The sequence below is a fragment of the Ixodes scapularis genome, unplaced genomic scaffold (genome assembly GCF_016920785.2).
Source record: "Ixodes scapularis isolate PalLabHiFi unplaced genomic scaffold, ASM1692078v2 PGA_scaffold11__112_contigs__length_91849675, whole genome shotgun sequence".
NCBI lineage: Eukaryota > Metazoa > Arthropoda > Arachnida > Ixodida > Ixodidae > Ixodes > Ixodes scapularis.
The window spans coordinates 13528830-13598931 of NW_024609837.1; the positions used below are offsets into that span (position 1 = coordinate 13528830).

Genomic DNA, 70102 nt, shown 5'->3' on the forward strand with positions numbered 1-70102 from the left:
GAAACATTATTGTCAATTGCTCTTATGATGAATGATTCAATGATTTCCTTGCCGACTTGCTGTCTTGCCTTTCCAAAATCCACTATGCTCAAATATTGGGTATAAGAGTCCTATTTGTAGCAGTAAGTCTCACAGGCAGCCTTGGGGCGGCCCATGAGAGATGTCAGGGAAAAATGTTTTTGCTTTGCAAATGGTTGGGTATTGGCCGCTGATAAATTGTAATGTTTTCGCTCCTTTTTTAATACCACACCTACGTGTTAATCTGTGTAATCTAATTATCGCAACGACGAAATATGCTCTTGTCGAGACGTCACGGAAAGGGTGCAGCAACCATTCAGTGGGCGGCGACTGCCGAGACACATGCTCGTTTTCAGAGCGAGTGCACACTACAAAAAGTTCCTATAAGCTGCTTACTGTTTCAGTCCGATGATCACCAGCACTACCTGTTTGTTCTCTGGGTGTTGTTTTTTCCGTCTATTACTATGCCTGCGGTTAACTGCACTTTTTCTCAGGAGACTTGCACAAAGTACTTTTGGACGAACGCCGAGAACTTTGTCGTGCATTGCGATATTCGTCAACGTTTGAAGATGTCATCTGAAGCCCCACTTCGACTGCTGCAATCGATGAACGTCGCTCTCCATTTTACATGGCATGGTTAGATATTGTTGGACCTTTCAACACATGTGGACCTTTCAAGTGTTCACTTCCTTGTATAATGCCCCCTGGGCCTTCAAGGAATTATAAATGATAATGATGATGATCTCAAGGCAACAGATATTGCCTAATTGTCATCGACCTCCTCACTAAATTCGTGAGGTAGTGCACACTGGACAGCTTTTTTTAGGAGATGCAGCTTGGGTCATTGAATCATGGTACAAACCTCTTCAAAGCCTCTTGACACGCGCTCCAGGTCCTCGGAGAACATAATGAGGCGCGGTCCGATCCGCAGGATTAAATCTGGAACTCGATCCATCTTGCCGTGAAGCGTACCCTTACCCAGGCTGAAAAGTCTGGCAACGTCTTAGACGCAATCTTTGTTAGCCGCGTACCTGAGTTGTGTACATGGAATGGAAACAAAAATCAATGGAATTGAACACAGGGAACCACAGTCAAGCACTCAACGGAGAAATGACAGCAGATGCTCCTCTGCGCTCTTCGCAGGCGATCCTCCGTGACCGACAGCGGGGTTCATGGGAGACGCCGCGAACTGCATGGTGGATCAGCTTGTAGGCTGTTCGCCTCGAGATGCGAATGTTCAGACGAAACTGGAAGTAAAGTTTTTCCTTGCTTAAGCATGCTGAACCGAACACATAGAAGACGAAGTACGAGACGGATCGCTTACCTCCTCGTCCCAGTAGACGTGGACCTCTCGCTCAATGTAATCCTCGACCTTAGGTCTGTTATTACAAGGTCCGAAGAGTTCTGTGAACTTCCGTTCGCAAACTAGCCACGAACGCGATTCGCCGGAGCTGCTGCCCGAGCTGGAACAACTGCTGCTTGAGCTCGAACTTGAACTGCTCGAGCTCTCTGAAGCGTCGCTTTCACATAGCAGGAGCACCGACGCGCGCAAGTTCGGTCCCGCCGCCAATGACGCCATTTCGCGCAACAGCGCGATCCACTCGAGGGCCTGCCGGGCATGCGCAGCTCTCCCAAATTCGGCGGGGCGGTTTCGCCGCCGTTTTATACGCTTCAAAGAGCTCGCGCTGCCACAAATCTTGCGAGCTGAAGATGGCCAACGTGATCCGAATCCCCGAGGTGAAGATGCGCCTAAAGGAGCGGGTTTTGAGCGCGCCAGATCTAGCAGCTGAATTCACCATAAGTCGCGATTACCCAGATCGAAGCGCGAGAAGGAGACCCTATGATTATAGCACGTTCGCAAAGCGCAGAGGAAAGGAGTTCTAAGGGTACTGCATCTGCTTTCCCACTCAACCGAGGTTCCACCAGCTGGAGCGAATTTCTCATTTCTGCGGAAGGAGCAGTGTTGACGAACGCTTATCGCTGGGCACACCTCGATGTCGAAGCCACTGGTCTTTCGACTCCGTTGTTTGCAGAACTGGTTGTCGATCCTGATCTGTGGCGTGATGTGCGGTGCTGACGAAGGGATTGTCCGTGGCTCGAGGAATAGCAAAGGTAAGACGTAACGTGCGCGAAGTAGCTGGGTATCGGTTGTGCTGACGACCAGAAGACCGAGTTACATCTTTCGAAACGCGAGTTTCGTTACCTCCGGAGGAAGCTGGCTTCGGAAACCAATGCAGTTCGCAGAAATCTCATGTTACGCTTTTATTGGCTGCTCCTCTCGCCCCGTATACAAGAGACCTGGAGTTTTCGTTGAGACGTATTGAACTCAATTTGCTCGATTCGTGCCGCCATAATGAGATGCAGACGACCGAGGAACTTTGCTACCTTGCCTTTCAGGGACAAAAGTTTCGCCTTTTTTTAAAAAAAAAAGCATAGGTTCCAAGCGCATTCGTCCCTTTAGGGAGGTCTATCTAAACCGCTTTTTTCTAAGTGTGTAGTCCCTTCGATACCTCAGCGCTTAGAAGGAAGATCCGTCGCCAAACAAGTAACCGGATGCATCTCGACTGAGGGGTGCGGTCGAGCACGTCACAAAACAATACATTTTAGTTTCTCTATTCATGTTCGCTTTTCAGTGCCAACGTCGAGGAACCAAATCACTTCCGAAGAAACCGCCTTAAGCAGTCTTTCATATAAAGTAGAATATAGGCGATAAAGTAACGCAATACACTATAACTTAAAACGTCAATTTCAACGTTTTAAATTATTCCGACTAAACTTGGAAACAAATTATTGATCTATCAAAATATGTGTCTTTAATATATACAAAGTGCAGCTCCACTTGCCAATAAATTGGGTCAAAACATCAAATCTACTACTCAGCATATGAAAGATATGATCACTATTCTAGTATCATAATAAAGAAATGATATCTCGTTTGTACAGGAAATAGAACAGCGCGTATGTTTTTACGTCTAATTTAGAATATGCAAACTGCAACAATTTCTAGTATACCGTATTGAATACATCAACAGTCACATGGCGAGACTAATTTAAGTAGTGGAATAATTTCAGGGTTTCGGTATACTGCTGCAATTACATTAAGACTTTAGGTGGAGGAACCGAGCACATATTGACGCAGCGACAGTCTGATAGCGTCCAACGAGCCTACTCCCTGGGCTCATAAACTGCATCGTTCGGATAGAGGAGGACATACACCGAGACTTCTGGCTCCGCCTACCAATACGTTATTTTGATTCAAAGCTGTCTGCAAGAGCAATTGTTTTCAAGCATTTAAGAAAAACAAAACTACGTTTCTTCAGAGTTACCAAATTTAATAGAGACCTTGAGTTACATATAAATCTTAAGGACTGCCAGAAATGTTGTCATTATTGCAAGGAACCATGTTTCTGTTTCTGGTTCTGGAGAAACCGACGATCTTGGACAGTTTGAAATACGAAGACAGTGGCCTCAAGATGTTCAAAGACATACCCAAAGAGATCATCCTCTCACTTGAATCGGGGAACGGCTTCATGGACGTCTTTGTGCCTACAGTCTGCCTCAAGGACAACACTGCGTCCTTCAAGGCTTTCCCGAACTCCCGAGAGAAACCGGTGACGTTCTGGACTGACGGCAGGTTACAGTCAAGGCATTGCAAATACAAGATATGCTACACTATTAGGATGTCGTTTTTTCAAATAGTTTACTTCATATGTGGAAAATACGATCTTGATAACCTATGGAATAGCCTTCAAACAGATTATTTCAAGTCTGTTTTCATTGTAGCGGAATATGAGAAACATTCCTCGGAAGGTAATACAAAGATTTTTGCATGGCCATTTCACCCACCATACCCTAGAGCAAGCGGTAGATACGTAATGAGTTTCGACAACGGCAGTCTCATCTTGACTAGCGAGTTCGAAAGGAAAGTAATCGAACAGAAACCTCTTCCAGGGGGTCTTTTAGAACGGCAACGGACGCTTAATGGGAGCTTAATACGCGTCGAATGTGTAGGCACTTACGCCTGCCAGCATAGAAGTACCAACGTTACATTACAGTTGTTGACGCACCGCAACGCTTCGGTTACACTTGACAGTAATCTCCACATTCATGAGCTACTTTTTAGTGGATATATCAATAACTTAAACAATCGTGCAGATAGAGACAGCGGTGGCCTATTTGTCCCGCTTCATGATTTCGTATCGGCGGGTTTTTCATTTTATGTACGCAAGCGTGATCCGGTTCCCAAAGAAAAAATATTTATCTTGCCATTCTGTTGGGAGGTATGGGTAGGGCTTCTGGCGTCTTGCTTACTGTTAGTCTTGACGTATGGCCTAATTGCGAAGTTTACGCTAACTGGGGATGTGAATATCGCCGTCTTTGTATTTCCGTTGATTGCTGCATTCTTTCAGCAGAGCACTCAGCTCCACACAAGACTTTTGAATACGTATCAGTCCCGATTGTTGTACGGCATAATGGCATTAATGTTTGTCGTGATGTCGACAGCATTCAAAGGCCGTCTCACCTCGCTCTTGAACGATCTTCCGCTCGATGGAGAAGCCATCCAGTTCGTTTCATTTGAGCACCTTGCTGGAACTGGACATCGGCTGTGCTTCCTTGAAAGTCCAGGCATTCTTGGCGCATTTGGACCACTGACTCTCTTTGGAAAAAATGATTTAATCCGGAGTTATGGTCAATGCTACCAAACCTCCAACTCGGCTCGAAGTAGTCCTCGCGCGATTAAAATCGACGCTGACGGAAGGGACACCTTCTTCGCCTACAACTCGCGGACAGGTCCCAGCGAGGCTTTGAGACGAGAGCTTCTCGGAAGAGGCTATGTCGAGACCGAAGGCGCCGTGTTTTCGCACCCCGTAGGGCCAGAAATGAGGTCATCGTCGGTCTACCGTCAGGACTTCGGCGCAACATTGAGTCGGGCGATTGAGGCGGGCTTATATGAAAGATACGCTGACCTTGCCGAATACAAGAGCCGATTCTTTCACGAGAATAATTTGGAACATACCGAAGAATTTGTTTTGAATTTAGACGATGTGAGACCGTTCTTTCTGGCTTGGGTCTTGGGTATGGTCTGCTCAATTCTTGCGTTTATTTTTGAGGCGCTCTTATCGCGTATGAAATGCCTAAATCATGCGGATAACGCGAGCATGAAACTCAAACAAAATTCAAAATATGTGATACCAGCCACGCGCCTTTTAAAAAAAGGTCGTAATTGCGTTCTTGAAAGGAACTGAAGAGATTTTTTAAAGAATGTTAATCTAGATGGCGTTAATATTTTTGGCCAAATGATAGAAAGTGAATGCTCTAAACATTATAAAATGAGCAGTGATGTTTTTTATTCACTCGCTAGATTTGTGCACAACTTTAAGTTTTAAATGTGAATTTATACTCGCAATTCGTTACATTTGTGTATTCGTATGTGTCTTATTGTTTAGAATAATTTACGATTTTTATGTTAAGATTTTTATGCTTTTGAAATATTGACGAACACGAACTATCGGCCTATAGAAATCCTGAACGAGGATTCGCTCGGCAGAACTATATACCGATCGTGTGACGGAGAGTATACAATATTTGTAGATCAAATGACTTTCTTTTCTATTGAAATCTGATAATGAATTAGATTATACTGTGAACCTGTCTATGTTTTTATATAAGAACTCATATTTCATTGGAGTGTGCCGTAGGACCTCCTTTTTATTTTTATTAAAAGCTGCTTTTCAATCATAGTGCGCACTGAAGCACTGACTGCGAAAGGGATATTTCACAAAAATCTAAAAAAACTGAGTGTAGGAGATATTCGACGAAGTTTCATAACGTACTTATTTCCCAGATACACAGAACGTTGAAATCCTGATAAGACCTAAGCTTTAATCGGTTGCTATACTTTATAATAAACAATCATTGCCTCTTTTGGGAGTGTAAGCCAGAGTCTCTCTTCGAAGCGAAATTGTTCTCACTTCCGCGCGTTACTTTGTGTGGTCGAGCCTTGTTAACAAAATTCTTAAAATGTGTCAAAATTTAATAAACTGTACTACGCAATAACCTATTCGGCATTCTAGAAGTGCAACCAAAGATTTTTTTAAATATACATAGATCGAGATGCATGCTTTATCCACTGGGTGTTTTTCTGTATAACATTTTCTCACACAGGCACAGCTGTTATTTTGAATCAAGTTGAAAAGGTGTGAAGATGTGTTCAGAATCACATTTTCTGAAGAGCGTTTTGACGACCTTGCGCTAGCCACCATGTGAGACGCTGAAGTTTTGTGCAACTCTAATTTGATGCTTTGAACATATCTACCATATATGCGAAAACTTGTTTTGCGCAACACACGTGTGGAATATGCAGTTGATGATATAAAAAATCTTTCCAACACCCTGCCTTTTAGTGCGTGCAGTTTGCGGGTTTATGTCACGGTCGGCACTGAACCTTAATTCCGAACTGCCTTGAAGTGTAATCTGTACTCGCTTTAAAAAAAGGTGTCACTCAAGTTGAGTGAATTCTGTGATTAGATATCACATTGAATATTGATGTATGCAAAAGACTGATGTTAATAAATATATTGTTCCTGTGTTGGACAATTTCATAGCTCTGTTGCGTGCAATTATTTACACAAATGAAATTCTGGTATTGTTCACTTTAGCTATCTCTCGTTGTCTGGAATGTCAAACAGATATTCAATACCAGAATATTCCATGCATGTCTCCTGTTCCCAGTCTATCACGACATATTTCATCACACTAGTGTCCACGACTTTGATGGGGACGGGCGAGTTAAAAAGTTACTCTCAATCAGCCGCCGAGTACATTTATTTATAACCCTTAAAAGGAAATCTTTATGCGAGCATCCAACCTTCCCGCTGTCATGTACTGGCTGACTAGACTCTAAGCCCGCGCGTAATTTAAAAAAGTACTTATTAAAATGTCCACACTCCTGTAGTTGGCAGGTAAAAACTTGTTACTTCATATCATCAGCCACCTGCCAAGACCTCCCCCCTCCTCTTTTTTTCAACTATTCTTCTTGCCTTTTAGCGTGATAGACTACCAGGAAATTCTTGAATTTAAATAAAGAGTGATACAAAGTTCCCAATAAAAAGTATTTACCCGAGCAGCACGGAATTCAACCCAGCATTGGCCAATGGCTGGCGATGGGGTTTTGGCCAAAGGCCAAAGAGTGGCCATACATCAGTCAATGGATGGCCACTGTTTGGCTACTTGCCAAAAGTCCATTGCCAGTCATTGGCCAATGACTGGCCAACTCCGTGCTGCTTGGGTAAATAGAACCTTTGTTGACGTCAGATAAATGCGTGGAGTGCTACGAAGTGGTTTCACTCGGAAATGTCAGATGTGCCGAAGAGATGAACTGGTCCTAGGGAAGAGATATGTTTAAGTGGGCTACGTTTTTTCTAACTGTTCCTTGTTGTTTCCATGAAGTCAAAGGCGGCGCAGTCATGCAAAGAATTGAGGCGAGGGCAGTGTTTCATCAACTGTAGATTCTCGTTATTGGTCGATCAGCAAATTGGCAACTCCTTGGAGTTCATCCCTGCCAGAGGTCTTGCGGTTTACCCTATCATGTTTGCTTTAGATGAATGATCTGACACGTCGCGCCCATGCTCTACAAATTTTTGCTTGGCATGCCCTACAAGGTTTTTTTGCTCGAGGGAGGACGACGACGAAGTGCGAGTAAGTGGACGGGCTTCTCATCGAATCCTGCTCTTATGCCAATTAGCGCCGTGTTAATTTACAGTTACCGCGGTATAATTGGTACCAAAGTGTGCGCGAAGGTGCGGGGCATCGACCGGTACCAGTTTTGACCAAACGGTACGTGATTTTCTCGATTAACGAGGACCTTTCTTTGGTGCGGTGCGGACTTTTCGGTAAGCCTAACGTAGGCCTACCACCAGTACGGCCACCGGTAGCGACGCGCCCGGCCGTTAGGCCCAACCTGGCGACGAGTACGACCAAGATGGCGTCCGAAATGGAAGTGGCCACGTCGATGGGTGATAACATGGCGTCAACGCTGAGCATCGGCAGTTTCGGTGGGCGCACGTGCATCGAAGTTCACGGAGAGGACATTACACCGAAAGAAGCCGAAGGCTGGTCCACCTGCGGCAACCGCATCAAGCAGATTATGGCCGGCAAAGAAAACGGTGAGTCTGCCGCCATTACTCGCCAGTCGAGACCCAAGACCAGGGCCAGCTTTGCCAAGAGAGTTGCAGCTTCGGTAACGAAAGCGGCGAGGATGCCGATAGACATGCCGAAAGAAGACACCAAGATAGTCATGAGACCACGTGGCGGTCTCAACGTAGGGAGAACGGAGGTTTCAGTTATCATGTCGGTCGTCATGACGGCGGCTCGAGTAACGAAGGAAGAAGCCAAAGCAGACACCATCTGCACGAACGCGCAGCAAAACATCATCGTGGTCAGCACCCCGGACGAGAGGCGCGCCACGCTGTACTCTAAGGTCAAAGACCTTAACATAGGAGGCAGGACATACGAAGTCAGCGCCTACCGAACGGCACCGGACGGCACGGTCAAGGGAGTCATCCGAGGCATAGCCGTAGATGACACCCCGGAGGAGATAGCCGAAAACATCGTGAACCCGTACAACCCCCTAGCGGTGGAGGCGCACAGAATCGGCAATACAACCACGGTGATAGTACTGTTCGCGGGACAGAAAGTACCGAACTACGTCAAGTATGGCTCGATATTAGTCACATGCGGGCTTTACCGCAAGCACTTTGACGTGTGCAAGCAATGCGGCAAGGTCGGCCATAGAAGAGATGTATGCCCGAATCCCAACACCAGAGTGTGCTTCGGCTGCGGAATCGCGAACCCCAGCGAGGCTCACGAACGCGAATGCAAGCCCAAGTGCAGGCTCTGCGGGGGACAGCATCCAACGGGCGAGAGGGAATGCAGAAACAAGTACAAGATACCGTACGTGGTCAAGAAACGGCAATGGGAACGCAAGATGGAAGCCATGCCGCAACAACCAGATCCGGAAAGCTTTCCTGCGCTGCGAGCGCCGTCTGTCGAGAGACCCCGCGGGGAATCGAGGCAGCGCGACAGCGGCCGCAAAAGGGACCACAGCAAGAGAGGGAGGAGCGCCAGCCGCCGCAGACCGTCGCAGTCGAGGGAGAGAGCCACCTGGGCCGACGCAGTCAAGGTAAACATGGCAGAGAAGAGACAAACACCAGCGCAAAACGCCGAGAAGAAGATCCAAGAAATGAACGGGGTGGTGAAAGCCCTGAGAGACGAGAACGAGAAGCTAAAGCGGAAAATCGCCGAACAAGACGCAACCATCAAGGAAATCAACGAGAAGCTAACGACATTAATCGCAAAACAGCAGCAACAGCAGCAGCAGCTGCCAAAGCCCGCACAAGAGAAGAAACAAGAAGAGATGACCGCGGACGAACCAGAGGTCGAGGTGGACCCGAGAACCACTAAAGCGGCGGGACCGGCTCCCAAGAGGAGAGCCATAGGGGGTGCCAAAGAGCGAAAGATAACGGAGAGAACCGAAAAACAGGACGACAGGCTCAACCATCTTGAAGCGACCAGCAAGGTAACCAACGAACGCGTCACCGCGCTCGAGCAAACGGTTCAGCAGATGACAACGAACGTACAGAGCACGATCCAGAACATGATAGCGCAGATGCAAGCACAGCTGCAGGCGCACATACAGGCAGAAATGCAAAGTATGGAAGCACAGATCATTGCCAAACTGCAGCAATCATGGACGGGGCAGCACGTACAGCAGCAACCACACAGCCAGTGAGAGACCTTTTGGTCTGGCACTGGAACTGTAATGGCTTTACCGGCAAGAGAGCGGTGCTACAGCAACACTTGCAGCAACTAAAGAGGAAACCAGACGTCATAATGATTCAAGAAACACTCAGCGAAGCGACGCCGAGACTCCCGGGCTACCGGTCGCACGACAGCCCGCCGAGCGCAAGGGACACGTCCAAGGGCAAGGGCAGAGGGGCCTGCACCTTCGTTAGGAAAGGGATCACCTTCATGGAACACGAACTGATCGGCAGAAGCGCCATCGAACACTGCACGGTGGAAGTAATCACGGGTCGGAAGAGGAAGGAGAGCACCTTCCTGGTGAACGTCTACAGCAATCCGTCTCACGGACAACAGAAGTTCAAGGCACTATTCCACAAGGCGAGCAGAGTCGCGGGGAGCAATACGCTCGTAGTGTGCGGAGACTTTAACGCTCCGAGCCAAGACTGGGGCTACCAAAGAACGACGGTCAAGGAGAGGGAGCTGATACAAGATGCCACCGACGTGGGACTGAACCTAATCACGGATCCGGCCTTTCCCACCAGAATCGGCACATCGGTTACGAGAGACACCACTCCGGATCTTACCTTCGTCAAAACCGACGGAGGATCGAGAGAAGCGGAATGGAGAAACACGGGCCAAGAGCTGGGCAGTGATCACTACATCGTGGAGGTCGTCGTACCGCTCAAAGGACAAGGCAATACCGGCATAAGGAAGCATCGCATTACGGACTGGGATGCCTTTCGAACGGCACTACCCGCGGTGCAACTGGACATTACGGACATCGAGCAATGGGCGGCTAACGTCGTTGAGACGACGGAGGGAGCCACCAAAAAGCTGGAGACGGACGAACGGATAGACAAGATGGACAGCTGGCTGTCCCACTTGATAGAAGCCAAGCAGTCCATAAAGGCGAGGTGGCAGAAGCAACGAACCAACCGACGTCTAAGGGAGAAGATCGCCGGGCTGAACATGCAGATCGAGGCCCACTGCAAGGTGCTATGCACCCAACAATGGAACGAGGCCTGCAACGAAGCCGACGGACAGTTACACAAGGGCAAGACGTGGAACATGCTGCGGTACCTCCTCGACGACACCAAGACCAAGGGCCACCAACACAACAACCTGGCCAGGATCCTACATTGGGCAATCTGCGAACACGGGGAGGACGAGGTCAAGCGGCGCTTGGACGCCAAGTACCTACCGAGCACGCCCACGGAGAGACACTCGGATTACCAAGGCAACGAAAACGAGACGCTAGATCGAGCCATCGAGACGTGGGAAGTCAGAGTTGCCCTGCAGGATCTCAATGGCAGGTCCGCCGCGAGTCCCGACCGAGTGACCAACAGAGCGCTCAAAAACCTCAACGAAGCGGCCATCGAAACGCTCACGAACTTCTACAAGTGCTGGCAAGAAGGAAGGCTGCCCAAGCAATGGAAAGCAGCCAAGACGATTCTCATCCCCAAGCCTGGCAGGCCGCCCAACATAGAGAACCTCAGGCCGATCTCGCAGACTTCGTGCGTGGGAAAGGTCCTCGAGCACGTTCTCATGAACAGGTGGCAGCGTTACCTGGAAGAATCGGAGCTCTACCCAAATTCCATCATCGGGTTTCGGAACAAGCTCGGGACGCAAGACGCTATGATCTTACTAAAGAACGAGATCATCGACGATATGCCGGGCACCAAGGACAACAGAGCCATACTCGGACTGGACTTGCAGAGCGCCTTCGATAAAGTGAGGCACTCGGCTATCCTAAACATGGGCAGGAGGACATACGAGTATATCAAAGACTTCCTGACGGAACGGACCACCAAAATCTGCGCGGGAGACCTGCAGCTCAATGAGAAGAAGCTGGGCAGCGTCGGAACCCCGCAGGGCTCGATGATCTCCCCGCTACTCTTCAACCTCGTGATGATTGGGGTGGCCAACCGGCTAGAAAGAGTAGCGGGAGTCCGGCACACCATCTACGCCGACGACGTTACGCTATGGGTACCGGGAGGAAGCGACGGACACATTGAGACAACGCTGCAAGAAGCGGTCAACGCCATCGAGGAGCAACTGGACGGGTCTGGACTCGTCTGCTCTCCGGCCAAGTCAGAGCTGCTGGTGATTCCACCGAAAGGAGCGGGCAGGAAAAGAAAGAATATGGAAATCAAGTACGAGCGTACCAAGATCATGGTGAAGACGGCAGGACGACAAGAAATACCGGAGGTCGAGAAGATTCGAGTGCTCGGGCTGCTCATCGAGCGAAACCGGGTCAACGGTGAAACGGTGAACAAGCTCGCGGGCAAAGCGGCCGCGGCAATGAGACTCATCAAGAGGGTGTCCAACAGAAGAGCGGGGATGAAGGAGGAGAGCCTGACCAGGCTCGTTCAATCCTTCGCAGTCAGCCACATAACGTACGTGGCCGCCTTCCACAACTGGAGGCCAAGTGAACGTAACAAGATAGACGCCACCATACGCAAAACGTATAAGGCGGCTCTCGGTCTTCTCGGGAGCACGAGCACCGAAAACCTCATGGCGTTGGGAGTCCACAACACGCTGGACGAAATAGCCGAGGCACAGAGAACGGCGCAACTCGAGCGTCTCACTGAAACGAGAACCGGAAGACAGATTTTGCGGGACCTTGGCCTCGAACCGAGGGAAGGCGAGCAGCAGACCAGCGTACCTATACCGGATAGCATCAACAGAAAGCTCAGGGTCTGCCCGATCCCGAGGAACGTGAACCCCGAGCACAACAAGGAGCGAAGGTTGGCGAGGGCCAGGGCTCTCGTGGACCTCCACGCCACAGAAGAAGGGGCCGTCTACGTGGACGCGGCGGAGTATCGAGGGAGCAGCGGCGCATACGCGGCGGTGGTCGTCGGGGCATCGACGGGTGCAACGAAGACGGCGGCGAGCGTCCGCACTCGAGAAGCGCACCGGGCGGAAGAGGTGGCCATCGCCTTGGCCGTCTCCGACCCCGGATGCACTACAGTGTTGTGCGACTCTAGAACGGCAGTGAAGAACTACGCCAAGGGTAGGGTATGTAGAGAGGCCGCGCGCATACTACGCAAGGCCGCAGACATCGGACGCAAAAGTGCTGTGGCGATCAAGTGGTTTCCGGCCCACATGGGCAGTGACGTGTCGGAACGCGGGAACGCGAACCACAACGAGACGGCCAACGCGGCCGCGCGAGGACTAACCAACCGCGCAGCTGCAAACACGGCCGACTCGGAGTGTTGGTCGCGGTACAGTGCCAAGGACAAGATGACCTCCTTCAACGAAATAGTGAAGTGGTATAGACTAAACAGACAGACTATGCCGCCACCTCACCCAGGGCTTTCTAGGAAGGAGGCAGTCTTATACAGACAATTACAGACTGGGTCCCTGCTCACCCCGGTGCTAGCAAAGCACGTGTGTCCGAGTGTGTACGCGAGTGACGTGTGTAGACTGTGCGCGAAGGAGAGAGCTACCGCGGCTCACATCCTTTGGGACTGTAGAGTAAATCCGCGAGAAGCCAGCGAGAAGACGAATCTCCCGCCGCAGCTAGAGGCTGCAACGAGGAGCTATGATCAAGGGACACAACTCAAGGCCGTCCAGCAGGTCTCGGCAGCTCTAGAGAGGCAGCGACCGAGCGAAACCGGGGAGAAGGGGAGCAGCACCCCCAAAAAGGGGGCGGCGGCCCTCTCGGACCCGCGGAAGTAGCGAGGAAGCAAACCTCGAGGAGCAGAACGCACGAGACAGACGTAGTGGCCGCGTCGCGGTGAAAGTTCGTCCTCCCTGCGTGGAGGGAGCCTAACCGATTCTGCAGGCATTTTCAGTAAAGTTGTTCTCTCTCTCTCTGCCCTACGAGTTGGTTATGACGAAATTTCAAGACTGCCAAGAGAGGCGACTTTTCTTTCTTCAAGAACCGTTTGCGCACGTCAGGAATACCGGTCGACTTAGTTGTTGGCTTCTGGATCGCCAAAGGATTCTGGCTGAAGGTCCTCTTTTTCCCTGCCCCCCCCCCCCCCCCCCCCCCCCCAAATCGTAATCGTCAACGTGGAATTCGTCACCAGACGCCCCCCTCTTTGGCGCGGATTTCATCAGTGGGGGAGGCAGCTCAGCAGCGATGTGGCAGCCATCTCCCCCATTCTCGTCCAGCCACAGGTTTTTGCTTGGCATGCCGTACGACTAGGTTACGACGTCCTTTCAAGACTGCCAAGAGACTGAACTCTCCTTCAAGACAGGTTGGCGGACATCAGGAATACCTGACGACTCAATTGTTGGCCCCCGGATTACCAACGCATAATTGCTGGAGGTCCGCGCGTGCTTTTTAATGGCACACGAGGCAACAAAGCGTTATTGAACGTAGGCGTTTCAAATAATGGATGCGAGACAACCAAAGAACCTTCCGAGCGTTCTCGTCCGGTTCATGGTAACAGGTTCCTAGACATCGAAACGTGCCGCTTTCAATGCATGCAGCCTCTCTCCTACTTTCTTTACTTACGGTACGAATATAATTGCAGCTGCTTATCACGATCTTGAAACCACCCAGTTCTTAAGAATTATGGACGTTCAGATATTCTCATTTGTGCGGCGAAAGGCGTCGACGTCTGCGAAACAGCAGGATCGAGCGCTGGGGCGAAACTGACTCCGCTCGCCAGGCGGGGTCCCTTATGTATGCGCGTGGGTTTCCGGAACATTCGGCGTGGAACTTTCGGTGCGTAGATCATTGGGAACTCGATCAGACGAGAATGTTCTCGAACTTTCGGGAACGCCAAATTGAAAGAATAAATAAATGAACATTCTACTGACTGGAATCGAAACAGACCTTCCGCGGGACAACCCAGCGCGGTAACGATTCGGCCACGCACGCGCTCGCTCGGCGACGCGCGTGGCATTACGCCCCTCTTTAAAAAGGGCATCGTCTCGATGCAACTTGACAGGAAATGAACGAGAAAAACAAACCAAAACAATGGCAAACTACAGAGGCTCGTAAAACACACTCCTTTCGATCGTAGTACGGCTTGAGGCGCACGACCTGGTCGACTCCGGACGTGAACGACTTCCGGTGGTGGAGTGCGGCGCGGCTTAATGAAGTCCGTGTTCCGTCGGGCATCACCTCCTAGTTCAGATCCCCGAGTCGACGAAGCACTTTGTAGGGTCCAAAGTAGCGCTTCAGGAGTTTCTCGCTTGGAGCGCGGCGGCGAATCGGTGTGCACGCCCACACCCTGTCTCCGAGCGTCCCGACGACGAAGGTTGTAGCGGCCAGTATCGACACGTTGTTGGGCTTCAGTCCGTAATTGAGCGTGACCAATCTCCTATCTGCATCGAGTCGATGAATCAAGGAAATGCCCTGGGTGTTCCTCTCTTGCACTCGCTATTATGGTCCCTGCTACGGTTATTCAGTAGTAAAATGTTTCATCAAATTTATAAACCGATGTACCTCCCTCACTCGGATGCTACCACACCTGCTGCACTTAATGAAACTACCATAAAAACCTTTGCGATCTTCCAAGCCAGCCTTGTATGTTCCTCGTGACAAGCAGTGCTTGCTCAAAATATTCAGTGGAAATTTGTTCTTGGGAGCCTTTGTTAAAATAGTGATTTGACAATGTTGGCCATAACCTTAAAGGCCAAATATGCCTTCTCCTGTAGAAGGGTCTTCAATGGAGGAAGGCCGGGTAGCTCCAAAGGAAACAAAGAATGCTGGCTGTAAGTGATGTCATTCTACTTCTTTTTTTCCAGCTTGACTAGAGAAAGGAGGCAGAACATCGGGCAGATTGATTCTTCGGGGGCATGTTGGCATAAAAAGCTATGCCCAGATTCCACTCCAAAAATTTACATTTCCGGAAGAAAGCCAGATCTCGCAATGATGTCCTCATTTCAACTTTTTATTCAGGGCTAGCATGTTGGATGAACGGGGAATGTGAAGGGTGTGCAATATAAGCTGCCACGGACGAGTTCAGGCAAGAGTCATAAAAATGCCATGTGGACATCCTGGCCTGCCTTAAGCTGGTGGCGCTTGGCTGTCGGCTCATGTTGCCATGGCGTGTGTACATATTCGCAGATCCGGATAAGCAAACGGCACCAAGCGTTCTATATTCGAGCCAGCTATTGAGTATCTCGCGCTACCTTGCACTTTATCTAAATCTTCGGTCGCGTGGCGTGCCACGTATAAAGCTGAAGCTTGAGGCCCTAAAAGCACATACTTGGAGTCGCGAATACCCATCATGAAAGCAGAGTTTACAGGCAGTGCTTAAAAGTTTTTTTTTTTTCGCTTCGTAGAGAACTAACATCAACGACAAGCCCTGAGTATTGCTGTAAGTTACTCAATGTCCCTCTTTCAGATGCCCAGTGGTCACCAGGCGAAACTAAGCTGCTTAGTGGATACTTCAAAAGGTGGCTAGGTAAGCATACCCTAAAAGGTATTTGAGCATACAAATTCTGTGATCCTGGCAAGGACAGCTTATATACTGAGAAGAAAACAAGACGAAAAGTGAGTATTCGCTAACACAAACACAGGAATCTGTTCACTGGAAGCAGAAATGTTTATATTGAAATACATTGTGAATCGCTCCTCGTATTGTCATGGTACAGTGAACCGGTACTCCACTTACGGTTGGCTGTGAATCTGCAAACCTCACACCGTCTATCGACAGTCTTTATGAAATGCCCAGATCCCACGGCTCGCTGGTCGGAGCAGGCTCGCTCCGACTGTAGTGCTGCTAACGTTGGGGGGGGGGGGGGGGGGGAGGGAGGGAGGGAGGGAGGGAGGGAGGGAGGGAGGGAGGGAGGGGAGGGGAGGGGGGGTTATGCTACAAATCCCTTCGCTCTCCCCCAAAGTTGGCAGTGCCACAATACGGGAGCAAGCTCTCAGTCATGGGCTCTGGACTTTTGACGAAGACTGTAAATTTGTCTTCAATAAGAGAGTGAACACAAAAGCGTTGTTTGATCGCCATTACTAGTCCATCAAAGGGGTGCCAACACAAATAAAGACTACCGCATGTTTTGTGTCATTTTTTATCTGTGCATGCGCATACTTTTGCCATTATTCCTGTTGGCGCTGCTTTCAAACATGGCAGTTGCGACCATGTGGGGACATGTTCACCCTCATATTGAAGATGGCTGTACATGGGACAAGGAGGGCAATGTATACACTTGCGAAATTCAACATGGGATAGGGACGGCAATGTATACACTTGTGAAGCTCACACCACCAACAAAATCTGTCCTTAAAATACTATCGCGATCCTGCTCCATTCTGCTTCAAGAAAGCTTGTCTGGGGCTGTCGAAATTAGACTACCTGTTACCAGGGCCACTGCTTGTCTACAAAATGGGGCACTGATAGCGACAAAAAAAAATTTATCACACACAAAAAAAGGAATTGAATGGAATGTCATGCCCCATTGATGGGGATGGGAAAAAGCAAGATCCCGGGTGGACGCCCTTTGTCCTCAAGACCAACAATTTACAGCCCTCCAACGAGGTTGTGAAAAGAAGCTTGCGAGTTTACCTCTCTGAATGTTGACTCATCTCAGCCCCATTTGGGCAATGACCCTGTCCCTCTTCTCCTCTCCAAGTCTGCGGAGGATGGAATCTGTGGCTGTCTTGAGCCTAAACTCCTCCAGGGAGTCAGTGTCTGGGCGTCTGTTGTCACCGTCCTCGGCGTCCCCTACAACGCTTTGCTTTCCAGCCTCAATGCAGAGGTTGTGGAGGATGCAACAATCAATAATGAACCTTGCAGAATGGTCAAGAACAACGAAATCGAGGAGCTTCCGCTGTCTAAACCGCATTTTCAGGTCAGCGAAAGAGTTCTCTATCAGCACACGAGTGCCCGAGAATTTCACGTTGAAATCCCTCTGCTTTGTCACCAGACGACCATAATCCCGGAAGGGAGTTAGCATATACTCTGTCAAGGGATAGGCCGCATCGCCGAAAATATGGTACTGGCTCCTGCGGCAGATTTCTAGAAGCTTGTCTCCGACGCTTGATGTTCGAAACACCCTGGCATCATGTACCTTGCTTGGGTGTCCTGTAGTCACATCCGGGAAGCGCTTGTGGTGGTTACAGATTGCTTGCAGTGTTAACGACCGGTAGCCATGCCGGTTAACATAAGTTGACCGGATCTATTTGCCGGGAACTCAGGAGTGATGTACGATCCAGCAATGCAACCAATTGTGTCAGGCACACCGGATACCTGCAGCATAAAAGGTAGACAAAAGTTGCACTCGGTGTTCTGAGATGTTTTGTCAGACGGAACGGAATGACGGTTAGCGTCAAATTTGTTTAAATTAATCCACTGTTATATTCTCGGTGGCTAGTAAGTTACTTGACAACAAATCAATTAAAACAAACTAAGCACGTAGGATGACGAACATATCTTTCAACTGGCAGCTGCATGAGTGCATTCTCTAGCATTCTTCGTTGTCAAAACTGGCAGCAAATATTGGAGAAAAAAAAACGTATGAAAGGGTCGAGGAAAGTGCGAAATGCAAAAATCAATATCAGAAAGAAATATTTGTGTCAGAAAAGCTATTTAATCAGCTGGAAGCTGATTTCCGGCCATGCAGCGATGCCAGCTCTGGAGTCCCATTTTTAGATTGGAACAGCGATGGTGCGGAAACATTATTGTCAATTGCTCTTATGATGAATGATTCAATGATTTCCTTGCCGACTTGCTGTCTTGCCTTTCCAAAATCCACTATGCTCAAATATTGGGTATAAGAGTCCTATTTGTAGCAGTAAGTCTCACAGGCAGCCTTGGGGCGGCCCATGAGAGATGTCAGGGAAAAATGTTTTTGCTTTACAAATGGTTGGGTATTGGCCGCTGATAAATTGTAATGTTTTCGCTCCGTTTTTAATAGCACACCTACGTGTTAATCTGTGTAATCTAATTATCGCAACGACGAAATATGTTCTTGTCGAGACGTCACGGAAAGGGTGCAGCAACCATTCAGTGGGCGGCGACTGCCGAGACACATGCTCGTTTTCAGGGCGAGTGCACACTACAAAAAGTTCCTATAAGCTGCTTACTGTTTAAGTCCGATGATCACCAGCACTACCTGTTTGTCCTCTGGGGTGTTGTTTTTTCCGTCTATTACTATGCCTGCGGTTAACTGCACTTTTTCTCAGGAGACTTGCACAAAGTACTTTTGGACGAACGCCGAGAACTTTGTCGTGCATTGCGATATTCGTCAACGTTTGAAGATGCCATCTGAAGCCCCACTTCGACTGCTGCAATCGATGAACGTCGCTCTCCATTTTACATGGCATGGTTAGATATTGTTGGACCTTTCAACACATGTGGATCTTTCAAGTGTTCACTTCCTTGTATAATTCCCCCTGGGCCTTCAAGGAATTATAAATGATAATGATGATGGTCTCAAGGCAACAGATATTGACTAATTGTCATCGACCTCCTCACTAAATTCGTGAGGTAGTGCACACTGGACAGCTTTTTTTAGGAGATGCAGCTTGGGTCATTGAATCATGGTACAAACCTCTTCAAAGCCTCTTGACAGGCGCTCCAGGTCCTCGGGGAACTTAATGAGGCGCGGTCCGATCCGCAGGATGAAATCTGGAACTCGATCCATCTTGCCGTGAAGCGTACCCTCACCCAGGCTGAAAAGTCTGGCAACGTGTTGGATGCAATCTTTGTTAGCCGCGTACCTGAGTTGTGTACATGGAATGGAAACAAAAATCAATAAAATTGAACACAGAGAACCACAGTCAAGCACTCAACGGAGAAATGACAGCAGATGCTCCTCTGCGCTCTTCGCAGGCGATCCTCCGTGACCGACAGCGGGGTTCATGGGAGACGCCGCGAACATGGTGGATCAGCTTGTAGGCTGTTCGCCTCGAGATGCGAATGTTCAGACGAAACTGGAAGTAAAGGTTTTCCTTGCTTACGCGTGCCGAACCGAACACATAGAAGACGAAGTACGAGACGGATCGCTTACCTCCTCGTCCCAGTAGACGTGGACCTCTCGCTCAATGTAATCCTCGACCTTAGGTATGTTGTTACAAGGTCCAAAGAGTTCTGTGAACTTCCGTTCGCAAACTAGCCACGAACGCGATTCGCCGGAGCTGCTGCCCGAGCTGGAACAACTGCTGCTTGAGCTCGAACTTGAACTGCTCGAGCTCTCTGAAGCGTCGCTTTCACATAGCAGGAGCACCGACGCACGCAAGTTCGGTCCCGCCGCCAATGACGCCATTTTGCGCAACAGCGCGATCCACTCGAGGGCCTGCCGGGCATGCGCAGCTCTCCCAAATTCGGCGGGGCGGTTTCGCCGCTGTTTTATGCGCTTCAAAGAGCTCGCGCTGCCACAAACCTGCGATCTGCAGACGACCAACGTGATCCGAATCCCCGAGGTGAAGATGCGCCTGAAGGAGCGGGTTTTGAGCGCGCCAGATCTACCATGCTCAATTCACCATGAGTCGCGATTACCCAGATCGAAGCCCGAGAAGGAGACCCGATGATTATATCACGTTCGCAAAGCGCAGAGGAAAGGAGTTCTAAGGGTACTGCAGCTGCTTTCCCAATCAACCGATGTTCCACCAGCTGGAGCGAATTTCTCATTTCTGCGGAAGGAGCAGTGTTGACGAACGCTTATCGCTGGGCACACCTCGATGTCGAAGCCAATGGTCTTTCGACTCCGTTGTTTGCAGAACTGGTTGTCGATCCTGATGTGTCGCGTGATGTGCGGTGCTGACGAAGGGATTGTCCGTGGCTCGAGGAATAGCAAAGGTAAGACGTAACGTGCGCGAAGTAGCTGGGTATCGGTTGTGCTGACGACCAGAAGACTGAGTTACAGCTTTCGAAACGCGAGTTTCTTTACCTCCGCAGGAAGCTGGCTTCGGAAATCAATGCAGTTCGCAGAAATCTCAAGTTACGCTTTTATTGGCTGCTCCTCTCGCCCCGTATACAAGAGACCTGGAGTTTTCGTTGAGACGTATTGAACTCAATTTGCTCGATTCGTGCCGCCATAATGAGATGCAGACGACCGAGGAACTTTGCTACCTTGCTTTCAGGGACAAAAGTTTCTCCTTTATTTAAAAAAAAAACAACATAGGTTCCAAGCGCATTCCTCCCTTTAGAGAGGTATATCTAAACCGCTTTTTTCTAGGTGTGTAGTCCCTTCCATACCTCAGCGCTTAGAAGGAAGATCCGTCTCCAAACAAGGAACCGGATGCATCTCGACTGAGGGGCGTGGTCGAGCATGTCACAAAACAATACATTTTAGTTTTTCCACTCATGTTCGCTTTTCAGTGCCAACGTCGAGGAACCAAATCACTTCCGAAGAAACCGCCTGAAGCAGTCTTTCGTATAAAGTAGAATATAGGCGATAAAGTAACGCAACACACTATAATAACTTAAAACGTCAATTTCAACGTTTTAAATTATTCCGACTAAACTTGGAAACAAATTATTGATTTATCAAAATATGTCTTTAATATATACAAAGTGCAGCTCCACTTGCCAATAAATTGGGTCAAAACATCAAATCTACTACTCAGCATATGAAAGATATGATCACTATTCTAGTATCATAATAAAGAAAGGATATCTCGTTTGTACAGGAAATAGAACAGCGCGTATGTTTTTACGTCTAATTTAGAATATGCGAACCGCAACAATTTCTAGTATACCGTATTAAATACGTCAACAATCACATGGCGAGACTAATTTAAGTAGTGGAATAATTTCAGGGTTTTGGTATACTGCTGCAATTACATTAATACAATAGGTGGAGGAACCGAGCACATATTGACGCAGCGACAGTCTGATAGCGTCCAACGAGCCTACTCCCTGGGCTCACAAGCTGCATCGTTCGGATAGAGGAGGACATACACCGAGACTTCTGGCTCCGCCTACTAATACGTTATTTTGATTCAAAACTGTCTGCAAGAACAATTGTGGGGAAGTCTGTGAGAAAAACAAAACTCCGTTTGCTGAGAGTTACGAAATATAGTAGAGAGATTGGGTTACATATAAATCTCAACGGCTGCCAGAAATGTTGTCGTTATTGCAAGGAACCATGTTTTTGCTTATCGTTCTGGAGAAACCGACGATCTTGGACAGTTTGAAATACGAAGACAGTGGCCTCAAGATGTTCAAAGACATACCTAAAGAGATCATCCTCTCACTTGAATCGGGAAACGGCTTCATGGACGTCTTTGTGCCTACAGTCTGCCTCAAGGACAACACTGCGTTCTTCAAGGCTTTCCTGGACTCCCGAGAGAAACCGGTGACGTTCTGGACTGACGGCAGGTTACAGTCAAGGCATTGCAAATACAAGATATGCTACACGATTAGGATGTCGTTTTTTTCAAATAGTTTACTTCATATGTGGAAAATACGATCTTGATAACCTATGGAATAGCCTTCAAACAGATTATTTCAAGTCTGCTTTCATTGTAGTGGAATATGGGAAACATTCCTCGGAAGGTAATACAAAGATTTTTGCATGGCCATTTCACCCACCATACCCTAGAGCCAGCGGTAGATACGTAAGGAGTTTCGACAACGGCAGTCTCATCTTGACTAGCGAGTTCGAAAGGAAAGTAATCGAACAGAAACCTCTTCCAGGGGGTCTTTTAGAACGGCAACGGACGCTTAATAGGAGCTTAATACGCGTCGAATGTGTAGGCACTTACGCCTGCCACCATCCAAGTACCAACGTTACATTACAGTTGTTGACGCACCGCAACGCTTCTGTTACACTTGACAGTAATCTCCACATTCATGAGCTACTTTTTAGTGGATATATCAATAACTTAAACAATCGTGCAGATAGAGACAGCGGTGGCCTATTTGTCCCGCTTCATGATTTCGTATCGGCCGGTTTTTCATTTTATGTACGCAAGCGTGATCCGGTTCCCAAAGAAAAAATATTTATCTTGCCATTCGGTTGGGAGGTATGGGTAGGGCTTCTGGCGTCTTGCTTACTGTTAGTCTTGACGTATGGCCTAATTGCGAAGTTTACGCTAACTGGGGATGTGAATATCGCCGTCTTTGTATTTCCGTTGATTGCTGCATTCTTTCAGCAGAGCACTCAGCTCCACACAAGACTTTTGAATACGTATCAGTCCCGATTGTTGTACGGCATAGTGGCATTAATGTTTGTCGTGATGTCGACAGCATTCAAAGGCCGTCTCACCTCGCTCTTGAACGATCTTCCGCTTGATGGAGAAGCCATCCAGTTCGTTTCATTTGAGCACCTTGCTGGAACTGGACATCGGCTGTGCTTCCTTGAAAGTCCAGGCATTCTTGGCGCATTTGGACCACTGACTCTCTTTGGAAAAAATTATTTAATCCGGAGTTATGGTCAATGCTACCAAACCTCGAACTCGGCTCGAAGTAGTCCTCGCGCGATTAAAATCGACGCTGACGGAAGGGACACCTTCTTCACCTACAACTCGCGGACAGGTCCCAGCCAGGCTTTGAGGCGAGAGCTTCTCGGAAGAGGCTATGTCGAGACCAAGGGCGCCTTGTTCTCGCACCCCGTAGGGCCAGAAATGAGGTCATCTTCCGTCTACCGACAGGAATTGGGCGCAACATTGAGTCGGGCGATTGAGGCGGGTTTATACGAAAGATACGCTGCCCTTGCCGAATACAAAAGCCGATTCTTTCATGAGAATAATTTGGAACATACCGAAGAATTTGCTTTTAATTTAGACGATCTGAGACCGTTCTTTCTGGCTTGGGTCTTGGGTATGTCCTACTCAATTCTTGTGTTTATTTTTGAGCCGCTCTTATCGCGTGTGGAATGCCTAAATCACGCGGATAGCGGGAGGATGAAACCCAAACAACATTCAAATTATGTGATACCAGCCACGCGCCTTTTGAAAAAAGGTCGTGATCGCGTTCTTGAAAGAAACTAAAAGGAATTGTTTAAGAATGTTAATCTAGATGGCGTTAATCTTTTTGGCCAAATGATAGAAAGTGAATGCTCGAAACATTATAAAATGAGCAGTGATGTTTTTTATTCACGCGCTAGATTTGTGCACAACTTTAAATTTTAAATATGCATTTATACTCGCAATTTCTTACAATAGTTTATACGTATGTGTCTTATTGTTTTGAATAATTTACGATTTTTATGTTAAGATTTTAATGTTTTCCAAATATTGATGAACGCGAACTATCGGCCTAAGAAATCCTGAAGCACTGACTCCTAAAGGGATATTTCAGAATAATCGAAAGAACTGATTGTAGAAGATATTCGACGAAGTTTCATAACGTGCTTATTTCCCAGATACACAGAACGTTGAAATCCCGATAAGACCTGAGGTTTACTTGGTTCCTATACTTTATAATAAACAATCATTACCTCCTTTGGGAGTATAAACCACAGTCTCTTTTCGAGGGAAAATATTTCTCACTTCCGCGTGTTACTTTGTGTGGTCGAGATCTTGTTAACGAAATTCTTAAAATGTGTCAAAATATAACAAACTGTACAACGCAATAACCTATTCGGCATTCTAGAAGTGCAACCAAAGACGATTTTAAGTACGGATGGATTGAGATGCATGGTTTATTCACTGGGTGTTTTTTCTGCATAACATTTTCTCACACAGGCACAGCTGTTATTTCGAATCATGTTGAAAAGCTCTGAAGGAGTGTTCAGAATCATATTTTCTGAAGAGCGTTTTGACGACCTTACGCAGGCCGCCGTGTGAGACTCTGAAGTTTGAACTCAGGCTTTGAACATATCTACCATATATGCGGAAACTTATTTTGCGCAACACACGTGTGGAATATGGAGTTGATGATATAAGAAATCTTTCCAACACCCTGCCCCTTCGTGCCTGCAATTTGCGGGTTTGTGTCACGGTCGGCACTGAGCCTTATCTCCGAACTGCCTTGAAGTGTAATGTGTATTCGCTTTGAAAGAGGTGTCACTGAAGTTGAGTGAATACTGTGATTATATATAACATTGAATATTGATGTATGCAAACGACTGATGTTAATAAATATCGTGTTTATGTGCTGGTCATTTATATAGCTCTGTTGCGTGCAATTATTTGCACGAATGAAATTTTGATATTGTTCACTTTAGCTATCTCTCGTTGTCTGGAATGTCAAAAGGATATTCAATACCAGATTATCCCATGCATGCCTCCCGTTCCTAATCTATCACGACATATTTCATCACACTAGTGTCCACGACTTTGATGGTTATGGACGAGTTAAAAAGTGACCCTCAATCAGCCGCCGAGTACATCCATATATAACCCTTTAAAGGAAATCTTCATGCGAGCACCCCAAGCTTCCCGTTCTCTGGCCACTGGCTCTTGGCCAATGGCCAGAGAAAGGGCAGTCATCGGTCAATAGATGGCCACTGTCTGGCTACTTGCCAAAAGGCCATTGCCAGCCATTGGCCAATGATCGGCCAACTCCGTACTGCTTGGGTAAATAGAAGCTCTGTTGACGTCAGATAAATGCGTGGAGTGCTAGGAAGTGGTTTCAGTCGGAAATGTCAGATGTGCCGAAGAGATGAACTGGTCCTAGGGAAGAGGTATGTTTAAGTGGGCTACGGATTTTCAAACTGTTCCTGTTGTTACCATGAAATCAAAGGCGCAGCCATGCAGAACATTGAGGCGAGGACAGTGTTTCATCAACTGTAGATTCTCGTCATTGATCGATCAGCAAATTTGCAACTCCTTAGAGCTTATTCCTGTCAGAGGTCTTGCGGTTCACTCAAACATGTTTGCTTTGGATAAATGATCTGACACGTTGCGCCCATGCTCTACAGATTTTTGCTTGGCATGCCATACGAGTTGGTTATGACGAAATTTCTAGACTGCCAAGAGAGACGACTTTTCTTTCTTCAAGAACCGTTTGCGCACGTCAGGAATACCGGTCGACTTAGATGTTGGCTTCTGGATCGCCAAAGGATCCTGGCTGAAGGTCCTCTTGTTCCCTGCCCCACCGAATCGTATTCGTCAGCGTGGAATTCGTCACGAGACGCCCCCCTCTTTGACGCGGATTTCATCAGTAGGGGAAGCAGCTCTGCAGCGATGTGGCAGCCAGGGCAGCCATATCCCTCATTTTCCTCCAACTACAGGTTTTTGCTTGGCATGCCGTACGACTGGGTTACGATGACCTTTGAAGTCTGCCGAGAGACCCGACTCTTCTTCAAGACCGGTTGTTGGACATCAGGAATACCAGACGACTCAATTGTTGGCCCCATTGATGGTACAATTGACGGCGCGTATGCCCAAATTTCTGGGAAACGCCCCCTTTTTGCCTAAATATGGCGTCTGAGGTCACCTTTGTGGAGCGATAACTTAAAAAACACTGAACTGCTTCAAAAGCACTTGGGCATATGAGTCATAGACCTAGAGGAGATTCATAATAAAGAATTATAGACTGCCGAGTGTCGCCATTGATGGTACAATGGACCTTTTCCATATACCGACGGCACCAGGCGGTGGCTGCGCGAACTAAAAAATCGAGGAAGTGACCTGCGCTACCAATCAATAATGGGAGCTACGTTACCAGTTGCTTCGCTCTCTGAGCAGCGTCGCGTGCCCAATGCAACGAGGTAGGCCTAGCGCGACTTTAAAGAAGGAAATCCGTAGCGTCCACCCAAACGTCGTGTTTTTCTTTCCGTTCACTTTCTTTTTTTGTGCAACACAATTATATATATGCTGCAATTACGTGTTCTACTCGTTGATTTACAGCCTCATTCCGAATTTCCTCGATTTTTTCGTGCCGACTTCCACCGCTTGGCATCGGGCGCTCGCGCGTGCGCAGAACGCTTCTCGGAAAAGGTCCATTGACGGCGCGTATGCCCAAATTTCTGGGAAACACCCCCTTTTTGGCTGATTTTGACGTCTGAGGCAACCTTTGGAGAGCGATAACTAAATAAATTCTGGGCCGCTTCAAAAGCACTCGGGCATATGTGTCATAGACCTAGAGGAGGTTCATTATAATTAATGATAGACTGCCGAGTGTCGCCATTGATGGTACAATTGACGGCGCGTATGCCCACATTTCTGGGACTCGCCCCTTTTTTGCCTGATTTTGACGTCTGAGGTTGTGATGACTTAAGAAATACTGGGTCGCTTCAAAAGCTCTCGGGCGTACGCGTAGCAAACCGACATAAGATTGATTAATTAGCAGTAACAGCGTGCTAAATGTCGCCACAAATGATACTCTTCATGTCGCGTTTGCCAAAATGTCTGAACCACGGCCACTCATTTTGGCATTTTTATCTTTAATACCATCCTTGAAGTGCAATAGTTAGAGAAATGAAATGCTGGCACTTTGCAGAGGACATTTTTATCTTTAATACCATCCTTGAAGTGCAATAGCTGGAGAAATGAAATGCTGGCACTTTGCAGAGGATAGTTAGGATAAAAACAAATATTTTTGTGTGCTTAATTATTCAGCACTTTAAGTATAATTTATTTCTGCTAATTACGCGAGGAGCAAAAAAATGCACTCAGACTTCGTTTTTATAATTTAAGAAGAAAATATTTAATGTAGTTGAAGTTTTTGTATACAATACGTGTGTTGCTAAAAAAAGTATTTAGGAACGCAGCAACATCGCTGAATCCTCGAGTCTCCTCACCAACTGCGGCTTCTTTTTTGGTATTTAAAGTCCTCGGTAACCACTTTAAAATTAAGTAATTTGAAAATAAAAAATGTTTCCATATAGCTAGACACATTGGCTACATATATATAGTGTTAGGAAGATAAAGACGAGGAACGGTTGGGTACGGGGGAACGTGCGAGCAGCTCGAGAGGCCGCGCTGTGTGTGCTTACGAACGGTTCGCAATATCTGTCGCTCCCTCACTGCCTCTTAATTTATCCCATTTCCCACCCTTGCAAGTGGTGGAGGTGCGGGGTAAGGACGTAGTTCATCGCGGATGATAGTCCTAATCAATGTAGCTATGTCGGTATTGGAGTAGCAGAAGGTGACCTCTCCGCGGTCACCTTCTGCCACTCCTTCAAGCTGCGAGTCTGTTCAGATGATCGACCCTTCCCTGACCAACACAGAGCATCAGGCTCTCTCCACTCTGCTAACCACGTACAGTGATTTATTTGATTTTGACCGACGTGCCCTCACGAAGACAACGACTGTGAACCACAGCATTGACACCGGTACGGCAACTCCAGTGAAAAGTCGAGCTTACAGAGTTTCACCAGCGGAGCGCCGAACGATACAAGAAAACGTCGCTGACATGCTCAAGAAAAACGTAATCGAACCTTCATCCAGCCCTTGGTCGTCGCCTGTAGTACTCGTGAAAAAAAAGGATGGTTCATGGCGATTTTGCGTTGACTACCGCCGCTTAAACAAAGTCACCAAAAAAGACGCCTACCCGTTACCTCGAATTGACGACACCTTAGACACGCTTCAGGGCTCATCCTTTTTCTCTTCTATGGACCTACGCAGCGGCTACTGGCAAATACCTCTCTCCGATGACGCCAAACCAAAAACAGCATTTATCACTCCTGGTGGCCTTTACCAATTCAACGTAATGCCGTTTGGACTATGCAATGCCCCCGCGACATTTGAACGAATGATGGACAATTTGCTTAGGGGCTTTACGTGGAACATTTGTTTATGCTATCTGGACGACGTTGTTGTCTTTTCAGCGACGTTTGACGAGCATATACGCCGACTGCGCCAAGTTCTCGATTGTTTCCGTGCAGCTAAACTACAGCTAAACTCCAAAAAGTGCAGGTTCGGAGCGCGGCAAATCAAAGTACTTGGCCACCTGGTCAGTGTCGACGGAATTCGCCCTGACCCCGACAAGATTCAAGCCGTCTCCGAATTTCCTGTGCCTAAGAACTTGAAAGACGTTCGCGGTTTTCTTGGCCTCTGCACCTATTTTCGAAAATTTATACCGGCGTTTTCCAACCTTGCCGAACCGCTGAATGAGCTACTTCGAATGGGCCGAGCCTTCCACTGGGATCAACCCCAAGAACACGCCTTCAACTCTCTTAAGCGGGCCCTCATCTCTGACCCGATTCTTGGACATTTCTTAGAAGGCGCCGACACAGAATTACGCACCGACGCGAGCGGTCACGGATTAGGTGCTGTCCTGGCGCAAAACGTTGGTAACACAAAGCGAGTGATTGCATACGCAAGCCGAACTCTTACAAAATGCGAACGTAACTATGCAATCACCGAACGTGAGTGCTTGGCTGTCGTATGGGCCATTACCAAATTTCGTCCATATCTTTATGGAACCCACTTTCGAGTCGTCACAGATCACCACGCCCTTTGCTGGCTTACGAATCTTAAGGACCCATCTGGACGCCTTGCACGTTGGTCCCTCAAGATTCAGGACTACGACTTCAGCATCGTCCACAAGTCTGGAAAGCTACACCTCGATGCTGACGGCTTGTCTCGGTGTCCACTGCCTAGTGAGCCTTCTGGACAGGAACCCCGGGGCTCCCCTTTGCTCTCTGCAGCCTTGGACACAATTGATGTAGCCGACGCTCAACTATCGGACCAACACTTAAAACCTATCATACATTACCTATTGGGAACCGCCACACGCTCCACGCGCCAACTGCAACGACAGGCTACCCTTTTCACGCTTCACGAGGGTGTTCTTTATAGAAAAAACTACGAACCACATGGGCGTCCGTGGCTGCTTGTTGTACCCCGAATACTCCAAAGAGATATCATACAAGCGCATCATGACGACCCGACTGCTGGTCACCTTGGATTTAGCAAGACATACTTCCGCATCCGTGCTCGCTATTTTTGGAACGGCATGTACCGCACCATTAACAGATACATCCGAACATGTCGCCTTTGCCAAACGAAGAAAAGCCGTACGACCAGGACACCCGGTCCTCTTCAATCTATTGCTCCACCGGACACTCCCTTTAAAAAAATTGGTATCGATTTTTTGGGTCCTTTTCCGCTTTCTGCCAACAAAAACCGATGGGTTATTGTGGCCGTCGACTACCTGACGCGGTACGCTGAGACGACATCTGTACCAAAGGCCACTGCCCAAGAAGTAGCGGATTTCTTTCTCCATAAGATCCTACTGCGTCATGGAGCACCACAAGTCATCATCAGTGATCGAGGCACTCCGTTCATCGCTCAGCTTCTTGAGGAGATTTTACGCCTCTTCAACACAGTTCACAAGTGGACGAGCGCGTACCACCCACAGACTAACGGACTGACCGAACGCCTTAACAAGACATTATCACAAATGATATCTATGTATGTCGACGACCATCATACCAATTGGGACACCGTCATCCCTTATGTGACTTACGCATACAACACAGCACACCAGGCCACCACGGGCTTCTCCCCTTACTACCTTTTATACGCCCGCGAACCTCTCACAACTCTTGACACAGTTTTGCCCTTTATCAACCACCCCCCAGTCAGTGGCTTTGCCGCCGACATCGTCTGCCGAGCCCAAGATGCTCGTCACCTTGCCCGCCTCCACACCTTCAAGTCGCAGCAGCAACAGCAGCTTCGCCACGCCGAGAGTCACTCTTCCGTCACTTACGAGATTGGGGACATAGTTCTCCTAGCCACACCGCTGCGTCAACCGGGACTATCTCAAAAACTTCTCTCTAAGTACATTGGACCCTATCGTGTTGTTCGTCGCCTTTCCCCCACGAATTATGAAGTGTCACCGCTGTCGCCTCCACAGGATCATCGCTCGAAGACCACAGACATTGTTCACGTTGCCAGGATGAAGCCATTCTGCATTCCGGACAACCCCCATTGATCTGACCCATGTCAGCTCTTACCATATATATATATATATATATATAGCAAAATGCAACTAATTTAATGGAAAGACGGTGAGAGTGCAGGCGTGCTGGTGGTAGCTAATCATGTCGTATTACACCTGAGACTGCGGTGGAAGAAATCGGAAGAACTTTCAGTAGAAGGAACAGACACAGAGAACGTCTCAAACTCAGCTAACTGGTTTATTTCTCAAACAGCCTTTAAGTACCCACGGAACTTTTTTCCCAACCACACTCAACAGATAAACTCCTTTGTTGCAGACATTTCAAGCCGGATGGATACAAAAGATACAAAACAACCCACACATGAGACGAGGACTTAACAATGGGACACTGCGGATCATCGCAGTGACCTTGACAGAGATATGTCCCGAATTATCCTAACAGTCGGGTCAAAGCGCACAAAAAAAAAAAAAGGAAAACGAAAAAACACACAGGTGGCCTCTAAACCGTGGCGACGCACCCAGACATAAAGAGACCATAAAAAACATTTTTTTTCCCCTCCCTTTTTTTCCCTTCCCTTTCCTTTCCTTGGGAAAACACACCCAAGTCATCTCAAAATCGCGATCACAAACACATTTAAAAAAAAAAAAATTTGATATATATACACATATACATTGTCTCTCCCCCCCTTTTCTCGTAAACCGAATGCGCACGCTCAAAGTCTGAGAAACTTTTTGGAGTTGCGTCCAAGTTGCATCGATGCCTGGCTTATGCAGTTTCCGATAGAACTTATTCTTATTGTTTCTTTAACGACCCTCTTAATGTCATTTCGCTCTTTATGCAGAACTTCTGTCTCTGACCAATGCGCATTACAATTATTGCATTCCTCTATGTGCTTTGCTATTTCGGAGTTCGGCGCATGCGTGCGTACATTTCTCTCGTGTTCTAGTAACCTGTCATTAAGGCATCTTGAAGTTTGTCCCACGTACCTAAATCCACATGTCAACGGAATCTCATATACTACACTCTCTTTGCAAGGAACTGAAGGTTCCCGATGGGCCTTCTGACAGCCCTTGTGGTCCGACAGAAAGGGCGTCAACCTACTCATTTTTAAATCTGAAGAAAACACTACGTCCACGCCGAACTTTTTTGCGAGAGCCTTTAGGTTGTGGGAAATCCCGTGGAAATACGGGATTACTGCTATCTTCTTTCTTGCTTCCTTTTCCCGTGGTTCGTTGTTAAATTTCAGTTCTAATTGTCTTTTAATGAATTCTTCTTCATAACCTGCAGATTCTAGCCTCCTCCACTGTTCTTTCACAGCACTACTCATAAAATGAGCGCATGATTTACCCAACGCGTTTGTTACTAAGGACTTAACTACCCCTGCTTTAACCGACTTGGCGTGACAACTCTTTCTACTTAACACAGATTTTCCGGCTTTTTTCCCGTATTCCCAACAAAGACCTTCTTCGACATGTACGCGTAAATCTAGAAACTGCAGGATCCCATTTTCAGGTTTTTCAGTTGTAAACCTAAGCTCCGGAGCTGCTGCTTTTATAATCGATTCCAAAACCTGAGCCTCATTCTCTCGAAAAGCGCAAATAAAAATACCATCCACGTACCTTTTAACAATGCAACCATTCAAGTTATTTTCTTTAAGTGTTTCACTTACGCAACTATCTAAGGTGTTAAGATAGATTTCTGCTAACATCGGGGCCACCGAAGATCCAATGCATACACCATCTCTTTGAACATATTTCTGCCCATTATATTCTACAACTGTTGCTTGAAGGTACAAATCAAGAAGTGAAAGGAAACTGTCGACGGCGATGCCCGTCCTGGACTGAAAGTTTACCAGGTTTAACTCTAGCACCTGCCGAACTCTTTGCATCAAGCGCATTTTCTCAAGCGAATAGTATAGATCCTTAATGTCCATTGACATTACAGTGCATTGACTTCCATGAAAGCCCTCTAGAACATCAATTAGTGCCTCTGAATTTCTCAGTGAAAGACTCCCCTCCAGTTGAATTACATTCAACCCTCTTTGCAAAAATTTCGAGACGCTACACTGCCACGTTCCGAGTTCGTTGATTACTGTGCGAAAAGGCATATTCGGTTTGTGATCTTTCAAAAAAAATTTTAGACTTAACGAAGACCTTGTTTGGTTAACTACTTGTTTTGCCAAATTATCCATCTCATCTTCCTTGAAGATTTCAACAATATTCTTCTTAATTTTCTTAATGTTCCCTTTCCATTCAATGAAGAGTGCGCTGAGGGCTTCGTCTGCCTTTCTTCCGAACACTGTCTCGGGAAGGACACCGAACATACCACTTTTGTCAGTCTGCAGCAGACGCAGCGATCCCCTTTCTAGTTCCTTCGCGGCAGCGCTTATGACACGAAAATCTCTCTTTTCAGTTGGAAAGCTATCATTCATCAGTTTGTCCATTCTATCAACAGCACAATCCACGAACGTGGCTCTTTCATCATGACCCGTCACTTTCGAAATAATCTGAATTGCGGAAAACACATCTACCCTTGAAGGTTTCACGTTCATGCAAAACTTTGGGCCATTCCCCAGTGTTTGTTCCGTCTTTCTAGAAATGGACACCTCGCATGGATTCACCACGTGCGGTATAGTCAGATTGGACTGATTGTTGATGTCTGGTAGTCTTCCACATGCTGTCGCCTGATTGTTCCTTTGGATGCTCCTTAACACTGTTCTTCGCTTTACACTCCAAAGACTGTCGAAAAGTACCTTTTTTCCTGCGTTCCAGCGTTGGAAGTCCTGATCGTGCTTGTATTGCTGGCCTGAAAAACCTGAAAATGGGATCCTGCAGTTTCTAGATTTACGCGTACATGTCGAAGAAGGTCTTTGTTGGGAATACGGGAAAAAAGCCGGAAAACCTGTGTTAAGTAGAAAGAGTTGTCACGCCAAGTCGGTTAAAGCAGGGGTAGTTAAGTCCTTAGTAACAAACGCGTTGGGTAAATCATGCGCTCATTTTATGAGTAGTGCTGTGAAAGAACAGTGGAGGAGGCTAGAATCTGCAGGTTATGAAGAAGAATTCATTAAAAGACAATTAGAACTGAAATTTAACAACGAACCACGGGAAAAGGAAGCAAGAAAGAAGATAGCAGTAATCCCGTATTTCCACGGGATTTCCCACAACCTAAAGGCTCTCGCAAAAAAGTTCGGCGTGGACGTAGTGTTTTCTTCAGATTTAAAAATGAGTAGGTTGACGCCCTTTCTGTCGGACCACAAGGGCTGTCAGAAGGCCCATCGGGATCCTTCAGTTCCTTGCAAAGAGAGTGTAGTATATGAGATTCCGTTGACATGTGGATTTAGGTACGTGGGACAAACTTCAAGATGCCTTAATGACAGGTTACTAGAACACGAGAGAAATGTACGCACGCATGCGCCAAACTTCGAAATAGCAAAGCACATAAAGGAATGCAATAATTGTAATGCGCATTGGTCAGAGACAGAAGTTCTGCATAAAGAGCGAAATGACATTAAGAGGGTCGTTAAAGAAACAATAAGAATAAGTTCTATCGGAAACTGCATAAGCCAAGCATCGATGCTACTTGGACGCAACTCCAAAAAGTTTCTCAGACTTTGAGCGTACGCATTCGGTTTACGAGAAAAGGGGGGGAGAGACAATGTATATGTGTATATATATCAAAAAAAAATTTTTTTTTAATGTGCTTGTGATTGCGATTTCGAGATCACTTGGGTGTGTTTTCCCAAGGAAAGGAAAGGGAAGGGGAAAAAAGGGAGGGAAAAAAAAGTGTTTTTTATGGTCTCTTTATGTCTGGGTGCGTCGCCACGGTTTAGAGGCCACCTGTGTGTTTTTTCGTTTTCCTTTTTTTTTTTTTTTTGTGGGCTTTGACCCGACTGTTAGGATAATTCGGGACATATCTCTGTCAAGGTCACTGCGATGATCCGCAGTGTCCCATTGTTAAGTCCTCGTCTCATGTGTGGGTTGTTTTGTATCTTTTGTATCCATCCGGCTTGAAATGTCTGCAACAAAGGAGTTTATCTGTTGAGTGTGGTTGGGAAAAAAGTTTTGTGGGTACTTAAAGGCTGTTTGAGAAATAAACCAGTTAGCTGAGTTTGAGACGTTCTCTGTGTCCGTTCCTTCTACTGAAAGTTCTTCCGATTTCTTCCACCGCAGTCTCAGGTGTAATACGACATGATTAATTTAATGGTGTGGTTTTCTTGGGGTTTGCATTGAATGTTGAAAAGACGTATGATTTTTCTGCGGTTCGCCTTAGGAACCAATGACAAAAAGTTTCGTTGCATTTTGGCGAGACTTAATATAAACCCACGACCCCGCAATTTCTCGGGCAGTTTGAGGGCAACGTAGTAAAAAGTGACACAAAAGTGCAAAGCGATTGAGTGGTTAGTTGTCTTTGTATATAAAAATATCCCTTTGGTTCATCGAGTTACGGGCGTCGGCGCAACGGCGGCCGATAGATGGCGTAAGTAGTGGCGGCGCGCGCCTGTCCGGGAATCTTGGGGCTGGAGTTTATGCGGCCAGGTTGTGGGTTCGTTGAAGCCCATCAGTGTGTCGTTGTAGGAATATGTGCTGGATTTGTTGACATTAGGTCACAATGTAATTTCAGAAGTTTACCGCAATGCGTCAAAACTCAACCTTGAGTAGTTGTCTTGACATCAAGCGGTCGATACATTAAATAGATAGAAAGAGTTGTGGCGGTTTAGATATTTTAAAGTGAACGTTAAAATGCGAGTGCTGTCTCGTTGCCTGAACAAAACAAGATGATATATCGACGGAACAAAGCTAGAGGAGAGATTGCATCAAAATAAGCTCAGTAGTTGAAGCGATATTCGAACCATATATGTTAGCAATTAGCTCTGCATTTTTCATGTATTAAGGGCTTTCGTTTTTATAGAGCAATATTTTTTTTACTTCGGCCGGGTAATTCTGTATTGACCGGGGACGTCGAAGTTCCTTTCTATGCTATTTGTTGTTTTGTGTTACTATGTAGAATATATCCGAAATAAAAAATTAAAGACACTTTAAAACGATTGTTGCAGTAGTGACCTCGTTGTTCGACTTTAGCGCTGAATATCGAACGTGCAAGAGAATACGAAACAAACCCTTCGCGTATTGGAGGAGCTGCACAATATACGCACTGTTTAGTATACAGGGTGGTTTAGCCAAGTGGTGCCTAGACTTAAAGACATCCGATGTAGGCTACGCTAGTCGATTTAACTTCAAAGTGTTATTGAAAAAGTCAGTATATTTTTGCGATCTGCCAAACTCACGAAGTAACAGAGACTAATAAGTTATATTTTGACGATTTTAATTTTGGCGGACGCCTTCTAATACAAACTTTCCAGAACGTGTTGAGAAGGATCCCATCTTGGCGTTTTCATTAAAGTCTCCTTCTGGTGCTTCATTTTTAGAGCTTTAAAAAAGCGCGTGAGATGTTAGGGCCCTTAGTCGCATAAAATTATTTCTTTTTTACATGAGCCCTATCATTGTTCTGGCTCATATTGAAGTAAATAAGACACGGGCTTGGGATTCCCCAATCTGGGGAATTATGTTAGAGTAACATGTTACCCGTGGGAGTAATACGTAACCCAATGTCTCTATATCCTCAGTAACTTTGAAGAAACGGTGTTGTTTTGTTTTTCGTAGAGATTTTCCAAGAATTGTTTCTGCACATAGTCTTAACATCAGTAGGACGGACTGGTGGGCGGAACCGGAAGTCGTGGTGTATATCCTTTTCTGTCTGAACGGCGGAGTTTAAGCGCCCTGGGAGTAGCTTTGTTGAAGGCTATCGGTATGTCACTGTGTGACTGTGTGGTGGATTTCTTCACCTCCTGTCTTAATGTAATTGCAGCAATTTACCAATACCCTGAAATCCTCTCATTTCCAGAATTACTCTTGCCATATCACTGTAGATTGATTTAATAGGATATACAAGGATTGTAGCGGTTCGCATGTTCTAAATTACACGTGAAAATATGCGTTCGGTTCTATTTCATTTCATTATAGGGAGTGTAAAGACTCTACACTTTTTTTTTTTTACCGTGTACACAAAAACTCTTTATTTTAAAATGTTTCGAGCATTCACTTTCCATAACTTGACAAAATATACACGCCAAATGGTTCCACATTCTTAGAAGTTTTCCTTTAGTTTCTTTTACCAACGACACTACGATCTGTTTTTGTAAGGCGCGTGGTTCGTATCACGCGTCGGAGAGATTGTTTGGATTTCATCCTCCCATCATCCGTGCAATTGAGGACTCCCACACGCGATAAGATCGCCTCAACAATAAACACAAGAACTGCGCAGACCATACCCACGACCCAAGCCAGAAAGAACGGTCTCAGATCGTCGAAATTTAGAAGCAGTTCTTACGTGTGTTCCAAGTGATTCTCGTGGAAGAATCTGCTCTTGTACTCGACAAGGGTAGCATACCTTTCGTATAAGCTCGCCTCAATCGCCCGACTCAACGTTGCGCTGAAGTCCTGTCGGTAGATTGAAGATGGCCTCATTTCTGGCCCTACGGGGTACGAGAACAAAGCGCCTTTGGTCTCGACATAGCCTCTTGCGAGAAGCTCTCGCCTCAAAGCCTCGCTGGGACCTGTTCGCGAATTGTAGGTGAAGAAGGTGTCCCTTCCGTCAGCTGATATTTTAATGGAGCGACGACCGTGTAGAGCGGAGTTCGAACTTTGGAAGCATTGGCGTTCCGTCCGGATTGCGCCATTCTTAAAGATCATTTGTGATCCAAGTGTACCAAGGATGCCCGGATTTTCAAGGAAGCAGAGCCGATGTCCTCTTCTAACAAGATGGTCGAACGACGCGAACTCTGTGGCTTCTCCATCGAGCGGAAGGTCGTTAAGAAGCGAAGTCAGACGGCCTTTGAATGCAGTCGAAATCACGACGAACATTAACGCCATTATGCCGTACAACAATCTGGACGGATACTTGTTCAACAGGCTTGAGTGTAACTGAGTGCTCTGCTGAAAGAATGCCGCAACCATCGGAAACACAAAGACTGAAATATTCACATCCGCCTTCAGCGTGAACTTCATAATTAGGCCATATGCTAAGACAAGTAGCAAGCAAGACGTCAGAAGTCCTACCCATGCCTCCCATAAGAATGGCAATATAAATATTGTTTCCTTGGGAACCGGATCACGCTTGCGAACATAAATTGACAAACCAGCCGATCCGAAATGATGAAGCGCGTCAAATATATATGCGCTGTTCTCTATCTGCCTGATTGTTCAAACTATTTATAAATGTGCTAAAATATGGCTCGTAAGGGTCGAAGTTACTGTCAAATCGAACCGAAGCGCTGCGCTGCGTCAACAGCTGTAATGTAACGTTGATACTTGGATGCTGGCAGGCGTAAGGGGTTAGACATACGACGTGTATTAAGCTCCTATTAAGAGTCTGTTGCCGTTCTAACAGACCCCTCGTAAGAGTTTGGGGTTTTAATGAGTTTCTTTTCAAACTCGCTAGTCAAGACGAGACTGCCGTTGTCGAAACTCAATACGTATCTACCGCTGACTCTAGGGTACAGTGGGTGAAATGGCACTCTAGAAAACTCTAGATTAATTTCCGATGAATGTTTCGCGTTTTCTGCCACAATGAAAGCAGACATAAAGTAATTTTCATTGAGGCTATGCCATAGGTTATTCATATTGTATTTGCCGCATATAAAGTAAACTATTTGAAAAATCGACCTCCTAAATGTGGAACACACCTTGCCCTTGCAAAGACTTGAGTGCAGCTTGCCGTCAGTCCAGAACGTGACCGGTTTCGCTCGGGAGTCCAGGAAAGCCTTGAAGAGCGCACTGTTGTCCTTGAGGCAGTCTACGGGTACGGAGATGTCCAGAAATTCGTTCCTCGACTCAAAAAAAAATGCGTGGACTTCTTGAATATGTTTCCAATTGTCTTGAGGACCCTCCCAGTGTCTTGGGACTTACAGTTGTCCAGGGAAGTCATTTTCTCCAAAATCACAAGCAGGAACATTATCCCTTGTAGTGATGGCAACATTTCTGGCGGGTCAGGCGAGTTACATTTTGCAGCCCGCGGGATTGTTTAGCTTATCTAAGAGACTTTGCGTCAATTTCCTGCGTGTTATCTTTGCAACGAAACAGCGCACTGGTACGCGAAACTGGAAGTCTTGCTGTGAATCCTTCTCCACCCGAACGACGAAGCCCATCTGTCTCTCGTAGTAGTCTGTGTTGCCTGGGTTTTCCCACCTTCTGTCTAAGTATAATCACAGCAGTTTGCCGCAATATGGTAATTCTCAACCTGAATCCTTTTTATACCATTAAACGGTGGATGGATTCAAGAGAATATGAATTACTGGGGCGGTCCAGATATTTCAAAGTGAACGTTAAAATATGCATGCTAGCCCCTTACCTGGAGCAAACAAGATAACATTTCTACGGCAAAAAGGCAAACTATAGATCGCATCTAAATATACCGAGTAGTGGAATCGAGGTTTGGACCATACTTATTGGCAAGTGGCTGGCACTGCACTTTTCTAATATCAAAGACTTATCTTTTTGTAAATCAATATTTTGCTTTAGTTATGCCGTGCTATTTTGTACCAAAATGCAAGCGTGAGAGTGTTGGTTAGTACGATGTTTAAAATATGCAGCGCACAAGCACAAGGCAGAAGAAAGAGAACACAAAATCGTTCACAGAAGGGACAACTGTGTACCCTATGTTAACATCGTAGGTGTTTTTTATGCTGCTTATTTTGTTTCGTTAATAGAGGGCATATATTTGTAATAAATAACGAAATACCGTTTAAAACAGTTGTTACTACCGTTCTTCGACTTTAACGCTAAATATTGAACGTGCAGAAGGGAACGAAAGATACCTTTCGCGGGAACGCGACGGAACAACACACGACAAAACAGCACAGTCAAAACAGCAGGTGTCAAAACAGTACAGAGTCAAAACAGCACGGCGACAAAACAGCACGCATGCAGCAACCTCGAGCGCTCTTCACCTCTCTCTCCGCGACTAATTTCGAACCTCCTTGACACTCTCATTTATTGTAGCTATAGGTTATAAACTAATTTATATCCTATTTTAGTGCTTCCCAAACTCCACAACCCAACCCTCCCCCCCGGCTTCTGGTCAAAATGTCCAACGAGACGAAATGTCCATCGAGTCAAAATGTCCAATAGGCCACGTGACACCCGTGTCAAAATGTCCACCGAGACGAAATGTCCAATCGGGTCAGAATGTCCATCGAGACGAAATGTCCATCGAGACGAAATGTCCAATCGGGTCAGAATGTCCACCGAGACGAAATGTCCATCGAGACGAAATGCCCAATCAGGTCAAAATGTCCATCGAGTTGAAATGTCCGAGACGAAATGTCCACGTGTCATTTTTTATCCGTTCCATGCTGTATACACGGTGTATGGCTTGCGTTAAGAATGCTTATTAGGAAAGTTCTTGCAACCCTGTTCAATGTTGCTTATATCAAGTATGCTCGAGTCAGATATGGAATAGAAACGCGCGAAAAACTGCGGGAGGCACAGAATGCGCCGACCCCTGTCCAAGGCCTTCTGACTAATGCCACTATCAGTGACTTTAATTATTACAAGGGTGCAGTCATCTGTCCCCTTTATCGAGGGAAGGAAGCTAGGATGGCAGCGAACAAAGCATGCGATGCCGAATCTGAAACATGCTGGGTTTCTTCGTACACACTGCGTATTCATGTGCTCGCCCTATCCGGGGGAAAGATTCGGGGTGGACGACTTAAATAACGTAATGACGAATGCACGTGCGATGAGTAATTTCCTCTTGAGTCTCGTTTTAAACGCTTCTGCTGCAAACGTCCGTATGTGAACCTCGTGGACCTGGGCACGAAGCACCCTCCTTGGTTTTTATACATTAAAATTGGCGCAATATAAGATAACATTGTAGAGGCAAAAAGATACAGACGAAAAAGAAGACATGCATAAAGCACAACCTTTCTTTTTTTCCGTTGGTGTCTTTTTGCGTTTTTCATTCCTTTTAGTCATGAACCAACTACCTAATCCAAAGTTTTAGTTAGCGCTATTTTAACTTTGCTTCAATCACCTAATCCATCACTGTATCCTAATTACAAAATATATTATTGCATTTGCTGCCGTTATTCATCACGTTTAATTATATTGCCTTAGGTGTCTTCTAATTTGCAGGTTAAAGAAGGAAACCCTGTTTTAAGCGTCGAAAAAATAAGCTGGAGCAACTTAAGCCAATTTTTCGGAACATAGCGTAGTCTGATTCATTTTAGGCAATGCTTAGAAATTTTCAGTGCTTAAATGGTGGTCAACATAGCCGGGAATACATGAAGATGAACAGCGTCCGTCACCGAGAACGTGCCCCATTTGTTAATTTAAAAAAAATGCCCCCCCCCCCCCCCCCCCCACCTTTTAACCAGAGCACAAATCTGAAATTTGACATTTTCTTCCAACAGCTAGGGTTACATTTTAGCGGACTACCAGCGTCCGCAACGTAAATTAGTTTTGTTTTTTTTTTTTGTTTTTTTTTTGCGATTATAAATATTTTATTTTCCCCAAAAAAAAGTTTGACAGATTTCTTCAAGTCATCACCCTACTACCGCTTTAGCGAAAACCCGGGGCGCCTTTAAGTATTCGGAATTCTAAAGACGTCCGTCTCAGCATTATGCAGTGCCAGTCTGGGCCAACGATACAAAGAGGTCAAAATGTCTATCGGGTGAAAACGTCCACCGATTCGAAATGTCCAATTGGGTCAAAATGTCCAAAGAGTTAAAATGTCCAACGAGACGAAATGTCCAATCGGGTCGAAATGTCCAAAGAGTCAAAATATCCAACGAGACGAAATGTCCAAGCAGGTCAAAATGTCCAACGAGACGAATTGTCCACCGAGACGAAATGTCCAATATTGGACATTCTGACCCGTTGGACATTTCGTCTCGTTGGACATTTTGACGTGGAATCCTCCCCCCCCCCCCCCCAACAAAAAAAAAATAAATAAATAAAACGTAGCGTTACGACTTCGCTTACGCTTTTCACGAGGCTACAAGAAATAGTTTCAATGAGTACTGGTAGCAGTCCAATAACAAAATGGATGCTGAAGCTAGCTAAACTGAAAATCAATAATAATAAAAAATGCTGATGGCAGAAATTGCTTCGCGGCCCCCCACTGGATCTATCTGACCCACAAATTGGAAGGCACAGGAGTTAAAAAGGGAGCTTTAGTAGATCTTTTCGAGCAGCCGCTCTGCAGAGCGGAGCGCAGAATCGCCACTCCGCCTGCGCGCCGATGGCCTTGGCTGTAGAGTTCCGCGTAGTGGAGGGTCTTAGCGGAGGGGGAAACACGGTCTACTAAAGCTCGCTAGTGAACCACAATTTCTAGCGCAATAGGGGTTGCCGATCGGCATCCAGCGTTGAAGAGTTCCCGTAAGGTAACAGGCGGAAAACTTTAAACAATTAAATGAAATCGCTCGAGAATCCTTTTACAGCGAAGTAGTTTGTACGTTTGTCAGATTTTCGCGTATCGCTGATACTAAAAAAAAAAAAAGAATGCCAGAGGTCAAATGTACCCATAACATCATTTGCCATGGTGTTCAACAGCTTCGCTGGCCAAGCATGTGAGAGGAGTTCCAATGAAGTTTTGTATCTTAATTCAAACGTAGTAGGGATGAGTGTATCTTATTTGGCAACCGCTTAGTTTTATAGCCGCAATCAACTGTAAACCTTATGGACAGTTACATTTACTGTGGAAAGTGCAAAGCGAATCAAGACATGACATATTTTTGACAGCTCCTTAGAGTTAGAGATTAACCTGCGATTGATTCATTTATTTATGACATCACCAGCAAACATGCGCGTCAAACTTAGCAGAACTCGAGAAATAGCCAGAATACGCACCAGTGGGCGCGTATTCCGCTCCCAAAAGAACGAATTCGACAAATTGGACGTTGACGGGTTGGCTTTTGACAAAATGGCCTAGACCCTCCATTCCTTTACAGTGCCTACTTTGAGACATGCATTTTTTAACCCCATACGCTGTATCTATAGTACGGAAATTCAAGTAGCTTAGTACGGAAATTCAAGTAGCTTAGTATGGAAATTCAAGGCAGGAACGCGCGTACGAGTCACACTGCGCTTGCTCCAAGGAGTAGCACTGCGGGTTGCCGACTCGGCATTAGTCGCTCAACCATAAGTTGCGAGATCAGGATGATTGTGGTAGGGGCGCTCCAACGAGCTGTCGCCAACAGAGGTACGGATAGAGAAACCAAAGGGTTATTTCAACATCGGCTGCGATCTCAAAGGAGCCGTCAAACCTAGTAGCGCGATTCCCACATCTTCGCGGCAATGTAGCGGCGGCCAGCTCCCGAAAGTGGAAGCAGATTTCTCCGCGTGGGAAGTGAACAAAACCTTCGTCCTCCAGGCGGGAGTGGGTGGTCGCCCTTGCCGCCGTGATAATTGGGGAGGCGACCTTGTCAGGGCCATGTCGGCGACTTCGGGGGAGAGAGGGAGGTCCGGCCTCCCTTCGGAATGTCGGTGCGCCTTTTTGGAGAAATTGACTCTGAACGAGCCCGCGCGCGGAGCAAGACGTTATTCTCCCGCGGTCCCGAGGGCTCCGCGTATTCTGTCTCGCGAGACAGAGGCCTTGCCGTGCGCGGCAAGGGGCTAGGCGCCGAGGCGCTATTGTTGGCGTTGGGTTGCCGCGGCAGCAGCGGCGTGACAATTGTTTTGTGTTGTAAAAAGTTGTTCATAACTTGTAAATATATATTCATTTACTCAACCAACGAGTCGTGAACGTCACTGAAGCCACCGGAAAGAAGCCACCCTCCAGCTAGCGCAGCACCCCACGATCGACGAGAAATATTACTTCGCCCAAGCTCCAACTTTAGTCAATATTACACATAAGAAAGTACACTTTGGGGGAAATACTTCTATCTCTGGAGACTTCCCCTGCCGTCGTCCTCGACCACACCTTCAGTGGGTGCCTCGACCACAGCCAAACTCGACGAACAAGGATCCACACACTGAAGGCGGGCGAGTCGAACTCCTCCACAGCCATAAGGGGTCACAAGTTAGCGAGTTAGCGGGCGGAAGACTCCACAGCCGAAGAGGGTCGGACGCACAGGTGGCCCTCAGAGGCAGGAAGATGTCCAGGGCTTGGTGTCCGGGAAGCAAGTCCTCTCCGGGCCCTTGGCGGATGCTTAGATCGGATTCAGCAGCATTCTGGAGCCGTCCAGTCCACCAATCAGAAAGTTTTGGAAGAACCAATCAAGCGGGTGTTTTCTTAGCACCAATCAAAAGGCTCGAAGCCCAAAGCAAACATCAGCGTGACAAAACCAAGCGCATACACAAGACAAAACATCTCGGACGAAGTTCAGAAGATCCGTTAAAACAAGGCAAAGTATAAATCAAAACATCTCCGACGCGGGGTCCTATAGGACCTAAGTGTAGCGTTTCTCACGTTCGCCCCGATTTTGGGCCCCCCGACTTGGGTAGAATAGACGAGCCGTTCTGTGGAGACGAACAAACTCTCAGAGAAGTTAAAACAAAATGAATCTAGACAAAACACTTGCGCGAGCACAATTTTGCGACAATATATGTGCTTTAAATCATACAAATCAAAAGGGAAAACGAAAAGAAAAAGGAAGGAAGGATGAGAAGGATCAAGATGGGAGACGTACTATTGCTGAGGACCTAGTATGCAAAGCCTTATTTTGTTTTTGATATTGTTAGTAATAAAGTCTAGCGTTTCTGGGAATTTATTTTAAAAATCAGGAATTATGTAACTCAAAATTTGATACCTATAATTTGTGCGAATATTTTCTTGAACATATTTTTCATGGCGTAAGATATGTGTTGTGGTATTTCTGTGGTTAAATTTTTAGAAATGAAGACTCGCTGCTTTTAAATTCTGTATAAATTTCTAGAGCCACTCTCAAATAATGTTGTTGTTGGATGGAAAGAGTATTGTCTTTCAAAAAGGAAGCTGCAGTATGGTCGTAACTATCTAAATTATTTAAGCACCCAATAGTTTTCTTCTGTAGGACTAGTTACTTGTTGAGGTTAGTTGCTGTTATTGTTTCCCAAATTAATAAACAGTAGTTAAGATGGGAGTGTAACAATGCATAATATAACTGACGTTTTACCCAACAAGGCAGGAGTAGCCTAACTCTAAGCAAAATGCCGATAGATTGGGAAATCTTGATTGGGAGTTTGGAGAAGGTTGCTCTTGAAGCCCTTTTTATGAAACTTGATCGTGACGCAATTGTCGGAGTAGAGTATCCCCCCCAAGTTCCTTAGTAACATCTTTTCTTGCCAAACTAGGGTCATTTCTTAAGATGCAATTTAATAAACAGAGCGACCGTGTTGTAATTGCTGGCGATTTTAGTATTGACTTGACCGGTAATGATCAGAATAGCTATTCCCTTCTTCAAGAACCCTTCAACTTACACAATCATATCACATCACTGGCACCTCGAGTACATTATTCGATCATGTTTTCTGTAATATTGTCACGGGTGGTGACCAAAGGAACACTAAATAAACAGAAAGAAAGAAACGTTTAATGTGGCGAACTTGTGCCAAAAACTAAAAGGGTACAAAGATAATAACAGAGCGTCGCGGGCGTCGAAGTCGGCGTAGCAGCACAGTCGAACGCTGGGGCGAAAACTGACTGCGGCTCGCCACGCGGAGCCCCTTATGTACACATCGCGACACTGTTAGCGCGAACAGTCGACAGGCGTCAGATTCGTACCGGTGGCGCCACCTAGCGGCCTCTGATGGCGAACCTCGCGCATGCGCAGAAACGTCATAGGGTTCGAGAGTATAACGACCTACTCCAAAACAATGTTCAGACCGGCTCATTTGAGGAACTTGAGTTTGTTTTTCTCGCGATTTTGTATTTTTATAGCGGCACGCCATCTGCATTCTAATACTGTCTCGTCTGCTTTCACGTTCTTCGTCCGCGTGCCCACCACGTCTGCGTTGTCGGTGTTTCCGTTCTGTGCGTCCTTACCAACGTCTGCTTCGGGTTCCGCCGCACTACTCCGAGGTGAATTTCGTCGAGGTGTCCGCGTCGGCTAGCGGCCGTAGGGGTCCTTTTGGCGTCCGCATCGGCATTTTCGGCTTGTCGGCGCAGTTTCTTGACGTCGCGTCTCTCCGAAGGGAATGTCGTCGAAGTGCTTGCGTCGGCCAGCGGTCGTAGGGGACTTTTTGGCGTCCGCATCGGCGTTTTCGGTTTGTCGGCGCAGTTTCTTGACGTCGCGTCTCTCCGAAGGGAATGTCGTCGAAGTGCTCGCGTCGGCCAGCGGTCGTAGGGGACTTTTTGGCGTCCGGATCGGCGTTTTCGGTTTGTCGGCGCAGTTTCTTGACGTCGCGTCTCTCCGAAGGGAATGTCGTCGAAGTGCTCGCGTCGGCCAGCGGTCGTAGGGGATTTTTTGGAGTCCGCATCGGCGTTTTCGGTTTGTCGGCGCAGTTTCTTGACGTCGCGTCTCTCCGAAGGGAATGTCGTCGAAGTGCTCGCGTCGGCCAGCGGTCGTAGGGGACTTTTTGGCGTCCGCATCGGCGTTTTCGGTTTGTCGGCGCAGTTTCTTGACGTCGCGTCTCTCCGAAGGGAATGTCGTCGAAGTGCTCGCGTCGGCCAGCGGTCGTAGGGGACTTTTTGGCGTCCGGATCGGCGTTTTCGGTTTGTCGGCGCAGTTTCTTGACGTCGCGTCTCTCCGAAGGGAATGTCGTCGAAGTGCTCGCGTCGGCCAGCGGTCGTAGGGGATTTTTTGGCGTCCGCATCGGCGTTTTCGGTTTGTCGGCGCAGTTTCTTGACGTCGCGTCTCTCCGAAGGGAATGTCGTCGAAGTGCTCGCGTCGGCCAGCGGTCGTAGGGGACTTTTTGGCGTCCGGATCGGCGTTTTCGGTTTGTCGGCGCAGTTTCTTGACGTCGCGTCTCTCCGAAGGGAATGTCGTCGAAGTGCTCGCGTCGGCCAGCGGTCGTAGGGGATTTTTTGGAGTCCGCATCGGCGTTTTCGGTTTGTCGGCGCAGTTTCTTGACGTCGCGTCTCTCCGAAGGGAATGTCGTCGAAGTGCTCGCGTCGGCCAGCGGTCGTAGGGGATTTTTTGGAGTCCGCATCGGCGTTTTGGGTTTGTCGGCGCAGTTTCTTGACGTCGCGTCTCTCCGAAGGGAATGTCGTCGAAGTGCTCGCGTCGGCCAGCGGTCGTAGGGGATTTTTTGGAGTCCGCATCGGCGTTTTCGGTTTGTCGGCGCAGTTTCTTGACGTCGCGTCTCTCCGAAGGGAATGTCGTCGAAGTGCTCGCGTCGGCCAGCGGTCGTAGGGGATTTTTTGGCGTCCGCATCGGCGTTTTCGGTTTGTCGGCGCAGTTTCTTGACGTCGCGTCTCTCCGAAGGGAATGTCGTCGAAGTGCGCGCGTCGGCCAGCGGTCGTAGGGGACTTTTTGGCGTCCGGATCGGCGTTTTCGGTTTGTCGGCGCAGTTTCTTGACGTCGCGTCTCTCCGAAGGGAATGTCGTCGAAGTGCTCGCGTCGGCCAGCGGTCGTAGGGGATTTTTTGGAGTCCGGATCGGCGTTTTCGGTTTGTCGGCGCAGTTTCTTGACGTCGCGTCTCTCCGAAGGGAATGTCGTCGAAGTGCTCGCGTCGGCCAGCGGTCGTAGGGGATTTTTTGGAGTCCGCATCGGCGTTTTCGGTTTGTCGGCGCAGTTTCTTGACGTCGCGTCTCTCCGAAGGGAATGTCGTCGAAGTGCTCGCGTCGGCCAGCGGTCGTAGGGGGTTTTTTGGAGTCCGGATCGGCGTTTTCGGTTTGTCGGCGCAGTTTCTTGACGTCGCGTCTCTCCGAAGGGAATGTCGTCGAAGTGCTCGCGTCGGCCAGCGGTCGTAGGGGATTTTTTGGCGTCCGCATCGGCGTTTTCGGTTTGTCGGCGCAGTTTCTTGACGTCGCGTCTCTCCGAAGGGAATGTCGTCGAAGTGCGCGCGTCGGCCAGCGGTCGTAGGGGACTTTTTGGCGTCCGGATCGGCGTTTTCGGTTTGTCGGCGCAGTTTCTTGACGTCGCGTCTCTCCGAAGGGAATGTCGTCGAAGTGCTCGCGTCGGCCAGCGGTCGTAGGGGATTTTTTGGAGTCCGCATCGGCGTTTTCGGTTTGTCGGCGCAGTTTCTTGACGTCGCGTCTCTCCGAAGGGAATGTCGTCGAAGTGCTCGCGTCGGCCAGCGGTCGTAGGGGATTTTTTGGAGTCCGCATCGGCGTTTTGGGTTTGTCGGCGCAGTTTCTTGACGTCGCGTCTCTCCGAAGGGAATGTCGTCGAAGTGCTCGCGTCGGCCAGCGGTCGTAGGGGATTTTTTGGAGTCCGCATCGGCGTTTTCGGTTTGTCGGCGCAGTTTCTTGACGTCGCGTCTCTCCGAAGGGAATGTCGTCGAAGTGCTCGCGTCGGCCAGCGGTCGTAGGGGATTTTTTGGCGTCCGCATCGGCGTTTTCGGTTTGTCGGCGCAGTTTCTTGACGTCGCGTCTCTCCGAAGGGAATGTCGTCGAAGTGCGCGCGTCGGCCAGCGGTCGTAGGGGACTTTTTGGCGTCCGGATCGGCGTTTTCGGTTTGTCGGCGCAGTTTCTTGACGTCGCGTCTCTCCGAAGGGAATGTCGTCGAAGTGCTCGCGTCGGCCAGCGGTCGTAGGGGATTTTTTGGAGTCCGGATCGGCGTTTTCGGTTTGTCGGCGCAGTTTCTTGACGTCGCGTCTCTCCGAAGGGAATGTCGTCGAAGTGCTCGCGTCGGCCAGCGGTCGTAGGGGATTTTTTGGAGTCCGCATCGGCGTTTTCGGTTTGTCGGCGCAGTTTCTTGACGTCGCGTCTCTCCGAAGGGAATGTCGTCGAAGTGCTCGCGTCGGCCAGCGGTCGTAGGGGATTTTTTGGAGTCCGCATCGGCGTTTTCGGTTTGTCGGCGCAGTTTCTTGACGTCGCGTCTCTCCGAAGGGAATGTCGTCGAAGTGCTCGCGTCGGCCAGCGGTCGTAGGGGATTTTTTGGCGTCCGCATCGGCGTTTTCGGTTTGTCGGCGCAGTTTCTTGACGTCGCGTCTCTCCGAAGGGAATGTCGTCGAAGTGCTCGCGTCGGCCAGCGGTCGTAGGGGATTTTTTGGAGTCCGCATCGGCGTTTTCGGTTTGTCGGCGCAGTTTCTTGACGTCGCGTCTCTCCGAAGGGAATGTCGTCGAAGTGCTCGCGTCGGCCAGCGGTCGTAGGGGATTTTTTGGAGTCCGCATCGGCGTTTTCGGTTTGTCGGCGCAGTTTCTTGACGTCGCGTCTCTCCGAAGGGAATGTCGTCGAAGTGCTCGCGTCGGCCAGCGGTCGTAGGGGACTTTTTGGCGTCCGGATCGGCGTTTTCGGTTTGTCGGCGCAGTTTCTTGACGTCGCGTCTCTCCGAAGGGAATGTCGTCGAAGTGCTCGCGTCGGCCAGCGGTCGTAGGGGATTTTTTGGAGTCCGCATCGGCGTTTTCGGTTTGTCGGCGCAGTTTCTTGACGTCGCGTCTCTCCGAAGGGAATGTCGTCGAAGTGCTCGCGTCGGCCAGCGGTCGTAGGGGACTTTTTGGCGTCCGGATCGGCGTTTTCGGTTTGTCGGCGCAGTTTCTTGACGTCGCGTCTCTCCGAAGGGAATGTCGTCGAAGTGCTCGCGTCGGCCAGCGGTCGTAGGGGACTTTTTGGCGTCCGGATCGGCGTTTTCGGTTTGTCGGCGCAGTTTCTTGACGTCGCGTCTCTCCGAAGGGAATGTCGTCGAAGTGCTCGCGTCGGCCAGCGGTCGTAGGGGATTTTTTGGCGTCCGCATCGGCGTTTTCGGTTTGTCGGCGCAGTTTCTTGACGTCGCGTCTCTCCGAAGGGAATGTCGTCGAAGTGCTCGCGTCGGCCAGCGGTCGTAGCGGATTTTTTGGAGTCCGCATCGCGTTTTCGGTTTGTCGGCGCAGTTTCTTGACGTCGCGTCTCTCCGAAGGGAATGTCGTCGAAGTGCTCGCGTCGGCCAGCGGTCGTAGGGGACTTTTTGGCGTCCGCATCGGCGTTTTCGGTTTGTCGGCGCAGTTTCTTGACGTCGCGTCTCTCCGAAGGGAATGTCGTCGAAGTGCTCGCGTCGGCCAGCGGTCGTAGGGGATTTTTTGGCGTCCGCAGCGGCGTTTTCGGTTTGTCGGCGCAGTTTCTTGACGTCGCGTCTCTCCGAAGGGAATGTCGTCGAAGTGCTCGCGTCGGCCAGCGGTCGTAGGGGATTTTTTGGAGTCCGCGTCGGCGTTTTCGGTTTGTCGGCGCAGTTTCTTGACGTCGCGTCTCTCCGAAGGGAATGTCGTCGAAGTGCTCGCGTCGGCCAGCGGTCGTAGGGGATTTTTTGGCGTCCGCATCGGCGTTTTCGGTTTGTCGGCGCAGTTTCTTGACGTCGCGTCTCTCCGAAGGGAATGTCGTCGAAGTGCTCGCGTCGGCCAGCGGTCGTAGGGGACTTTTTGGCGTCCGGATCGGCGTTTTCGGTTTGTCGGCGCAGTTTCTTGACGTCGCGTCTCTCCGAAGGGAATGTCGTCGAAGTGCTCGCGTCGGCCAGCGGTCGTAGGGGATTTTTTGGAGTCCGCATCGGCGTTTTCGGTTTGTCGGCGCAGTTTCTTGACGTCGCGTCTCTCCGAAGGGAATGTCGTCGAAGTGCTCGCGTCGGCCAGCGGTCGTAGGGGATTTTTTGGCGTCCGCATCGGCGTTTTCGGTTTGTCGGCGCAGTTTCTTGACGTCGCGTCTCTCCGAAGGGAATGTCGTCGAAGTGCTCGCGTCGGCCAGCGGTCGTAGGGGATTTTTTGGAGTCCGCATCAGCGTTTTCGGTTTGTCGGCGCAGTTTCTTGACGTCGCGTCTCTCCGAAGGGAATGTCGTCGAAGTGCTCGCGTCGGCCAGCGGTCGTAGGGGATTTTTTGGAGTCCGCATCGGCGTTTTCGGTTTGTCGGCGCAGTTTCTTGACGTCGCGTCTCTCCGAAGGGAATGTCGTCGAAGTGCTCGCGTCGGCCAGCGGTCGTAGGGGATTTTTTGGCGTCCGCATCGGCGTTTTCGGTTTGTCGGCGCAGTTTCTTGACGTCGCGTCTCTCCGAAGGGAATGTCGTCGAAGTGCTCGCGTCGGCCAGCGGTCGTAGGGGACTTTTTGGCGTCCGGATCGGCGTTTTCGGTTTGTCGGCGCAGTTTCTTGACGTCGCGTCTCTCCGAAGGGAATGTCGTCGAAGTGCTCGCGTCGGCCAGCGGTCGTAGGGGATTTTTTGGCGTCCGCATCGGCGTTTTCGGTTTGTCGGCGCAGTTTCTTGACGTCGCGTCTCTCCGAAGGGAATGTCGTCGAAGTGCTCGCGTCGGCCAGCGGTCGTAGGGGATTTTTTGGAGTCCGCATCGGCGTTTTCGGTTTGTCGGCGCAGTTTCTTGACGTCGCGTCTCTCCGAAGGGAATGTCGTCGAAGTGCTCGCGTCGGCCAGCGGTCGTAGGGGATTTTTTGGAGTCCGCATCGGCGTTTTCGGTTTGTCGGCGCAGTTTCTTGACGTCGCGTCTCTCCGAAGGGAATGTCGTCGAAGTGCTCGCGTCGGCCAGCGGTCGTAGGGGATTTTTTGGCGTCCGCATCGGCGTTTTCGGTTTGTCGGCGCAGTTTCTTGACGTCGCGTCTCTCCGAAGGGAATGTCGTCGAAGTGCTCGCGTCGGCCAGCGGTCGTAGGGGATTTTTTGGCGTCCGCATCGGCGTTTTCGGTTTGTCGGCGCAGTTTCTTGACGTCGCGTCTCTCCGAAGGGAATGTCGTCGAAGTGCTCGCGTCGGCCAGCGGTCGTAGGGGATTTTTTGGAGTCCGCATCGGCGTTTTCGGTTTGTCGGCGCAGTTTCTTGACGTCGCGTCTCTCCGAAGGGAATGTCGTCGAAGTGCTCGCGTCGGCCAGCGGTCGTAGGGGATTTTTTGGAGTCCGCATCGGCGTTTTCGGTTTGTCGGCGCAGTTTCTTGACGTCGCGTCTCTCCGAAGGGAATGTCGTCGAAGTGCTCGCGTCGGCCAGCGGTCGTAGGGGATTTTTTGGCGTCCGCATCGGCGTTTTCGGTTTGTCGGCGCAGTTTCTTGACGTCGCGTCTCTCCGAAGGGAATGTCGTCGAAGTGCTCGCGTCGGCCAGCGGTCGTAGGGGATTTTTTGGAGTCCGCATCGGCGTTTTCGGTTTGTCGGCGCAGTTTCTTGACGTCGCGTCTCTCCGAAGGGAATGTCGTCGAAGTGCTCGCGTCGGCCAGCGGTCGTAGGGGATTTTTTGGCGTCCGCATCGGCGTTTTCGGTTTGTCGGCGCAGTTTCTTGACGTCGCGTCTCTCCGAAGGGAATGTCGTCGAAGTGCTCGCGTCGGCCAGCGGTCGTAGGGGACTTTTTGGCGTCCGGATCGGCGTTTTCGGTTTGTCGGCGCAGTTTCTTGACGTCGCGTCTCTCCGAAGGGAATGTCGTCGAAGTGCTCGCGTCGGCCAGCGGTCGTAGGGGATTTTTTGGAGTCCGCATCGGCGTTTTCGGTTTGTCGGCGCAGTTTCTTGACGTCGCGTCTCTCCGAAGGGAATGTCGTCGAAGTGCTCGCGTCGGCCAGCGGTCGTAGGGGATTTTTTGGCGTCCGCATCGGCGTTTTCGGTTTGTCGGCGCAGTTTCTTGACGTCGCGTCTCTCCGAAGGGAATGTCGTCGAAGTGCTCGCGTCGGCCAGCGGTCGTAGGGGATTTTTTGGAGTCCGCATCGGCGTTTTCGGTTTGTCGGCGCAGTTTCTTGACGTCGCGTCTCTCCGAAGGGAATGTCGTCGAAGTGCTCGCGTCGGCCAGCGGTCGTAGGGGACTTTTTGGCGTCCGCATCGGCGTTTTCGGTTTGTCGGCGCAGTTTCTTGACGTCGCGTCTCTCCGAAGGGAATGTCGTCGAAGTGCTCGCGTCGGCCAGCGGTCGTAGGGGATTTTTTGGAGTCCGCATCGGCGTTTTCGGTTTGTCGGCGCAGTTTCTTGACGTCGCGTCTCTCCGAAGGGAATGTCGTCGAAGTGCTCGCGTCGGCCAGCGGTCGTAGGGGACTTTTTGGCGTCCGCATCGGCGTTTTCGGTTTGTCGGCGCAGTTTCTTGACGTCGCGTCTCTCCGAAGGGAATGTCGTCGAAGTGCTCGCGTCGGCCAGCGGTCGTAGGGGATTTTTTGGAGTCCGCATCGGCGTTTTCGGTTTGTCGGCGCAGTTTCTTGACGTCGCGTCTCTCCGAAGGGAATGTCGTCGAAGTGCTCGCGTCGGCCAGCGGTCGTAGGGGACTTTTTGGAGTCCGCATCGGCGTTTTCGGTTTGTCGGCGCAGTTTCTTGACGTCGCGTCTCTCCGAAGGGAATGTCGTCGAAGTGCTCGCGTCGGCCAGCGGTCGTAGGGGATTTTTTGGCGTCCGCATCGGCGTTTTCGGTTTGTCGGCGCAGTTTCTTGACGTCGCGTCTCTCCGAAGGGAATGTCGTCGAAGTGCTCGCGTCGGCCAGCGGTCGTAGGGGACTTTTTGGCGTCCGGATCGGCGTTTTCGGTTTGTCGGCGCAGTTTCTTGACGTCGCGTCTCTCCGAAGGGAATGTCGTCGAAGTGCTCGCGTCGGCCAGCGGTCGTAGGGGATTTTTTGGCGTCCGCATCGGCGTTTTCGGTTTGTCGGCGCAGTTTCTTGACGTCGCGTCTCTCCGAAGGGAATGTCGTCGAAGTGCTCGCGTCGGCCAGCGGTCGTAGGGGATTTTTTGGAGTCCGCATCGGCGTTTTCGGTTTGTCGGCGCAGTTTCTTGACGTCGCGTCTCTCCGAAGGGAATGTCGTCGAAGTGCTCGCGTCGGCCAGCGGTCGTAGGGGATTTTTTGGCGTCCGCATCGGCGTTTTCGGTTTGTCGGCGCAGTTTCTTGACGTCGCGTCTCTCCGAAGGGAATGTCGTCGAAGTGCTCGCGTCGGCCAGCGGTCGTAGGGGACTTTTTGGCGTCCGGATCGGCGTTTTCGGTTTGTCGGCGCAGTTTCTTGACGTCGCGTCTCTCCGAAGGGAATGTCGTCGAAGCGCTCGCGTCGGCCAGCGGTCGTAGGGGATTTTTTGGAGTCCGCATCGGCGTTTTCGGTTTGTCGGCGCAGTTTCTTGACGTCGCGTCTCTCCGAAGGGAATGTCGTCGAAGTGCTCGCGTCGGCCAGCGGTCGTAGGGGATTTTTTGGCGTCCGCATCGGCGTTTTCGGTTTGTCGGCGCAGTTTCTTGACGTCGCGTCTCTCCGAAGGGAATGTCGTCGAAGTGCTCGCGTCGGCCAGCGGTCGTAGGGGACTTTTTGGCGTCCGCATCGGCGTTTTCGGTTTGTCGGCGCAGTTTCTTGACGTCGCGTCTCTCCGAAGGGAATGTCGTCGAAGTGCTCGCGTCGGCCAGCGGTCGTAGGGGATTTTTTGGAGTCCGCATCGGCGTTTTCGGTTTGTCGGCGCAGTTTCTTGACGTCGCGTCTCTCCGAAGGGAATGTCGTCGAAGTGCTCGCGTCGGCCAGCGGTCGTAGGGGATTTTTTGGCGTCCGGATCGGCGTTTTCGGTTTGTCGGCGCAGTTTCTTGACGTCGCGTCTCTCCGAAGGGAATGTCGTCGAAGTGCTCGCGTCGGCCAGCGGTCGTAGGGGATTTTTTGGAGTCCGCATCGGCGTTTTCGGTTTGTCGGCGCAGTTTCTTGACGTCGCGTCTCTCCGAAGGGAATGTCGTCGAAGTGCTCGCGTCGGCCAGCGGTCGTAGGGGATTTTTTGGAGTCCGCATCGGCGTTTTCGGTTTGTCGGCGCAGTTTCTTGACGTCGCGTCTCTCCGAAGGGAATGTCGTCGAAGTGCTCGCGTCGGCCAGCGGTCGTAGGGGATTTTTTGGCGTCCGCATCGGCGTTTTCGGTTTGTCGGCGCAGTTTCTTGACGTCGCGTCTCTCCGAAGGGAATGTCGTCGAAGTGCTCGCGTCGGCCAGCGGTCGTAGGGGACTTTTTGGCGTCCGCATCGGCGTTTTCGGTTTGTCGGCGCAGTTTCTTGACGTCGCGTCTCTCCGAAGGGAATGTCGTCGAAGTGCTCGCGTCGGCCAGCGGTCGTAGGGGATTTTTTGGCGTCCGCATCGGCGTTTTCGGTTTGTCGGCGCAGTTTCTTGACGTCGCGTCTCTCCGAAGGGAATGTCGTCGAAGCTTGCTCGCGTCGGCCAGTGGTCGTAGGGGATTTTTTGGCGTCCGCATCGGCGTTTTCGGTTTGTCGGCGCAGTTTCTTGACGTCGCGTCTCTCCGAAGGGAATGTCGTCGAAGTGCTCGCGTCGGCCAGCGGTCGTAGGGGACTTTTTGGCGTCCGGATCGGCGTTTTCGGTTTGTCGGCGCAGTTTCTTGACGTCGCGTCTCTCCGAAGGGAATGTCGTCGAAGTGCTCGCGTCGGCCAGCGGTCGTAGGGGACTTTTTGGCGTCCGCATCGGCGTTTTCGGTTTGTCGGCGCAGTTTCTTGACGTCGCGTCTCTCCGAAGGGAATGTCGTCGAAGTGCTCGCGTCGGCCAGCGGTCGTAGGGGATTTTTTGGCGTCCGCATCGGCGTTTTCGGTTTGTCGGCGCAGTTTCTTGACGTCGCGTCTCTCCGAAGGGAATGTCGTCGAAGTGCTCGCGTCGGCCAGCGGTCGTAGGGGACTTTTTGGCGTCCGGATCGGCGTTTTCGGTTTGTCGGCGCAGTTTCTTGACGTCGCGTCTCTCCGAAGGGAATGTCGTCGAAGTGCTCGCGTCGGCCAGCGGTCGTAGGGGACTTTTTGGCGTCCGCATCGGCGTTTTCGGTTTGTCGGCGCAGTTTCTTGACGTCGCGTCTCTCCGAAGGGAATGTCGTCGAAGTGCTCGCGTCGGCCAGCGGTCGTAGGGGATTTTTTGGCGTCCGCATCGGCGTTTTCGGTTTGTCGGCGCAGTTTCTTGACGTCGCGTCTCTCCGAAGGGAATGTCGTCGAAGTGCTCGCGTCGGCCAGCGGTCGTAGGGGACTTTTTGGCGTCCGGATCGGCGTTTTCGGTTTGTCGGCGCAGTTTCTTGACGTCGCGTCTCTCCGAAGGGAATGTCGTCGAAGTGCTCGCGTCGGCCAGCGGTCGTAGGGGATTTTTTGGCGTCCGCATCGGCGTTTTCGGTTTGTCGGCGCAGTTTCTTGACGTCGCGTCTCTCCGAAGGGAATGTCGTCGAAGTGCTCGCGTCGGCCAGTGGTCGTAGGGGATTTTTTGGCGTCCGCATCGGCGTTTTCGGTTTGTCGGCGCAGTTTCTTGACGTCGCGTCTCTCCGAAGGGAATGTCGTCGAAGTGCTCGCGTCGGCCAGCGGTCGTAGGGGATTTTTTGGCGTCCGCATCGGCGTTTTCGGTTTGTCGGCGCAGTTTCTTGACGTCGCGTCTCTCCGAAGGGAATGTCGTCGAAGTGCTCGCGTCGGCCAGCGGTCGTAGGGGATTTTTTGGCGTCCGCATCGGCGTTTTCGGTTTGTCGGCGCAGTTTCTTGACGTCGCGTCTCTCCGAAGGGAATGTCGTCGAAGTGCTCGCGTCGGCCAGCGGTCGTAGGGGACTTTTTGGCGTCCGCATCGGCGTTTTCGGTTTGTCGGCGCAGTTTCTTGACGTCGCGTCTCTCCGAAGGGAATGTCGTCGAAGTGCTCGCGTCGGCCAGCGGTCGTAGGGGATTTTTTGGCGTCCGCATCGGCGTTTTCGGTTTGTCGGCGCAGTTTCTTGACGTCGCGTCTCTCCGAAGGGAATGTCGTCGAAGTGCTCGCGTCGGCCAGCGGTCGTAGGGGACTTTTTGGCGTCCGGATCGGCGTTTTCGGTTTGTCGGCGCAGTTTCTTGACGTCGCGTCTCTCCGAAGGGAATGTCGTCGAAGTGCTCGCGTCGGCCAGCGGTCGTAGGGGATTTTTTGGCGTCCGCATCGGCGTTTTCGGTTTGTCGGCGCAGTTTCTTGACGTCGCGTCTCTCCGAAGGGAATGTCGTCGAAGTGCTCGCGTCGGCCAGTGGTCGTAGGGGATTTTTTGGCGTCCGCATCGGCGTTTTCGGTTTGTCGGCGCAGTTTCTTGACGTCGCGTCTCTCCGAAGGGAATGTCGTCGAAGTGCTCGCGTCGGCCAGCGGTCGTAGGGGACTTTTTGGCGTCCGGATCGGCGTTTTCGGTTTGTCGGCGCAGTTTCTTGACGTCGCGTCTCTCCGAAGGGAATGTCGTCGAAGTGCTCGCGTCGGCCAGCGGTCGTAGGGGACTTTTTGGCGTCCGCATCGGCGTTTTCGGTTTGTCGGCGCAGTTTCTTGACGTCGCGTCTCTCCGAAGGGAATGTCGTCGAAGTGCTCGCGTCGGCCAGCGGTCGTAGGGGACTTTTTGGCGTCCGCATCGGCGTTTTCGGTTTGTCGGCGCAGTTTCTTGACGTCGCGTCTCTCCGAAGGGAATGTCGTCGAAGTGCTCGCGTCGGCCAGCGGTCGTAGGGGACTTTTTGGCGTCCGGATCGGCGTTTTCGGTTTGTCGGCGCAGTTTCTTGACGTCGCGTCTCTCCGAAGGGAATGTCGTCGAAGTGCTCGCGTCGGCCAGCGGTCGTAGGGGATTTTTTGGCGTCCGCATCGGCGTTTTCGGTTTGTCGGCGCAGTTTCTTGACGTCGCGTCTCTCCGAAGGGAATGTCGTCGAAGTGCTCGCGTCGGCCAGCGGTCGTAGGGGACTTTTTGGCGTCCGCATCGGCGTTTTCGGTTTGTCGGCGCAGTTTCTTGACGTCGCGTCTCTCCGAAGGGAATGTCGTCGAAGTGCTCGCGTCGGCCAGCGGTGGTAGGGGATTTTTTGGAGTCCGCATCGGCGTTTTCGGTTTGTCGGCGCAGTTTCTTGACGTCGCGTCTCTCCGAAGGGAATGTCGTCGAAGTGCTCGCGTCGGCCAGCGGTCGTAGGGGATTTTTTGGAGTCCGCATCGGCGTTTTCGGTTTGTCGGCGCAGTTTCTTGACGTCGCGTCTCTCCGAAGGGAATGTCGTCGAAGTGCTCGCGTCGGCCAGCGGTGGTAGGGGATTTTTTGGAGTCCGCATCGGCGTTTTCGGTTTGTCGGCGCAGTTTCTTGACGTCGCGTCTCTCCGAAGGGAATGTCGTCGAAGTGCTCGCGTCGGCCAGCGGTCGTAGGGGATTTTTTGGCGTCCGCATCGGCGTTTTCGGTTTGTCGGCGCAGTTTCTTGACGTCGCGTCTCTCCGAAGGGAATGTCGTCGAAGTGCTCGCGTCGGCCAGCGGTCGTAGGGGATTTTTTGGAGTCCGCATCGGCGTTTTCGGTTTGTCGGCGCAGTTTCTTGACGTCGCGTCTCTCCGAAGGGAATGTCGTCGAAGTGCTCGCGTCGGCCAGCGGTCGTAGGGGATTTTTTGGCGTCCGCATCGGCGTTTTCGGTTTGTCGGCGCAGTTTCTTGACGTCGCGTCTCTCCGAAGGGAATGTCGTCGAAGTGCTCGCGTCGGCCAGCGGTCGTAGGGGACTTTTTGGCGTCCGGATCGGCGTTTTCGGTTTGTCGGCGCAGTTTCTTGACGTCGCGTCTCTCCGAAGGGAATGTCGTCGAAGTGGTCGCGTCGGCCAGCGGTCGTAGGGGATTTTTTGGAGTCCGCATCGGCGTTTTCGGTTTGTCGGCGCAGTTTCTTGACGTCGCGTCTCTCCGAAGGGAATGTCGTCGAAGTGCTCGCGTCGGCCAGCGGTCGTAGGGGATTTTTTGGCGTCCGCATCGGCGTTTTCGGTTTGTCGGCGCAGTTTCTTGACGTCGCGTCTCTCCGAAGGGAATGTCGTCGAAGTGCTCGCGTCGGCCAGCGGTCGTAGGGGACTTTTTGGAGTCCGCATCGGCGTTTTCGGTTTGTCGGCGCAGTTTCTTGACGTCGCGTCTCTCCGAAGGGAATGTCGTCGAAGTGCTCGCGTCGGCCAGCGGTCGTAGGGGATTTTTTGGAGTCCGCATCGGCGTTTTCGGTTTGTCGGCGCAGTTTCTTGACGTCGCGTCTCTCCGAAGGGAATGTCGTCGAAGTGCTCGCGTCGGCCAGCGGTCGTAGGGGATTTTTTGGCGTCCGCATCGGCGTTTTCGGTTTGTCGGCGCAGTTTCTTGACGTCGCGTCTCTCCGAAGGGAATGTCGTCGAAGTGCTCGCGTCGGCCAGCGGTCGTAGGGGATTTTTTGGAGTCCGCATCGGCGTTTTCGGTTTGTCGGCGCAGTTTCTTGACGTCGCGTCTCTCCGAAGGGAATGTCGTCGAAGTGCTCGCGTCGGCCAGCGGTCGTAGGGGATTTTTTGGAGTCCGCATCGGCGTTTTCGGTTTGTCGGCGCAGTTTCTTGACGTCGCGTCTCTCCGAAGGGAATGTCGTCGAAGTGCTCGCGTCGGCCAGCGGTCGTAGGGGACTTTTTGGCGTCCGCATCGGCGTTTTCGGTTTGTCGGCGCAGTTTCTTGACGTCGCGTCTCTCCGAAGGGAATGTCGTCGAAGTGCTCGCGTCGGCCAGCGGTCGTCGGGGATTTTTTGGAGTCCGCATCGGCGTTTTCGGTTTGTCGGCGCAGTTTCTTGACGTCGCGTCTCTCCGAAGGGAATGTCGTCGAAGTGCTCGCGTCGGCCAGCGGTCGTAGGGGATTTTTTGGAGTCCGCATCGGCGTTTTCGGTTTGTCGGCGCAGTTTCTTGACGTCGCGTCTCTCCGAAGGGAATGTCGTCGAAGTGCTCGCGTCGGCCAGCGGTCGTAGGGGATTTTTTGGCGTCCGCATCGGCGTTTTCGGTTTGTCGGCGCAGTTTCTTGACGTCGCGTCTCTCCGAAGGGAATGTCGTCGAAGTGCTCGCGTCGGCCAGCGGTCGTAGGGGATTTTTTGGAGTCCGCATCGGCGTTTTCGGTTTGTCGGCGCAGTTTCTTGACGTCGCGTCTCTCCGAAGGGAATGTCGTCGAAGTGCTCGCGTCGGCCAGCGGTCGTAGGGGATTTTTTGGCGTCCGCATCGGCGTTTTCGGTTTGTCGGCGCAGTTTCTTGACGTCGCGTCTCTCCGAAGGGAATGTCGTCGAAGTGCTCGCGTCGGCCAGCGGTCGTAGGGGATTTTTTGGAGTCCGCATCGGCGTTTTCGGTTTGTCGGCGCAGTTTCTTGACGTCGCGTCTCTCCGAAGGGAATGTCGTCGAAGTGCTCGCGTCGGCCAGCGGTCGTAGGGGATTTTTTGGAGTCCGCATCGGCGTTTTCGGTTTGTCGGCGCAGTTTCTTGACGTCGCGTCTCTCCGAAGGGAATGTCGTCGAAGTGCTCGCGTCGGCCAGCGGTCGTAGGGGATTTTTTGGAGTCCGCATCGGCGTTTTCGGTTTGTCGGCGCAGTTTCTTGACGTCGCGTCTCTCCGAAGGGAATGTCGTCGAAGTGGTCGCGTCGGCCAGCGGTCGTAGGGGATTTTTTGGCGTCCGCATCGGCGTTTTCGGTTTGTCGGCGCAGTTTCTTGACGTCGCGTCTCTCCGAAGGGAATGTCGTCGAAGTGCTCGCGTCGGCCAGCGGTCGTCGGGGATTTTTTGGCGTCCGCATCGGCGTTTTCGGTTTGTCGGCGCAGTTTCTTGACGTCGCGTCTCTCCGAAGGGAATGTCGTCGAAGTGCTCGCGTCGGCCAGCGGTCGTAGGGGATTTTTTGGAGTCCGCATCGGCGTTTTCGGTTTGTCGGCGCAGTTTCTTGACGTCGCGTCTCTCCGAAGGGAATGTCGTCGAAGTGCTCGCGTCGGCCAGCGGTCGTAGGGGATTTTTTGGAGTCCGCATCGGCGTTTTCGGTTTGTCGGCGCAGTTTCTTGACGTCGCGTCTCTCCGAAGGGAATGTCGTCGAAGTGCTCGCGTCGGCCAGCGGTCGTAGGGGATTTTTTGGCGTCCGCATCGGCGTTTTCGGTTTGTCGGCGCAGTTTCTTGACGTCGCGTCTCTCCGAAGGGAATGTCGTCGAAGTGCTCGCGTCGGCCAGCGGTCGTAGGGGATTTTTTGGAGTCCGCATCGGCGTTTTCGGTTTGTCGGCGCAGTTTCTTGACGTCGCGTCTCTCCGAAGAGAATGTCGTCGAAGTGCTCGCGTCGGCCAGCGGTCGTAGGGGATTTTTTGGAGTCCGCATCGGCGTTTTCGGTTTGTCGGCGCAGTTTCTTGACGTCGCGTCTCTCCGAAGGGAATGTCGTCGAAGTGCTCGCGTCGGCCAGCGGTCGTAGGGGATTTTTTGGCGTCCGCATCGGCGTTTTCGGTTTGTCGGCGCAGTTTCTTGACGTCGCGTCTCTCCGAAGGGAATGTCGTCGAAGTGCTCGCGTCGGCCAGCGGTCGTAGGGGATTTTTTGGAGTCCGCATCGGCGTTTTCGGTTTGTCGGCGCAGTTTCTTGACGTCGCGTCTCTCCGAAGGGAATGTCGTCGAAGTGCTCGCGTCGGCCAGCGGTCGTAGGGGATTTTTTGGAGTCCGCATCGGCGTTTTCGGTTTGTCGGCGCAGTTTCTTGACGTCGCTTCTCTCCGAAGGGAATGTCGTCGAAGTGCTCGCGTCGGCCAGCGGTCGTAGGGGATTTTTTGGCGTCCGCATCGGCGTTTTCGGTTTGTCGGCGCAGTTTCTTGACGTCGCGTCTCTCCGAAGGGAATGTCGTCGAAGTGCTCGCGTCGGCCAGCGGTCGTAGGGGATTTTTTGGAGTCCGCATCGGCGTTTTCGGTTTGTCGGCGCAGTTTCTTGACGTCGCGTCTCTCCGAAGGGAATGTCGTCGAAGTGCTCGCGTCGGCCAGCGGTCGTAGGGGATTTTTTGGAGTCCGCATCGGCGTTTTCGGTTTGTCGGCGCAGTTTCTTGACGTCGCGTCTCTCCGAAGGGAATGTCGTCGAAGTGCTCGCGTCGGCCAGCGGTCGTAGGGGATTTTTTGGCGTCCGCATCGGCGTTTTCGGTTTGTCGGCGCAGTTTCTTGACGTCGCGTCTCTCCGAAGGGAATGTCGTCGAAGTGCTCGCGTCGGCCAGCGGTCGTAGGGGATTTTTTGGAGTCCGCATCGGCGTTTTCGGTTTGTCGGCGCAGTTTCTTGACGTCGCGTCTCTCCGAAGGGAATGTCGTCGAAGTGCTCGCGTCGGCCAGCGGTCGTAGGGGATTTTTTGGAGTCCGCATCGGCGTTTTCGGTTTGTCGGCGCAGTTTCTTGACGTCGCGTCTCTCCGAAGGGAATGTCGTCGAAGTGCTCGCGTCGGCCAGCGGTCGTAGGGGATTTTTTGGCGTCCGCATCGGCGTTTTCGGTTTGTCGGCGCAGTTTCTTGACGTCGCGTCTCTCCGAAGGGAATGTCGTCGAAGTGCTCGCGTCGGCCAGCGGTCGTAGGGGATTTTTTGGAGTCCGCATCGGCGTTTTCGGTTTGTCGGCGCAGTTTCTTGACGTCGCGTCTCTCCGAAGGGAATGTCGTCGAAGTGCTCGCGTCGGCCAGCGGTCGTAGGGGATTTTTTGGCGTCCGCATCGGCGTTTTCGGTTTGTCGGCGCAGTTTCTTGACGTCGCGTCTCTCCGAAGGGAATGTCGTCGAAGTGCTCGCGTCGGCCAGCGGTCGTAGGGGATTTTTTGGCGTCCGCATCGGCGTTTTCGGTTTGTCGGCGCAGTTTCTTGACGTCGCGTCTCTCCGAAGGGAATGTCGTCGAAGTGCTCGCGTCGGCCAGCGGTCGTAGGGGATTTTTTGGCGTCCGCATCGGCGTTTTCGGTTTGTCGGCGCAGTTTCTTGACGTCGCGTCTCTCCGAAGGGAATGTCGTCGAAGTGCTCGCGTCGGCCAGCGGTCGTAGGGGATTTTTTGGCGTCCGCATCGGCGTTTTCGGTTTGTCGGCGCAGTTTCTTGACGTCGCGTCTCTCCGAAGGGAATGTCGTCGAAGTGCTCGCGTCGGCCAGCGGTCGTAGGGGATTTTTTGGAGTCCGCATCGGCGTTTTCGGTTTGTCGGCGCAGTTTCTTGACGTCGCGTCTCTCCGAAGGGAATGTCGTCGAAGTGCTCGCGTCGGCCAGCGGTCGTAGGGGATTTTTTGGCGTCCGCATCGGCGTTTTCGGTTTGTCGGCGCAGTTTCTTGACGTCGCGTCTCTCCGAAGGGAATGTCGTCGAAGTGCTCGCGTCGGCCAGCGGTCGTAGGGGACTTTTTGGCGTCCGGATCGGCGTTTTCGGTTTGTCGGCGCAGTTTCTTGACGTCGCGTCTCTCCGAAGGGAATGTCGTCGAAGTGCTCGCGTCGGCCAGCGGTCGTAGGGGATTTTTTGGAGTCCGCATCGGCGTTTTCGGTTTGTCGGCGCAGTTTCTTGACGTCGCGTCTCTCCGAAGGGAATGTCGTCGAAGTGCTCGCGTCGGCCAGCGGTCGTAGGGGATTTTTTGGCGTCCGCATCGGCGTTTTCGGTTTGTCGGCGCAGTTTCTTGACGTCGCGTCTCTCCGAAGGGAATGTCGTCGAAGTGCTCGCGTCGGCCAGCGGTCGTAGGGGATTTTTTGGCGTCCGCATCGGCGTTTTCGGTTTGTCGGCGCAGTTTCTTGACGTCGCGTCTCTCCGAAGGGAATGTCGTCGAAGTGCTCGCGTCGGCCAGCGGTCGTAGGGGATTTTTTGGAGTCCGCATCGGCGTTTTCGGTTTGTCGGCGCAGTTTCTTGACGTCGCGTCTCTCCGAAGGGAATGTCGTCGAAGTGCTCGCGTCGGCCAGCGGTCGTAGGGGACTTTTTGGAGTCCGCATCGGCGTTTTCGGTTTGTCGGCGCAGTTTCTTGACGTCGCGTCTCTCCGAAGGGAATGTCGTCGAAGTGCTCGCGTCGGCCAGCGGTCGTAGGGGATTTTTTGGAGTCCGCATCGGCGTTTTCGGTTTGTCGGCGCAGTTTCTTGACGTCGCGTCTCTCCGAAGGGAATGTCGTCGAAGTGCTCGCGTCGGCCAGCGGTCGTAGGGGACTTTTTGGCGTCCGCATCGGCGTTTTCGGTTTGTCGGCGCAGTTTCTTGACGTCGCGTCTCTCCGAAGGGAATGTCGTCGAAGTGCTGGCGTCGGCCAGCGGTCGTAGGGGACTTTTTGGCGTCCGGATCGGCGTTTTCGGTTTGTCGGCGCAGTTTCTTGACGTCGCGTCTCTCCGAAGGGAATGTCGTCGAAGTGCTCGCGTCGGCCAGCGGTCGTAGGGGATTTTTTGGAGTCCGCATCGGCGTTTTCGGTTTGTCGGCGCAGTTTCTTGACGTCGCGTCTCTCCGAAGGGAATGTCGTCGAAGTGCTCGCGTCGGCCAGCGGTCGTAGGGGATTTTTTGGCGTCCGCATCGGCGTTTTCGGTTTGTCGGCGCAGTTTCTTGACGTCGCGTCTCTCCGAAGGGAATGTCGTCGAAGTGCTCGCGTCGGCCAGCGGTCGTAGGGGATCTTTTGGCGTCCGCATCGGCGTTTTCGGTTTGTCGGCGCAGTTTCTTGACGTCGCGTCTCTCCGAAGGGAATGTCGTCGAAGTGCTCGCGTCGGCCAGCGGTCGTAGGGGATTTTTTGGAGTCCGCATCGGCGTTTTCGGTTTGTCGGCGCAGTTTCTTGACGTCGCGTCTCTCCGAAGGGAATGTCGTCGAAGTGCTCGCGTCGGCCAGCGGTCGTAGGGGACTTTTTGGAGTCCGCATCGGCGTTTTCGGTTTGTCGGCGCAGTTTCTTGACGTCGCGTCTCTCCGAAGGGAATGTCGTCGAAGTGCTCGCGTCGGCCAGCGGTCGTAGGGGATTTTTTGGCGTCCGCATCGGCGTTTTCGGTTTGTCGGCGCAGTTTCTTGACGTCGCGTCTCTCCGAAGGGAATGTCGTCGAAGTGCTCGCGTCGGCCAGCGGTCGTAGGGGATTTTTTGGAGTCCGCATCGGCGTTTTCGGTTTGTCGGCGCAGTTTCTTGACGTCGCGTCTCTCCGAAGGGAATGTCGTCGAAGTGCTCGCGTCGGCCAGCGGTCGTAGGGGATTTTTTGGAGTCCGCATCGGCGTTTTCGGTTTGTCGGCGCAGTTCCTTGACGTCGCGTCTCTCCGAAGGGAATGTCGTCGAAGTGCTCGCGTCGGCCAGCGGTCGTAGGGGACTTTTTGGAGTCCGCATCGGCGTTTTCGGTTTGTCGGCGCAGTTTCTTGACGTCGCGTCTCTCCGAAGGGAATGTCGTCGAAGTGCTCGCGTCGGCCAGCGGTCGTAGGGGATTTTTTGGAGTCCGCATCGGCGTTTTCGGTTTGTCGGCGCAGTTTCTTGACGTCGCGTCTCTCCGAAGGGAATGTCGTCGAAGTGCTCGCGTCGGCCAGCGGTCGTAGGGGATTTTTTGGAGTCCGCATCGGCGTTTTCGGTTTGTCGGCGCAGTTTCTTGACGTCGCGTCTCTCCGAAGGGAATGTCGTCGAAGTGCTCGCGTCGGCCAGCGGTCGTAGGGGACTTTTTGGAGTCCGCATCGGCGTTTTCGGTTTGTCGGCGCAGTTTCTTGACGTCGCGTCTCTCCGAAGGGAATGTCGTCGAAGTGCTCGCGTCGGCCAGCGGTCGTAGGGGATTTTTTGGCGTCCGCATCGGCGTTTTCGGTTTGTCGGCGCAGTTTCTTGACGTCGCGTCTCTCCGAAGGGAATGTCGTCGAAGTGCTCGCGTCGGCCAGCGGTCGTAGGGGATTTTTTGGAGTCCGCATCGGCGTTTTCGGTTTGTCGGCGCAGTTTCTTGACGTCGCGTCTCTCCGAAGGGAATGTCGTCGAAGTGCTCGCGTCGGCCAGCGGTCGTAGGGGACTTTTTGGAGTCCGCATCGGCGTTTTCGGTTTGTCGGCGCAGTTTCTTGACGTCGCGTCTCTCCGAAGGGAATGTCGTCGAAGTGCTCGCGTCGGCCAGCGGTCGTAGGGGATTTTTTGGAGTCCGCATCGGCGTTTTCGGTTTGTCGGCGCAGTTTCTTGACGTCGCGTCTCTCCGAAGGGAATGTCGTCGAAGTGCTCGCGTCGGCCAGCGGTCGTAGGGGACTTTTTGGCGTCCGCATCGGCGTTTTCGGTTTGTCGGCGCAGTTTCTTGACGTCGCGTCTCTCCGAAGGGAATGTCGTCGAAGTGCTCGCGTCGGCCAGCGGTCGTAGGGGACTTTTTGGCGTCCGCATCGGCGTTTTCGGTTTGTCGGCGCAGTTTCTTGACGTCGCGTCTCTCCGAAGGGAATGTCGTCGAAGTGCTCGCGTCGGCCAGCGGTCGTAGGGGATTTTTTGGAGTCCGCATCGGCGTTTTCGGTTTGTCGGCGCAGTTTCTTGACGTCGCGTCTCTCCGAAGGGAATGTCGTCGAAGTGCTCGCGTCGGCCAGCGGTCGTAGGGGATTTTTTGGAGTCCGCATCGGCGTTTTCGGTTTGTCGGCGCAGTTTCTTGACGTCGCGTCTCTCCGAAGGGAATGTCGTCGAAGTGCTCGCGTCGGCCAGCGGTCGTAGGGGATTTTTTGGCGTCCGCATCGGCGTTTTTCGGTTTGTCGGCGCAGTTTCTTGACGTCGCGTCTCTCCGAAGGGAATGTCGTCGAAGTGCTCGCGTCGGCCAGCGGTCGTAGGGGACTTTTTGGCGTCCGGATCGGCGTTTTCGGTTTGTCGGCGCAGTTTCTTGACGTCGCGTCTCTCCGAAGGGAATGTCGTCGAAGTGCTCGCGTCGGCCAGCGGTCGTAGGGGATTTTTTGGAGTCCGCATCGGCGTTTTCGGTTTGTCGGCGCAGTTTCTTGACGTCGCGTCTCTCCGAAGGGAATGTCGTCGAAGTGCTCGCGTCGGCCAGCGGTCGTAGGGGATTTTTTGGCGTCCGCATCGGCGTTTTCGGTTTGTCGGCGCAGTTTCTTGACGTCGCGTCTCTCCGAAGGGAATGTCGTCGAAGTGCTCGCGTCGGCCAGCGGTCGTAGGGGATTTTTTGGAGTCCGCATCGGCGTTTTCGGTTTGTCGGCGCAGTTTCTTGACGTCGCGTCTCTCCGAAGGGAATGTCGTCGAAGTGCTCGCGTCGGCCAGCGGTCGTAGGGGGTTTTTTGGCGTCCGCATCGGCGTTTTCGGTTTGTCGGCGCAGTTTCTTGACGTCGCGTCTCTCCGAAGGGTATGTCGTCGAAGTGCTCGCGTCGGCCAGCGGTCGTAGGGGGTTTTTTGGCGTCCGCATCGGCGTGTTCGGTTTATCGGCGCAGTTTCTTGACGTCGCGTCTCTCCGAAGGGTATGTCGTCGAAGTGCTCGCGTCGGCCAGCGGTCGTAGGGGATTTTTTGGAGTCCGCATCGGCGTTTTCGGTTTGTCGGCGCAGTTTCTTGACGTCGCGTCTCTCCGAAGGGAATGTCGTCGAAGTGCTCGCGTCGGCCAGCGGTCGTAGGGGACTTTTTGGCGTCCGGATCGGCGTTTTCGGTTTGTCGGCGCAGTTTCTTGACGTCGCGTCTCTCCGAAGGGAATGTCGTCGAAGTGCTCGCGTCGGCCAGCGGTCGTAGGGGATTTTTTGGAGTCCGCATCGGCGTTTTCGGTTTGTCGGCGCAGTTTCTTGACGTCGCGTCTCTCCGAAGGGAATGTCGTCGAAGTGCTCGCGTCGGCCAGCGGTCGTAGGGGATTTTTTGGCGTCCGCATCGGCGTTTTCGGTTTGTCGGCGCAGTTTCTTGACGTCGCGTCTCTCCGAAGGGAATGTCGTCGAAGTGCTCGCGTCGGCCAGCGGTCGTAGGGGATTTTTTGGAGTCCGCATCGGCGTTTTCGGTTTGTCGGCGCAGTTTCTTGACGTCGCGTCTCTCCAAAGGGAATGTCGTCGAAGTGCTCGCGTCGGCCAGCGGTCGTAGGGGATTTTTTGGAGTCCGCATCGGCGTTTTCGGTTTGTCGGCGCAGTTTCTTGACGTCGCGTCTCTCCGAAGGGAATGTCGTCGAAGTGCTCGCGTCGGCCAGCGGTCGTAGGGGATTTTTTGGCGTCCGCATCGGCGTTTTCGGTTTGTCGGCGCAGTTTCTTGACGTCGCGTCTCTCCGAAGGGTATGTCGTCGAAGTGCTCGCGTCGGCCAGCGGTCGTAGGGGATTTTTTGGCGTCCGCATCGGCGTTTTCGGTTTGTCGGCGCAGTTTCTTGACGTCGCGTCTCTCCGAAGGGAATGTCGTCGAAGTGCTCGCGTCGGCCAGCGGTCGTAGGGGATTTTTTGGCGTCCGCATCGGCGTTTTCGGTTTGTCGGCGCAGTTTCTTGACGTCGCGTCTCTCCGAAGGGTATGTCGTCGAAGTGCTCGCGTCGGCCAGCGGTCGTAGGGGATTTTTTGGAGTCCGCATCGGCGTTTTCGGTTTGTCGGCGCAGTTTCTTGACGTCGCGTCTCTCCGAAGGGAATGTCGTCGAAGTGCTCGCGTCGGCCAGCGGTCGTAGGGGATTTTTTGGAGTCCGCATCGGCGTTTTCGGTTTGTCGGCGCAGTTTCTTGACGTCGCGTCTCTCCGAAGGGAATGTCGTCGAAGTGCTCGCGTCGGCCAGCGGTCGTAGGGGGTTTTTTGGCGTCCGCATCGGCGTGTTTGGTTTATCGGCGCAGTTTCTTGACGTCGCGTCTCTCCGAAGGGAATGTCGTCGAAGTGCTCGCGTCGGCCAGCGGTCGTAGGGGACTTTTGGCGTCCGCATCGGCGTTTTCGGTTTGTCGGCGCAGTTTCTTGACGTCGCGTCTCTCCGAAGGGTATGTCGTCGAAGTGCTCGCGTCGGCCAGCGGTCGTAGGGGGTTTTTTGGCGTCCGCATCGGCGTGTTCGGTTTATCGGCGCAGTTTCTTGACGTCGCGTCTCTCCGAAGGGAATGTCGTCGAAGTGCTCGCGTCGGCCAGCGGTCGTAGGGGACTTTTTGGCGTCCGGATCGGCGTTTTCGGTTTGTCGGCGCAGTTTCTTGACGTCGCGTCTCTCCGAAGGGAATGTCGTCGAAGTGCTCGCGTCGGCCAGCGGTCGTAGGGGATTTTTTGGAGTCCGCATCGGCGTTTTCGGTTTGTCGGCGCAGTTTCTTGACGTCGCGTCTCTCCGAAGGGAATGTCGTCGAAGTGCTCGCGTCGGCCAGCGGTCGTAGGGGATTTTTTGGCGTCCGCATCGGCGTTTTCGGTTTGTCGGCGCAGTTTCTTGACGTCGCGTCTCTCCGAAGGGAATGTCGTCGAAGTGCTCGCGTCGGCCAGCGGTCGTAGGGGATTTTTTGGAGTCCGCATCGGCGTTTTCGGTTTGTCGGCGCAGTTTCTTGACGTCGCGTCTCTCCGAAGGGAATGTCGTCGAAGTGCTCGCGTCGGCCAGCGGTCGTAGGGGATTTTTTGGAGTCCGCATCGGCGTTTTCGGTTTGTCGGCGCAGTTTCTTGACGTCGCGTCTCTCCGAAGGGAATGTCGTCGAAGTGCTCGCGTCGGCCAGCGGTCGTAGGGGATTTTTTGGCGTCCGCATCGGCGTTTTCGGTTTGTCGGCGCAGTTTCTTGACGTCGCGTCTCTCCGAAGGGAATGTCGTCGAAGTGCTCGCGTCGGCCAGCGGTCGTAGGGGATTTTTTGGAGTCCGCATCGGCGTTTTCGGTTTGTCGGCGCAGTTTCTTGACGTCGCGTCTCTCCGAAGGGAATGTCGTCGAAGTGCTCGCGTCGGCCAGCGGTCGTAGGGGATTTTTTGGAGTCCGCATCGGCGTTTTCGGTTTGTCGGCGCAGTTTCTTGACGTCGCGTCTCTCCGAAGGGAATGTCGTCGAAGTGCTCGCGTCGGCCAGCGGTCGTAGGGGATTTTTTGGCGTCCGCATCGGCGTTTTCGGTTTGTCGGCGCAGTTTCTTGACGTCGCGTTTCTCCGAAGGGAATGTCGTCGAAGTGCTCGCGTCGGCCAGCGGTCGTAGGGGATTTTTTGGAGTCCGCATCGGCGTTTTCGGTTTGTCGGCGCAGTTTCTTGACGTCGCGTCTCTCCGAAGGGAATGTCGTCGAAGTGCTCGCGTCGGCCAGCGGTCGTAGGGGATTTTTTGGAGTCCGCATCGGCGTTTTCGGTTTGTCGGCGCAGTTTCTTGACGTCGCTTCTCTCCGAAGGGAATGTCGTCGAAGTGCTCGCGTCGGCCAGCGGTCGTAGGGGATTTTTTGGCGTCCGCATCGGCGTTTTCGGTTTGTCGGCGCAGTTTCTTGACGTCGCGTCTCTCCGAAGGGAATGTCGTCGAAGTGCACGCGTCGGCCAGCGGTCGTAGGGGATTTTTTGGAGTCCGCATCGGCGTTTTCGGTTTGTCGGCGCAGTTTCTTGACGTCGCGTCTCTCCGAAGGGAATGTCGTCGAAGTGCTCGCGTCGGCCAGCGGTCGTAGGGGATTTTTTGGAGTCCGCATCGGCGTTTTCGGTTTGTCGGCGCAGTTTCTTGACGTCGCGTCTCTCCGAAGGGAATGTCGTCGAAGTGCTCGCGTCGGCCAGCGGTCGTAGGGGATTTTTTGGCGTCCGCATCGGCGTTTTCGGTTTGTCGGCGCAGTTTCTTGACGTCGCGTCTCTCCGAAGGGAATGTCGTCGAAGTGATCGCGTCGGCCAGCGGTCGTAGGGGATTTTTTGGAGTCCGCATCGGCGTTTTCGGTTTGTCGGCGCAGTTTCTTGACGTCGCGTCTCTCCGAAGGGAATGTCGTCGAAGTGCTCGCGTCGGCCAGCGGTCGTAGGGGATTTTTTGGAGTCCGCATCGGCGTTTTCGGTTTGTCGGCGCAGTTTCTTGACGTCGCGTCTCTCCGAAGGGAATGTCGTCGAAGTGCTCGCGTCGGCCAGCGGTCGTAGGGGATTTTTTGGCGTCCGCATCGGCGTTTTCGGTTTGTCGGCGCAGTTTCTTGACGTCGCGTCTCTCCGAAGGGAATGTCGTCGAAGTGATCGCGTCGGCCAGCGGTCGTAGGGGA

General features: G+C 51.2%; 3 protein-coding genes across 3 annotated transcripts; 2 read left to right on the plus strand and 1 right to left on the minus strand.

Annotated features, from left to right (window-relative positions):
- Positions 1 to 7999: 7999 nt before the first annotated feature.
- Positions 8000 to 9808, plus strand: LOC120837966. The gene has a single exon (XM_040207639.3). The coding sequence runs from the start codon at positions 8000 to 8002 to the stop codon at positions 9806 to 9808; it is 1809 nt and encodes a 602-aa protein (XP_040063573.1).
- A 1556-nt stretch (positions 9809 to 11364) lies between these two features.
- LOC120837968 lies at positions 11365 to 13500 on the plus strand. Its single transcript, XM_040207641.3, has one exon. It carries the CDS (start codon positions 11365 to 11367, stop codon positions 13498 to 13500), a length of 2136 nt encoding a protein of 711 aa, XP_040063575.2.
- Positions 13501 to 32077: 18577 nt separating this feature from the next.
- On the minus strand, positions 32078 to 38505 carry LOC120837967 (the record flags this gene model as incomplete). The annotated part of the gene is made up of 3 exons (XM_040207640.1): positions 38436 to 38505; positions 38218 to 38322; positions 32078 to 33285 (listed from the first exon to the last, which is right to left on the minus strand). Coding segments are annotated over exons 1-3 (1383 nt in total), but the record flags the coding sequence as incomplete, so codon positions are not given.
- Positions 38506 to 70102: the final 31597 nt, after the last annotated feature.

What these genes read in the sequence shown, in the direction of transcription:
- LOC120837966 (XM_040207639.3), top strand. Translation starts at nt 8,000, where the DNA reads ATGGCGTCCGAAATGGAAGTGGCCACGTCGATGGGTGATAACATGGCG.
- LOC120837968 (XM_040207641.3), top strand. Translation starts at nt 11,365, where the DNA reads ATGAACAGGTGGCAGCGTTACCTGGAAGAATCGGAGCTCTACCCAAAT.